The 72,089-nt window shown below is 35.7% G+C and overlaps 2 protein-coding genes across 2 annotated transcripts; one reads left to right on the top strand and one right to left on the bottom strand.

Annotated features, from left to right (window-relative positions):
• The first annotated feature begins 1,598 nt into the window (after positions 1 to 1,598).
• Positions 1,599 to 22,061, top strand: LOC149076198 (SWI/SNF-related matrix-associated actin-dependent regulator of chromatin subfamily E member 1-like). Its single transcript, XM_089243753.1, has 14 exons — positions 1,599 to 1,748; positions 4,382 to 4,476; positions 5,054 to 5,112; positions 7,295 to 7,384; positions 11,468 to 11,542; positions 12,716 to 12,847; positions 12,994 to 13,069; positions 13,701 to 13,750; positions 14,717 to 14,780; positions 15,734 to 15,903; positions 16,036 to 16,137; positions 16,457 to 16,741; positions 18,001 to 18,175; positions 21,695 to 22,061. The coding sequence occupies exons 2-14, from the start codon at positions 4,410 to 4,412 to the stop codon at positions 21,757 to 21,759; spliced, it is 1,410 nt and encodes a 469-aa protein (XP_089099879.1). The 5' UTR covers positions 1,599 to 1,748; positions 4,382 to 4,409; the 3' UTR covers positions 21,760 to 22,061.
• A 4,435-nt stretch (positions 22,062 to 26,496) lies between these two features.
• Positions 26,497 to 44,220, bottom strand: LOC149076199 (otoferlin-like). Its single transcript, XM_089242197.1, has 14 exons — positions 44,085 to 44,220; positions 41,694 to 41,851; positions 39,927 to 40,058; positions 39,659 to 39,802; positions 38,190 to 38,317; positions 36,893 to 37,063; positions 36,634 to 36,788; positions 34,977 to 35,101; positions 33,255 to 33,346; positions 31,747 to 31,806; positions 30,123 to 30,218; positions 29,388 to 29,435; positions 28,435 to 28,625; positions 26,497 to 26,717 (listed from the first exon to the last, which is right to left on the bottom strand). Exons 1-14 carry the CDS (start codon positions 44,218 to 44,220, stop codon positions 26,497 to 26,499), a joined length of 1,857 nt encoding a protein of 618 aa, XP_089098323.1.
• Between the last annotated feature and the right edge of the window lie 27,869 nt (positions 44,221 to 72,089).

Raw genomic sequence — 72,089 nt, forward strand, 5'->3', positions numbered from 1 at the left:
AAGAGAGCGGGGAATACCATACATAGGTCCATTCATGAATGAACTCATGAATATTTTCATGAATGCCATGTGCGGAATGATCGGGATCAATGACCACCCTCGTAGTACAGTACTACAAATAGTAGTACTATTCATTGATGTAAACAACAAAGGTCAAAGAAAGGCCATTCATACATGGAAACTTACCCCTGATGTCATTCATTGATAAATATTATAGTTCATTCATAAAAAAAATTGGCGTAGCCTGTGACGTCAGTTCATTCATAACTTTCTACTATTCATTCATATATTTATATGGAAATCTTTCTCGTGACGTAACAAGACTAGGCCAATCAAATCCCTGTATTAACCGCTCGTTTAAAATAGTAGAAGTAGACTATAGATTTTAAAAGTGCGTTTAGAGCTAAAAAATTTCAAATTTGTAATATGCTTAAATATTAGACTTTATAGAATATCTCTGCCAGCAGGGGGGGGGGGGGTGGCAACTGTCCCGGGCGGCAAACTTCAGGGGCCAGAGAATTTTAGGAGGAAACAAAAATTACATTATAAAATAATTGGATTTCACAGAGATGGGGGGAGGAAGAATTGAATGAATATTTTACATTGAATTTTGCAGGGGGGGGGGGCTGTCCGAGTGGAATGGGGAGCTCCGCCCTTGTGTCATGCAATCCTTGAATGATCAAACTTCTGATTGCGCCTCTTGCGATATGATTTTATACAACTTTCTATAATTGTTTGTTATTGGTGTCCGTTGCACTTTGACTTTTACTCGATTCTCCTTTGATTCTTTGATTTATATAATTTTATTTAAGAAGCACTATATGTAATCTTAGACATATCAATAAGTTCTGGTTATGCCAGAAATGTACGAATCGCCCCGGTGGCCGAAGTCATTACACGTAGCTTCTTGCGACAGAGCCTGGGTGTCTCACGATTTCTCCAGTGATGGTGGTGGCAAAGCTACGGCTCTCAGCACGACCCCCATTTTACGGGATATTCCCGTAATTTTGGCCGTTTTCACATTCTTTTTATAAAATGACATTTATTCGCCTATTTTCGACGAAACTCAGTTGAACTTTTATTCCTTACTGCCGTATTTCTCAAACTGCGCATCGTAGCTCCTAGGGATGTCACCAACCTTTGTCAAGGGCGTCACGGTGGCACCCTTGTACGGAGGAGCCGGAACGGTGCGCATGGGCGAAGATACGGAAGTGGGGGGGCGTCAAAGGTGGAGTCAACTGATCTAATGTATATATGTATATGTGAATTGCCATCATCATCATCATCGTGCCCACCCAGCAATAATGGCCGCGCCCCCCCAGACAAAGTCAAGTTGGCTTCGTGGAAAATACGTGAAAAACCGGGACATTTTTGCAAAAAAGTCGGGACAACCAAAAAAATAGAAAAAATCGGGACTGTCCCGGGAAATACGGGACGTATGGTCACCTTAGTTTATGGACTTATGGTCACGCTATGAAAATTGAAAACTTCCGGATACAATACAATAATAATTATACAGGGCTTTTGGCTACTATGACCATCCCCTATTGAAAACGCAGTAATTTCATTCCAAAGTTTCTCCGATCGATGGCAACAGCAACGACGACGATCACCATTTACCCAATGTGTTTTGATGCCGAGTGACAGCTTCTCGTAATCGAAAAATTGAGTCCGTGATGGTATTTGAATTCGATTGAAAAATAAAATCAATCGACGAACGCAACGGTTCATTATTGACCGGGCCATTGGTGAGTTTGTCGCATGTTTCAAATAATTGTCCATTGTTTTAAATGTACTCCATTAAATTCACCGGTTGGGGAACCATACATATTGTGTTTGTTGTGCTCATTGCATTTCTCTATGGGGCTGGGATTACACTAGAAAAGTTTCTCGAAAGTCCATTTATAAAACTTTAAAAATCCGTATCGGTTAAGTTCCCGCTGTGGTAACAATATGATGTTTTTTTTGTCCCCTTCAAGTTTTATAGATCTTTCATCAAACTTTTATATTGTAATCCCGGCCAAATCCATGCTGTATTTTGAAACATGGCGGTGTTATTTATGCTTTGAGAATCGGAGCCCCCCCCCCCCGCCTCCTACAGCTTGACAAAGCCCCAGTCCAAATGGCAAAGATGAATCTATAGCGGGCAGGGCCGCTACTAGGGGAGAGCAGGCGGGACTCGTGCCCCGGGCGCTGGACCAGAGGGGGGGGGCGCAAATTTTATTCTCAACCCTCTCCAACATTACAAGGGGGAGCTAAAATGCGCACTTGCCCCGGGTGACGAAGCATCTAGTTGCGGCCCTGATAGCGGGGCTCATGTACCCCCCTTTCCGCAAGCTGATCACAGACCTCACTACAGTGAAAAACAAATTAAAAAATGTGATTTGTTTTTGGAACTCTTGCCCCGGTCTGGAGACAGCCTGTTCCTCACGTGGGTAAGTGGGGCGATGTCTTGGGAAGGACGAATTGCGTGCTTTGAATCATTTCTTGTTTTACGGGACAGATATCGTTTTCCATATTATTCGGCTCTTACGAAAAAGCCCCAAAACTGAATGTTTAGCACATGTTCTGTGACGAGACAGCTAACTAGAAATGTTCTGCGGTAAAAATCTCCATTCGTGTATTTAGTGCTTTTTGCACTTTTTCTTAAAATTCTTCCAAATTGTTCTGCAGTAGCGGTAATTGTTCTGTGACGTACGTCACAGATTTCAGCACATTCTGCTTTGGGACGAAAAAGCAATCATTCCTATACCCTTCTCCATTGGATTCATGTCTGGGCGAAGACAGACATCTTCAGCTGCGAGCGAACCCCAGGCAGATGTCTGGCATGACTTCATTTGAAGCTTCATCATGAATGGACGCCTACTGTAAATTGAATATTATGTGATGTTATGAATACAAATTTTGAGCTGGATTTAATCAGTAGGGTGTGTTTTTTTTTAAAACTGCATCATTGTTAACCTTCAGTCATTAAGATAATGGAATTTTTTTCCACATCCCTCAATCCCCCTTTAAAGCCTTGTTTCCCCCCTCCCCAGTGCTTTTAAGTCTAATTTAAATCACATGTTCTTAATCTTTCAAATTTGAATCTATTTTGAATTTGAAAATGATTGTTAAATATTGAAATGTTTGGGTTTCGAAGTTTCTGTAACCAGTGAGTGGTGTTGTAACGGATTAACAAATGAGCTTGGAACCAAGGCCCCAAATCAAAAAAGGGTGTTAAAATTATCGAAAGGCATCAGTTATTCTGAAATTATTTCTTTTGTTGGTTTTGGATTTTTATGTAAGTTTTCTAATTATTTTTCTTTCATATGATCAAATGATCATAAATTCTTGCATTATTTTCCACTGCGAGTAAACACAAGCATGTGAAGTTATAAAAAAATCTAAGATCAGTTGAAAAAAGAACGAATATAAAAGCTAGAAAATTAATTATTGCAATAACAAATATAATTATTGCAATAACAAATATAATTATGTAATAACTAATATAATTATGGTACTCGGAATTAATGTACCATTTCTTTAAAAAAATTATTGTGTTAAAAAAACAAAAAATTGTGAAACAGGGACTGAAAAAATGAGTGCAAGAGATAACTCGAAAACATTATGTAGGCCTATATTCCATTGTAAAATTTTTTTTCCAGCAATAGCTAATGAATGAAGGCGTTGCCCGAAATGAGGGATTCACTCTGCTTTTGCCCGTAGGGCTCATTTTTCATTGGACGTAAGATTTTGAGTTTCAACTTTGAAATGGCCAGTTCCAATGCACATTTCTAACCTTTTTCTGCCTTTACATACTCACACACTCTTGATGGCGGTTCTGAATTTCTTTACAGCTATCGCATGTGCAGAAGCGTATGTGTAAAGGGGCGCCTTAAATGAAAGTATTCACTAGTTAGGGGAACCATGTTTGACAATGGGAAATATCACGAGAATGACATGACTTAGTGGCTCACAGGATTCATATAAAGTTTTAATTTGGCCCTGTGATGGCTGAAAGGTTGAAGAGCCCTGCAGTAGGTTATCTATAATCTGGGTGACAATGAATGGGACAAGTCCACCTCAGATCATTTAAAACTCTAATTATCCCAAAAACAATTTGAAAAATGTTTGGGGGGGGGATTTTCTATATGGATTTTATGGTAAATGCTGAAGCTTCAAACTTTCAAGACTCAACTCATCGAGACTATTTTAAGTCTATTCTCTCTCAAAGCAAATGTGTACTGCATGTATTAGTCTATCCCTGTTGATTATGGTCACTGTAATTGTGAATGATATTCGCACAAGTTACAGAATGGAGTATGTGGGGGGTGTTCACAATGCAAAGATCCTAATATTTGCGTGAATTATTATTATATTTTAAACCATATTTTTGCAGGTGATTTCATGCTGTATTAGTTTCGAAAATGGCTCTACCCGCAAATTACAGACAAGCTCATATTACTTCCACTCCTTCTACTCCAAGTTCTGCTTGTAGGTTTGATGCTTTTATATCATCTATAATCTGTTTGCATGTGCAAAGTGATTTTTTTTTAAATTTAAGTGGTACAATTCTATATAAGGTTTTTAACAGCTGGCTGATGCGAAGATGAGTTTTGATAAAGAGAGAAAACTCAATTGCCCTGGCAGGGAATCGAACCAAACCCAGGCCAAAGTTTGGTCCGACCATTATGTATGGTCCTGATCACTGCACACAAGCTCTAAAGAAAGATTGAGATATTTGTTGCCTTTGTAGTCTAGTGGTCTAGGTCATGCATGCGAGAGTATGTGGGTTCGATTCCCCACAAGGACAGTTGAATTTTTTCTCTCTTTTTCATAATTCATCTTTGCATCAGCCTGCTGTTAAAAACCTCTGTGTGGATAGCAAGAAGAGATATCATCCTTAGACCACTTTACATGTTTATGTATAATGTTGTAGTAATGATATCAATCAGGATTATTTTCGAAACACTTACTTTTCTAATATCAAAGGGATTTAGTGGGAAAAATACATGAAATGATGAAAAGTATAAAATTATTGTCAGTTGATTTAAACTTTTTCATTTCATAGCAAGGCCACGAGCTCAAGGAGCAAGTTCCTCTTCTTCATCATCTTCAACCCAGCCATCAGTGAGTGTTTTGATAATTTTTTCTCTCTCTCAAAAATGACTAACATTGCCTATTAATTTTGTTTCAGTAAAATTCTGTATATATATATATATATATATATATATATGTAAAAAAGAAATATTTTCCTTTCTTCAATCATAGCGGCTGTTAATATTTATTATCCCTTTAACTGCACAAAATAGAGGTATAGGCCTACCTCACCATATACTGGGTCATCGTAAAATAACTTTGATATGTAAAAGCCCTTAGAGCAAAAATCAACCAGGCAAGTCAACCCTATCACAAAAAAAGAAGAAAAAGATGTGATTTCTGCCCCTAGTGTAAAAATCAACTAGGCCAAAAAACTCAACGAATGTGAATTGGCATTCCTTAAATTGTGTTTAAATAAAAAAATCCTGGGGAAAAATCCTTGCGATTCTAGGCTAACCATGTTTTCTGAAGAAAACTACAGGACATTAAGATTTGAAATTAGGTAAATCGGCAATTTTTACCAAATATTATGCCAAAAAAATTGAAGTTGTTAATTATTGCTAAAAATTGCTGAATGAATTCTATGGGAAGTAAAACGTTTAGCATGATGAGCATATGTGAGGTACCATTCAAAAATATCAATTTTTGTAATCATAGATTTCTTTTATAAGTTAGCAAAATAATTTTAATCTTTGATTTCATTGAAGGATAAGATTAATGCGGAATATACGTACACATCTTTTTCAGTTCGTTCTATGGCGAAGACTGTTCTTTATTTGATGTTTAATTAACATTTATATAGCTAACTATACTCTCTATAGTATACTTATATACTATAGAGAGTATAGTCTTAGTATGCTCATACATCAACGAGTATTACACTCCCTATAAGAATTATTTGTTATAAACCAGGCTTTCATTATAATGGACGACCTTCAGTCCCTATCAGCCCATTATAATGAGCTTCTACTGTACTTAGAAACACTTAGATCTTGAATGTTATTTGGAAGACCCGGATGTTGTTGCCTTAAAAAATCTTGAAAAATGACTTTGAAAACTGTCCTAAAAACTTGGAAAAATACCCTAAAAATTGGAAAAAAAAGGGCCATCAAAATAATAAAGCAAATTTCTATTGAGAAACCGGTTGCATTCCAATGTTGAAAGAAATTTTGACAGCATCAAAATCATTTTTTTCTCTCAAATTTCATCAAAAATAATGTTTCGAATAAACAAGTTACAATTAATGAATCAGTTAAGAATACTGACGTTATTTCCCCCACAGGGTTTCGGCTTCAGATTCTGAGACGATTATTATAGTTTTTTGTTTTTTTACAAGAAATTCACAGGGTTCCCACTCGTTTTACTTTGTCTACTTTTTGGTAAAATGTCTTACTTTCTCGGTTTTGTCGTATTTTCTAGTTTTGTCTTACTTTTCTTTTGTGCTACTTTTCCTACTTTTACCAAATCCTATCAATAAAATTTATGTAATTGATTTTAATTGAGCAGGAAATCATCAATATATTGCCAAATATTACAAATGTTGTAATATTTGGCAATTAATGATTGCAATTATGATTGCATGATTTATTGATTGCAATTAATGATTCTGCCAAAGCAGAAATTATATCGTTTTTAGGTTATTTGGGAGGGTGTATGTGGACCATTTGGTGGTTTATTAACTTTTCATTTGTTTAATTTGAGGGTTCAACAAGTAGAGTAGTGATTAAAAACTTTTACCTGGTTGAAAAAAATAATAATTTTGTACTTGCTACTTCATGGTCTTGGGCAGTAATACTCATCATTCAAAATTGTGGTCCACATTTTGTGTATAGGTAAAACAGCAGTTTGCATTATAAACAGTTGGATATATAGGCCTATTCTAGGTTTGGTAATTCAAATGCTACTCAATAGCATTCAATCCCCTTCTGTATTTTTAAGGCATTCAGAGGCATAGACAATATTTACAATGCTCAGTAAAGAGCTCGAAATGAAAGTCAAGCTTCATTTGCCAAAAACGCTTATGCTGTCATGGAGCAGTAAAATGTAAACAAATCCCTTTAAAAAAATATGGTCAATGCAGTAAAACCATCCGGTTCACACCAACTTATTTATATCAGACCTTGTGATTTATAAATTTTTCTAAGTCAAATATCAATTTTAAATTGCATAATATTTTGAACTGATTAAATAATGAAAAATTATTTTTCTTCAGAGCACATCTTCTACGAATCCATTTGTGCAGTCTCCTCATGGACATCCTTCTTTTAATCCTGTTAAATTAGGATCCAGGGGCTCCAGCAGCGTAAGTATGTTTTTGCTGCTGACTTGGTGTTATTAACAATGTTTTTTGACTATGTGATTGAGGAAATTCTGAATTGTGAGCGAAAAATTATGTACACATGTAAAACAGACCTGTTAAGCTGAAAGCTTTACTCTATTCTCAGTGGATGATTTGAAAATTTCCTCTACACACACACAGTAACATTTATATTACATTTTGATAAAATTAATGCAGCATAATTATAGTTGAAGAGAACAGATTAGCATTACTTTGGCTCTCAGTAATTTAATATCTGGTTAGAAAGAGCTTTTCGGATTTATATTTATTACTAAACTATACAAATTTTTTATGACTTTTCCTGTTTATATAAAGTGCAGTTTCCTGTAATCAGGGTTTAAATCTCAGTTATTAATTCAAATTACCGTACATACTCGTGTATAAGCTGAGTTTTTTTGTGGAAAAATTTGTTCCTCAAGTGGAGGGGTCGGCTTTACGGGTCAGTTTTTGACAAGAAAATATCGACCCCAGCAATCAGTAGTCATTTTTGTAACTATAGATGGCGCTAATGATTAGTAGCGATAGATGGTGTTGCAAATCATCAGAGGGATTTTTGTAGCTATACATGGCGGTTGTTTTAGTAGTGTTAGTACTTTCCAGGTTAAATCCACGTGGTAATTTTTTTCCCGGGCAGTACAAGTCGTGATCACCCACAGAAAAATCACAGATCTAGTGTTGCATCAGTAAGTATCAACAATCAAAAATGGAGAAAGCAGAAATATTTCCGTATGATGCGTCTTTCAAACTGAAAGTTATCAAATTCGTGGAAGAAAACAATAACTGTGCTGCAGCTCGGACATATAACGTCAAAGAGAAACAAGTGAGAAAATGGCGGAAAATGAAAGAGAATTTCAGCCATGCGAAAGACAAAAAGACTCTTCGAGGAAAAGTATCGTGTTCCCTGAACTTGAGAAGGAATTGAATGAATGGATGCTACACCTCAGACTGAAAGGTACAATCGTGGCAAGGACAGCCATTCATCCGAAAGCATCAAAACTAGCTGAGAGTGTTAAATTCAAAGACACAAATCCAGAAAAGTTCTATGCATCCCCAGGTTGGTGCACTCGTTTCATGAACCATTTCGACCTGTGCTTACGCCAGCGAACAAAGATCTCACAAAAACTCCCAGAAAAATTAGAAAGCAGAATTGAATCTTTCCAGAAGTTCATAATTGAACTGCGAAAAAGACATGGATTTGAACTGTCACAAATTGGTAATATGGACCAAACTCCAGTTACTTTCCATTTTTCAAGCAATAGAACTGTTGATGAACTTGGGGAAAAAAACCATCTTTGTTAGAACAACTGGGCACGAAAAAACACGATTTACGGTCGTGCTATCATACATGGCCGATAGAAAGAAATTGCCTCCAGTTGTGGTTTTCAAAAGGAAGAAAATTCCTTCGAACATGAAGTTCCCACCAAGAAAGATTGTGAAAGCCCAGGAAAAGGGCTGGATGGATGAAAAGAGCATTCTACAATGGATCCAGGACATATGGAACAAAAGGCCCGGAGCAGTGTTTGAGAAACCGGCATTATTGGTATGGGATATGTTCAAACCCCACAGAACCGATAATGTCAAAGCCGAGGCAAAGAAATCGAAAATATCATTGGCTCTTATACCAGGATACCAGGTGGGCTAACGTCGATTGTGAAGCCTTTAGATGTGAGCATCAACAAGCCTCTCAAAGACTGAGAAATTTCTGGATCGATGGATGAGTCCCGATGATAAAGCAACTACAAAAAGGTGGTGCCCGGAAGAAACCTGACATTGGCCTAGTGTGCCAATGAGTACACGAGGCGTGGAATTCTGTTTCCATCGAAATTATCATCCGATCCTTCAAAAAGTGTTGCATCAGCAATGTGATGGACGGAACTGAAGATGATATCCTCTGAAAGTGACAATGGCGATGCCAGCCCAGATAAAGATAAAAACGAAGATGCCGCACCCCCTATGATGATATGATCGATTACGATGAGCTTGGAGACTCAGAAGAAATGGATTAAAAAGTTTGAATCATTTTATATTGTAAATTTCCGGAAGCTATTCATTTTGCATAAAAATATAAGAATTTTTTTCCCTAAAATACACAGATTTTTTTGGGGTCGGCTTATACACGGGTTTTCAATTTACTGTGGTTTTGGTGGTCCTGAAGTGTGTGTGTGGGGGGGGGGGGGGTTTGGCTTATACACGAGTATACACGGTAGTTACAGTGTAGCACGTACTTTTAAGCTCCCTTACAATGATATCATCTATCACTACTACTATACTTAACCCCACATATTCATTCCTCTGCGGAATTTCTGAAGAATCCTTACACACCGGAAAGTGTTGTGTGTGTATATATCTATGCATGGATTTAACATATTTATGTTGTTAAAGTTGTGCTTGTTTCGTGTTCTTGCTGGTCCTGCCATCTTCTATATTTTGAAGTAAAGATGGTGAATATTTGAATTTTTTTACTTTATGTAAGTATTGTGTTGAAGGTCTGTCTGCTGTCTGTAGAGAGACTTTTTCAAATGGGTGGCTCACTCTCATTTGCACCTTGAAGTTGGAAAACCGTAGAAAAAAAATTCAGCCAAACACATCATTTATCATTGATGTATGCAGGGTGGGGGGGGGGGGGCAGTTTAGGGTTCAACCTTGTCTTCTTGAGCAGAGATCATTGGTATTTTTTTGTAGTATAACCCTCTCATCCATTCCTTGGCAAATAAAACAGTTCAAACCCTTATCCCAATGAGAAAATCCTGCATATGCTACTGCCATTTATAGCAACATTTTTGTACACATACTGGTTTGTGAAATTGTCATATTAATTATGTATATTGATTTCCTCATAATGATGAGAATCCCTTATAACAGTAATTTTCCAGTACCTGTTAAAAATTATTATGTAGAGATTTCATACTCTAATTTTATTTCTAATCAAATTAATCTGCATTTAAATTGAATTAAATAATCTCAAGTTTAAACCTTAAATGCACATAGCTTTGCATATGTGCAAAGGGTCTTTAAACATTCATCACTGCAGCCAGTTTGAAAATAAAAATTCAGAATTACCTTTGTCCATAAGGTGAAGACATTCTTTCCATTTTATACTTTGAATTTTTTGCTACATAGACATCCCAATTTATGACAGCAACTCTTTGTTTGTTGCAGAGCATGTGTGGTTGTGATTTTGCTAATTTGTTGAAATGTTTTTCTGCACTTTTTTTACATGATAAGGTTGCAATCCAAATTTTCTTACTTTAGTTAGACTCACAAAAGTAGGTAGTTATATATTTGAAAAGTAATAGTACTTCAATATATTTTTGTGCAATTTTTAGAACTTTGCATATCATCAATAAGGCCTTGTATGAGCAGTACAATTCAAAATTGATTTTTTAAAATGATGATTGTCAGCTTTCAATATGTGTCATTTATTTATGAAATAAATGGTCAGCTCAAAAAAAAATCATGCATTTAAATTTAAGGGTTAAGGTTGAAACATTATAAAAGGAATTGGCATGTAAAACGTATTAAATCTGTTATAATTGGATAAAAATAAATATTGCTGTTATGTCATGAAGTTGCAGTTGAATTAAAAGATAAATCATTAATCGTATATCAGGGGTCTGGTCCAGCTGAAATTTGGGTCCCTTTTTTTGACACTTTACAAAATTCTGGATCTGGAAAATAGACCCTTCACAAATGAACAAAACCATAAATTTGGCATTTCATTGCTTTTGTGATAAATTAACTAGATTGTTTCGCTTTCTACAAAATTACTTGTTTTCACAAGATTAATGACCATTTTCACAAAAAGAAGGAAAAATTCTACAGAAAAAGGCCCCCCCCCCAAAAAAAAAAGACAGACCCTTATATATTTCATCTGTAAAGGTTTGACATATTATTTCATGCATTTTCTAACTATGCATCAAATTTTCATATCACTTATCTTTTGAGTAATGCCCATTTTTATTGAATCGTAACATGATATAGAATTGCTATTATAAGTAAGTAATACAAAATAATTATCTGCTATTGTAACATTCTTATTTTTTGTAGGCTGATACAAGAGTTCCAAAGCCTCCAAAACCTCCAGAGAAGCCATTGATGCCATACATGAGGTACAGTCGTAAAGTGAGTAATTTTTCTATGAGATTTCTCATTCTGAATATGCGACTGCTGATGCCTATAATAAGGTGTTGTGAACTCATTTTGATGTAAACTATGGTGAAGCAAACAGTTATGAATAAGCAGCATGCCTGTCCGTATACTATTATATTTTCCCTTGTGGCTTTTTGGTTGAGCAACAACATTTGTTTCCACACCATCAAGCATGCAAATGTGTATATGTGGAATCTCAATTTTTCAATATAATGTGAAACCTTTCTTTCTCTTGCTACAATAATACTCGATACAACATAAATTGACTACAACAATATTTTTTCTAAACTTGTTTAGAATTACCTATACCCTAATGTTAAACTCCTATCAATACAATGATATCCTTTACTATGATAAATCCTTCTGTAGTGATATTTTTTGAGATTTCAAAACTGCTACAACAATATTTTTTATATTTTACTCAAAATCACCTTCAATATATTTTTAAATTCCTCACCAGTTTTAGTTTTTTCGAGGATGTCTAATAGCATCTGTATATATTTTGCATTATCTGGTCCTTAAAAGTATTAACCTTTTGAGTGACTCAAAAGAAATTGCTAAACCTCTCCTTCAAAATGCATTTTCTTTTCAATGAACTAGGCTTTATTCAGAATTTTCAGCAGATGGAAAGTAAGGGTGTACGGAAATGTGTTCACATTGAGAAATAAACTTTACGAAAGCTACTGTGAAGCTACTTTCTGTGTAATACAATCAACTACTTTATAGGAGGAAACAGCCAACTGTGAATTTTATTCTTCAACTAATCAATTATAATTTTTTGCTGTGAATAATCACTCATAAATGCATTTTGTGGTAGTAACTATATGAACTAACAATGCCAATTCTCAGACGAGATGCCAACAACAACATAAATCGGCAGTGTCTGATGATAATGCTACCTCTTGATACATTTTTTCTGTGTCCGCAGAGTATCATTATGTTGAGGTTTCACTGTAATTGCTGTTGAGGATGCCACAAAATTATTTCAGTTGATCTGTGTTAAGAGTTAAGGATTGCATTACTTTATTATTTTAAGGCCATTTCTTATAGGTTTGCTATGAAATAAATTTTCTTTTTTTCTATTTGATCTAGACTTATTATAAAGACACACACAAAAAAACTAATTTTATATGCTTGTTGTGCTAGGTATGGGATCAAGTGAAAGCTCAAAACCAAGACCTCAAGTTGTGGGAGATAGGCAAGATAATTGGGCAGATGTGGAGAGAACTCCCTGAGGAAGCCAAGCAAGAGTACATTGAGGGGTATGAAGCTGAAAAGGTCAGTAAAAGTTGTTTTTTGTTCTTCAAGGTCACATTAAGAACATGATTGTGACCATTGTTGGCAATGGAAAAAATAATGTAAATAGGCATGTGAATTTCCATTATTATGTGCTCATGATATATTTCTGTGTGTTTACTTTTTAGACTGAATATAATGAAGCTTTGAAGTCATATCATAATTCCCCAGCTTATCAAGCCTGGATTGCTGCGAAAGCCAGAGGTGAGTAAAGTATTTGCGAGAAATTTTGAGGTGTGAAATAATACTGAAAAAACCTTTATTATTAATAATGAAGTATCAAATTTAAAACATTTAATTTTAAATTTTCTGCATATGAATAATTTTATTCTCTATTATGTTTTTTTAAAAACATCATAAGTGAATTGATTTGTTTTTATTGTCTTCACAGTAGACAATATCATAAAGTTATCTAACTTAAGAGCACTGTTTCCTGTGCCATCTTAACACATGGGCCCACATGGGCATGACCCAAGGAACCTCAAGTGAAGAAGAGCCTCACAAAAATGAGGTATAGTTTCAGTTTTTGAAAAGCATACACATAAATTTGCCTGGTAGGATTCAGAAAAATTTCTTGGCCCGGGGGGCCCATGGTGCTCTTAAGATGGTCCTGCCTCACTCTTTCCTGTTGCACACACACACACACACACAAATAAATCCAAATCGTTGTTCAACACTTTAACCTAATTAGTTAATAGTTGAGTTCCTGACATTTGAAAAATAGAAAACATCATTAATATTTTCACTTTCATTCACACAAAAGTCTTAAAATGAATCAATACTGTAATATAGTTTCAAATATGTACATATTCATTGGTCAAAATATTATCTTCAGCCCAGCAAGCAGCTGAAGAAAGAGAGGCTTTGGAGAGAGCTCCTGCAGCTGTGAGTACCATTATTATGGTTTTATTAAATTTGGTTGTATTAGTATAATTTATTTCCTCATAATTTTAAGATGACTATGCAGTTAAAATGCACTTAATGGAATAGCTTACCTCCAGGGGTTGTGATTTCTACCCCAATTGATACGTTTAAAAAGAAGCACGATAAACACAGTGGGATAACAAGAAAACAGATATTTTCTGGGTATTATGCTGTGAGGCGAACTCAGAAAAAAAAAGTCATCTTGTCTCCAGCGGAACCATCTTCCATACCGGCAAGCATGCTAACATCTACACCACTGGAGACATAACCCTGCCTTCCTTATTTTACGTACTGTAGCGTGAGGCACTGAAGTAGAGCCATTAGTAACCTCTCTTAACTTCAGCAAATGGCCTCCAGGTAGGACAGAGAGATATAGATAGATGGCCTTTTCTCAGCCCAAGATAACAAGGAACATTTTTTCTGGATATTATGGTGAGGTGAAGTTGAAAAGAAAGTCAGCTTGTCTCCTCCAGGACAATTTCTTGATATCTTGGGTCGAGAGATAGCCGTCTATCTCTCTATATAGTGGGATAAATCGAGAAGCTATCCATACTTAAGTAAGACAACTATAATATTTTATAGGTAGAGAGTTATATAGTATTAGTCATTAGTTCTTTCTTTCATGATATATGCTTTTATATTGGGTAGCTGTATTTTTTGGTTATATTTGAATCCATATTTTTTATAGGCATCTTTTTTTAGCCACCTCATTGAGCAATTTGCCTGTGGTGGCATTTGTATTTATATAAAAATATGTATGAAAACATTGAGACACTGCAAATGTATGTTGTTACTTCTTATCCTTTGTAACAGTTTTATTGTTATGTCTTGTATAAATAATAACTATATATATATTATATGGATATTAGTTTTTTGTGGCATCCACGCCTAATGGTTTTATTTTTTGTTTTCATTCACTTATTTCAGTCTCTGATCAATCCACCTAAGATGGATGGAAAAATGTGTATTCAAGCTGTTGATGATGATGATGGTATGCAGTTATAATTTTCTTGTAGTTTTTGGAAATTGATTAAAAAATTGATGCATTGTTAAGTGTACTCAGCTTTGAGCAGAATTTTATTTTATGCTAGCAAAAATACCTGGCACTGCCTGGGTCCCCCCCCCCCCCCCCATGTAATTGGAGCATGAAAGAAGTGGCAAACAATTGTGAAGGGATAAACATGTCCAAAACACTGATTGGGAGCCATGGCAACTTAAATAAACATTCTGAAAGTAATTGTTAAAGCCTACAAACCATGTTGCCCTATGGAACTGCCCAATTTTGCCAGACAGTTTTTTGACCATTTCAAGCATTTGTCTAACTCTGAAAAACTTTTAAAGTAGCCTATCATTCAAGATGGGTTCTCTTTGGTATATGTAAAAAAATTGGCAAAGATTGATCTAAAGTTATAGATTTGCAGAGATTAAATCGTCCGCCTTATGCAAGAGACATAAATGTGCAAAATTTCACTTTTGGGTTTATCAGCTGGTTGGATAACTTATTTTGCTATCTAAGTTTTGCCAGAAGTGCAAATTTGCAACCCCTATGGAAAAACATGTTACAAAACATTTTAGGAAAACAACATCCATAGAGTAACATAGGTACAGCAAACATTCAAACATCATTTCCCAATTTTCTGAAATTTGTGCATTCATGTTTCTGGCATGGGAGGGGGTGATACATATACGTGCAGAAAATAAATTTTATGTGCATAGATTCTTGTATCATCTTTAAGTAAAGATTTGTAATGAAGAGTGTGAATTTTTTATAACAATGTGGTTAAAAAAAAAAAAACAGAAGGGGGGAAGGAACTAAAAGAATTGAATGAAGGAGGCTTTTTCCTCTCCCTTTGTCATGAGTTTTGTGATGAGTTGTTGCACTAATTTAACTGATAGTCTTTTATTCTTTGTGTTTTTTAAATATGTTCAATTTGTTGTTTCTAGATTTGGATGAGTATTCAGTGAAGCATGTAGCTGCTGCAAGGTACCTCAGAAACCATCGTTTGATCAATGAGATTTTTAGCGACACTGTTGTACCTGATGTTCGATCAGTTGTCACCACAGCAAGAATGAGTGTTCTTAAGAGACAGGTGCAATCTCTGACCATGCATCAGGTACTTTTTGTTGAAGGGACTTCATTTTTTTGGGTCATTATTCATTCAAATCTTGTCTTTTTTATTGTATAAATAATGTGAAAAAAAATGTACAAAGCATCCAGAAATGTGAATGAAATATTCTTTTTAAAGAAAAAATTGGAGGCAGAATTGCAACAGATTGAAGAAAAGTTTGAAGCAAAGAAAAAACGATTTCTGGAGGCCAGTGAAACATTTCAAGAAGAGCTAAAAAAAGTAAGTTTTTTTTTAAAAAACTCTTTTTTGGCAAATTATTATGAATTGAAGTATGTGTTTGATAAGTATAAAATTGGTCTTATCAAGAACTCTGGACTCAATGCATTCAAGTTCAACTTATTAATTTCTGTTTAATTTCATAAGACACTTATATCCCCAAGCATGTGACTGTTTTTTATATTTCTGTTATAATATTCCTTCAACAAATGAATGCAATAGCGTTTCTGTGAAATATTATGCTCAGAGTAATAGAAATGTGTACATAAAAATGTGTGAATATGCAGGCTTTCATTGCTTTAAATAAGTGATTTTTCCACAGAGATGTACTCGGGCTGTTGATACAACTACCTATCAAAAGATGGTCGAGAGAGCTGTGGACCAACTGAAGAGAGAATACGCAAATCGGGAAGACAGGCGACAGAAAGCGGACTATGATAATTCGTTGACTGCACCATCAGCAGAGCAACCATCAGCTGAAAGTAGTGATGATCAGGAACCAGATAAAATAGCTGCTGTTGCAGAGAAAACTTCTGTTGATGGAAACATAACAGATCAAGGGAACATTTCAGAAAATAGCATGAGCGAGCAACAGTCACCTCATGAAGTATATTAACTCTTTGTATTTAAGACCATGTTTAAAATGTATTTTGATACCATATATCTGCACTATCAAACCTCACCTTAACTAGCTATCCGAGTATTTAAGTTCCTTTGTGTGATCTGTGGCAAGCACACTCAAAGCAGTGAGGTTCTTCTATCTTTGAAATTGGAATGCTTGAAATTCAAATACAGTCGAACTCTGAATCAGAAGAAACCAAAAATTGTATTCGTTAAATTGATCAGGAACACACTCGAAATGGAAACTCTAACAGGTATTTTTAGGGTTGTGTGCTGTTATGTATACAACTTAGTTCTGACAACCGTTGGAAAATAAATAAATAAAATAAATTAATATATATATTTATTTATTTATTAAGAATAAAAAATAAGGATGTATGAAAAAATTCCTTGATAGAAGTTTACTTATTAAATCTAACATTTTTATCAAATCTGTCAAAATTGTAATTTTTTGGCTATCAGAAAAATGCTTTCTCCTCAGATGACAAGCTATTTTTTGCTTGCTGAGACAGAGCAAAAACTCAAAGTAACTTCACTAAAATCTAAACACAGAACATATTATTTTATGGTATTAGTGTACACCAATTGGCCACTGAAACCTTCCCAACACACTCTGAATGGCTTTATTGCCTCCTTTATTCAAAAAATAACAGATTCTTACTCCTCTTTTTTGTTTGTCTCTAAGAAGAGCTAAATGTCAAATCCTGGAAAATCTTTGGATTGTAGTTTTGAAGAACGAGAAATATAAGAAAAAAAAAATGTAAGAATAGTTCAAAAGAAATTTGTTATATTGAAGGTTTTTATCTGTTAAATAGGTGTTTGACCTATATTTTTGTTGGAATTTAGGGAAAATTTGTTAAATTGAGGAATTTGTTAAATTGAGGAATTTGTTAAATCAGAGTTTGTTATATCAGGGTTTGACTGTATTTAATTTTGAATCATTTTTTATGAATACAATCGAATTGCATCTAGTGTGATCCACTGGTGTATATTAAACCCAATAATTTACACATTCTCACATTCACTCCCCAACTCAGACTAATATATTCTGACACATACATAATGAAAAATAAAATGAACAAATATATATATGTATAATAATAATGTCTGTGTGTGTGACATTTGATAAGACATCTGGGCTGTAGTAGTCAATTTGCCTCTCAGACCCTGGCAGTAAACTTTCTAAACATGTTAAAGATTGAAATAGATACAGGTCATTGAACAACAGATGAATCTTTTTAACAGGATGGCAGCACAGTCAGTAGTGGTATAGCAGATGGAGACGGAAGCAACGCAGCTCCAACATCCCAAGAATACACTCAGCAGCAGTCTTTCAGTGCTGGAATTGTATCAAGTGCAGAACCTGGTGACTCGTCTGAGATGAAAATGGATACTGAGCCATACCCAGTGCAACACCAAGGTATCAAGTTGTAAAACACTTGAGTATATATACAGGGCGATTCCATAATTACCCCAGCTACATTTTACTGGTGAACCGTTGATCATAGAGGCATACTTCCAATTAGAAAAAGTATCCAAGTAGTATGTAGACTTCACATATGTAATTCATATTGCAAGGGGTTGTGTTCTTAAAATAAAAATTACTTTTTATACGAACTCAAAAACCCAATTAGAAAGTTGTTGCCATGTCTTTCCTGATGCCTACAAAAAGGAAAAGAAATTTCCACATTTCGAAGTGCAATATTCGCTAAGGTATTTGAATTCCAAAATCGAAGAAAATTTTTTATTTTAATAACTATACAATCCTTTAATAGTACGTGAATGACGTATCTGAGTTCTACACGTTATTTGGATATTTTTTCTAATTGGAAGTATGCCTCTAGAATCAACAGTTCGCCAGTGCAAGGGAGAATTATGGCATCACCCTGTATATAAGCTTATTATTACAGTAGTCTCAAAAGTTTCTGGATAATCTATGACCCTAAAACTGTCAAATTTACTTCCTAAGACTATTTTTTTGACTTATCAAGTCAAGAACCTGACGATATTTTTACTCACAAATGCAAGTAATACAATCTTTTGTTGTGCGAATTTGTTTCCAAAATCTGATGCGATAACCACTTAGTAAATTAAAAAGTTTAACATCACCAAAATTAATCATAATTGAAATATACCTCGGAAAATATACAAAGCATACAAAGGCCAATGCTGTCTATGCATTGGTCTTGTTCAGACACCCAGTCCTGTTGAACCGTATCGTCATGAAAACAGATCACACTTTACACTAACAAATCTCAGAGATTATACGGTGCAGATGAAAACCAATGGTATTTACATATAGGTCTTGTTAAGAAAAATCTAATAGTACTCTGTTATTGAATATGCCTTTGAGTATGTGTAATAGACAGGGTTGTACTGTAACGGTCATTATATGCACTGTATTTAAAATGCCATTGACTCATGAAGCTTCTGGTCTCATCTGTGGCCGCTGTGGTGGTCGAGTGGTTATAGTGACGGACTCGCGATGCGAGGATCCGGGTTCGAACCCCACAGTGGTGGTCGGCTGAAGTTGGTTTTCTGTGGTTCCCAACTTCAAGGCGCAAATGCGAGCCGATCTCCCCGTTAAAAAGTCTCGCCACAGAGAGCAACAGTCCTACAAATAAATCATTCAATCATAACACTTCACTCATAGTTAGAAAAACTAGTGGCAGATAGCAGTACTACACGTAACAAGCATTGCAGAGAAACAACAAAACTTCGCGCCAGGTTTCACTACACGTACACGCACATTCCCGCATGTATCGATTCGTTGGGGGGTTACGGGGGGGGGGGGCGCGGGGCACATGTGTGGTGTAGTAGTAGTAGGTAGGGCCTCCAAAAAATGGCTCGGGGGATCCATGATGTTCTTAAGTCAGCCACCTCGTTGGGCAATTTGCCTGCTGTGGCGTTGTATTTGTATTGTATTGTATTGTATTTCGTTATTGAGGCCCTATTGTATTAAAACAAGGTTCAAAATCTTCATTGAAAATTAAAAAATTTCTCGTTCCTATAATCATGAACACTCCAATTCTGATTTTTCTGTATTGTAGATATTGAAACGTATATAAGAGAGAGGCCATGTAGTCTTACATATGCGACATCATTTGTTGGCTTATTTTTTGTATGTTTACTTGATAAAATGAGCCAAATTCTCCAGTTTGTAAATTGGCTAATTTCATTGTAAATTGACCAGTCAACATCCAACTTTCGGCCTTTGGCCAGCCATTTTGCAAAGTGGCTGGAGATCACTGGCCAAAGTCTGAAAAGAAAGCATGATTTGGGGTCATCACCATTTAGCATATTTCTCCGTGATAATTGTGCCCACGTTAGGTATAGCAACAAATCATATGGCCACAATGTAATTTTAATTTTGACAGATAACTATGTCCATAGTATTCTATATTTTTCCTTTCAAATTTCTCTTTTCTGTCTCGTCACATGGAGCTAATTCAATGCAGCTGCTATGTACACGGTGATTCTAAATTCATGGGACAAAATTTAAGAGGTGATATAAGGCACCTGAACAAGCATTTTTGATCATAGAATGTGCTGTCGAATTGCAATAGCACAGGTGATAGAGGGTGTTTTTAGAGAGTGCTCAACAACACTTCACCAGAAACAAATATATTTTTCCAACGGATTTGCTGCAATATGTGCTATCAACCACCGGAGGGTGCATATGTATGTTTGGATTGGGGTTTGTTTTTTATTGCTGCAAAGAACCATCAAGGTTATCCTGCGCTAAACAATTATCAAGTGGTGTAATGACTTTTAAAAAGAAAGTGATCAATTATATAGAAGACTGACTGAAGTCACAAGAAGAGTATAATGCTGTAGAAATCGAATGATTTGAATTGAGGAAATCGATTATGAATTTTATATCTGATTTATTATTGATTTCAATCTATGATTTAGGATTTGATATTCAAATTAAGATTTAATATGCGATACAGGATTATATGTTTGATTTCTGATTGTATACATAGATTGTGCATGATCTTGCTGATTTTATACTTAGACTATGATTTTATACTTAGATAAGATACCCAGGCCACATCGCCATATTGGTTCATTGTCCTAACGGACTGGATACCTCTAGCAATTTATTTATAAAAACAAATTGCTAGAGGTATCCAGTCCGTTAGGACAATGAGCCAATATGGCGATGTGGCCTGGGTATCTTTCTGTTTGATGGTATAATGGCTTGAGGTAGAATTTGCGTTATCCAGGTTGTACCATAAGAAGACCTACCTCATTTCGATACTCTGTGCCCTCAAATGGTTGATTGCATTTATTGCAGCAAATCTGTGAGAAAAATATATTTGCTTTTGGCGAAGCCTATTGTGCATTCTCTAAAAACACCCTCTACCACATTTGCTATTGCAATTTGACTACACATTCTATGACTCAAAATGTTTATTTAGAAGTCTTATACCACCTCTTAAAAGTTTATCCCATGAATTTAGAATTGCCCCGTATATATATATAGCCATGTATCAAACATTAGCGATGAAGAAATGGATTTGGGGCCCACCGGACCATACTACATCAGTAAATCAAACATTGGCTAGGGATGTCCTACTACTTTGCAAATTGGCTGTCCAAAGCCTGAATCATTTCTACAAATCAGACTTCAGCCAAAACTCATGACCAATTCATGAATTGGCATCACAGTAACAGGCTTTGACAGTTACATATATAAAAAAAAAGATTTTCATTAGCTAAAGTGACTAGAGTTCAACCTCAATAACCAATATTTAAGTGTTCTCAAGCCAGACCAAACCACAGATATGCATTATAATCCCAAAATATAACTTGTCCAACCATTTGTTTTAAGAAGGTTTCATGGATAAATTTAAAATAACAGTAGTGTGAGAAAATTGCATTCATTTGATGCATGCATTATTCTCAATTTGTTTTTTTTCATTTTAATTTTCAGATTCTTTGAAAACGGATAACATAAGTTTTTCATCTGCTACTAGACCTGATGGAGATGCAATGTGAAGCTGTTCTTCCATGTTACATAATTTTTTCTACTCATCAATCAGCGCATCTATATATATACATATGTATCATCAATTGTTTATGATTGGATGCTATTAAGAGTTGATATATGTATTAGAGAGCAATACATAACAAAGTTATATAATTTCTCAATTCATATTGCTATACAGTTGTATCAGTCATAAAAAGGCATCTTCCTTATCAGTTTTTAAGCAGTGCTAAAATATTTTACATTTTTGGTACATTTCGATATGGTGTCAGTGCTTTGTTAAAAATGACATCGTTTTGATCATTGTCTTAAAATTTTGTCATTGTCAATAAAAAAAAAGTCTTTTGTTTTTGTTTGAAGCATTTCACATGGATTCATTTTTATAGCTTACTTACATTTCTTTATGAAATAAGAATAAATGTAAATTGCAATCAGCCTATCAGTTATAACATGTTTTTTTTTTGTTTCTTCATTCTTTTTTCATATTTTTCCAGTTAGGCTTGTTATTCTTTAGCAAGTCTGAATCAAGACATTATCAAATACAGTCACACCCTGATGTAACGAACTTCGATTCATGGAATTCCTTGATTTAAAGATTTTGGAGATATTTTGATTTAATTAATGGTGAAACCCATATTTAACAAAAATAAGAACCCTTGATATCACAAATTATTTTTGCACTATGCTTAATTTTTCTTTCTTATTTCTTGTCACTCAAAACCACAATCCGAAGATTTGACTTCCCAGGAATTGACCTTTGGCTCGTCTTTTGAGACAAACAATAAAGGAGGAGTTGGAATCAGTTCCTTTTTTAAGTAAAGGAGGCAACAAAGGCAGTGTGTGTGTGTGGGGGGGGGGGGAAGTTTCAGTGTGTTACCAATTGGTGTACATTAATATCGTAAAACATTTTGCTGTCCGCATGTTTAAATTTCAGTAAAGAAATAAAATGTACTTCAAGTTTGTTCTCTGTCTTGACAAGCAAAGAATAGCTGGTCATCTGCAAGAACAAACATTTTTTATTTAGCAAAAAAAAATGACAATTTTGACAGAATTAAGCTTGTCCAGTAGAAACGTTCATCATTCTTATATTAAGGAAAATTACTCCAAACAACATATTTCTAAAATGTCATCTTATTTCCAGCAATCAACCAGTCTTCATTTTTTTGATGTGTGGAAAACATTAATTAATTCGATCATTTTTTTGAGGTTTTGAGCAATTAATGACATTTTTTAAAAATGTATACATGAAATTCGGGCGTAAAAATCGAATACAGCATTGCTCACTGAGAATAGTAAAAACTTGTGCATTGCTCTTAAACTATGAATTAGTAGGTTAGAATATAAGATCATATACAGGGTGTTCTGTTGATGAACCGACAAACTCAGAGGGTGGTTTGTTAGTAGGTATCAAAAGGAACAAAAATTGCAATAGAATATGGTGTCGTAAACCACGTTGAGAGGGTGAAAAACGCATGCAGTCTGAGTCCAGAGGAGACGAACGGTGGATGTCAGTTGATCGCTGAATGCGTTCGTGGGTTCGCTCACCAAATCTGACGTAAGCAGCGTCACTTATGTCACCGGACGATCTCGGCGCGGATTGTCGTCGCTGCGGCAGACATCAAAAGCATACCTGGTATCTTCGAGCGCGTCCGGGAATCGTTACTTCGTTGTAGACTGCAATGACGTCAGCGGCCGCCACTTCCAACAACTCTTGTAATAACTAATCAAATCTTTTTGTAGTTATTATTGTACTTTTTGCCGTTCCATCGTGACGTTGAAACCTGCATGCGTTTTTCGCAATTTTCACCCTCTCAACGTGGTTTGCGACACCGTGGTCCATTGCAATTTTTGTTCCTCTTGATGTCTACTAACAACCCTCTGAGTTTTATTAACATTTATTATTAACGGTCCATTAACAGAAGACGCTGTATGTATATAAGAATTAGTGGATATAACTCAGCTACGTTGAGGTACATGAATAATGGCTGGCTCGTCATGCATTCCGTGTGTTAAAACTATCGGATGCAGATTTTATTCAACTAGCTGGTAAAACATGGGAAAGAAATGTATTTTTTGATGATCGGAAGAAATAAAGATTTTATTGATTCTGATAACATCACATAGAGAGCATGTACAGTATATAAAATGATCATATGATTTCAAGATATAAATCACGAATGAAATGAATCTACAGTAATTTAAAAAAAAATCACAACATAATTGTCTTGTCAACATATGTCACATAAATTGAATACGTAATTTTCCCATTTATTTATATATTGGTACAGATTTATTTAACTAATTTGTTTTATCTCGAAGATCATTTTAAAAGAACACGACAAGCAGCTGTTATTGTAGAAAAGATCTACTAATAAATTTGTTTTTGCCCACTCAAAAAAAGCCTTCATATTTTAATGCACTGAGCTTATCAATGTTTCCATATGGAAATCATCCGAATCATTGACGGAACCACATTTAGGAACCCGTTTTTTTTTTAAATACGATAACAGCACGCGGATGTATGTCCACACTTTGGAACAAAAGAAGGAGTAATCAACAAAATCAAATCATCCAATCATTTTTTTAACTGTATACCCAGGAATGTTATATACGAACGTAAGAAAGAAGAAAAATAGAAACGCATAAATGGCGAATTTCAAGATACTCTTCTTGTAAGTTCTCCATACAACCGTATGATACGCTCTCAAGGGGTTGAAAATTCCGGCCAGTGATGTCACAGGTCGACTGAAAGTGAAAAAATAAATTTTTAAATGAAAAAAAAACCCATATACTACACCATAACGTGGTGTTGTTTTAACTTCTGCTGTAGATGTTCATCTACAATACACTACCAATAGATATTGGCATATGCACAATGTTTACACGTGTAACACATTAAACTAAACCAGATGTTGCTTACTTAGGTTTTTCTAACGGATCGGGTTCTTTCCTTCCATAACCTGCTGGATTTTCTTGAGCTTCTTCTTGAGTTAGTAAAATGAACTCTATCTCCACTTTTCCCTATCAGACAAATATATAATACAAGTATAAACGTTGAACGATTTAGAAACAAATTCAATTTATTAACACACTTTTTGAAGTTTAGATCTACAATTATTCCTATCTTAGTTTCATTGGTGTTTGATTATCTTGTTCAACAAATCGTTATTTTATTGGCAGCATATTGTGAAAATCAGATCTTTGAAAATATCTAGTACAGTGAAATCTATATATAAGCGCGGAGGGGGTGAGGGAGGTATATCCAGCCAGAATTTGGGCCGTTTTTCGGACCCTTCACGAAATTCTGAATCCGAAAAACGGACCCTCCACAAAATAAAAATTAATTAAACCGTAAATTTGGCATTTCTTTTGTGATAAACTAACTAGATCACTTCGCTTTTCACAAAATTACTTATTTTCACGAAATTAATGACCATTTTCACAAAAATAAGGGAAATTTTCACCAAAACAGACCCTACAAATAGTCTGGACAAATAAGGATGCTCTGCCGAGCAAGAAAAAAATATCGTTATAGAGGGATTTATTGTTGTATCGAGTATCATTGCAGCGAAGTTTCACTATATTTTGGAAATGTAGTCGGACCCTAATATAACGAACTCCAATTCAACAAAGTCCTTGATTTAACAATTTTTTTAGAAGTTTCTGTGTATGTATTTGTGTTGATCTCGACCTTGATAGAATGATTTAACGGATAAACATATCGGCTTTTTCCGATTCGTTAAATCGGAATTCGACTACATTAAAGTTTTAAATGAAAACAGAAACTCTATACTGCGAAATGGGGTGAAAATTGACAAAATTTGGCAAAATTCCAATTTTGCTCCAAAATATTCGCAGAAAAATTTCTCGTGAAATTCTTGTCTTTTATGTTTGATTGAATGTATACCAACACATTTGATAAATTTTATGCAGAAAAATATCTAGCAAATAGTAAGACATTCTGCTTGGTTTTTGTTTTATTGGTATTACTTCTGGAACGGCTGTTTCCTCCGTTGTGAGGTGACGTTGACAACGTGTGTAGTGATCGAGCGCCTGCTGCGAAGTCAAGATTTTTCTTAAATTTCCTTGCTCAAATTAAGATCATAGAGAATTTAAAAAAAATGAGTGGTATGCTACCGACAATTTCTACTTCCACGTACACATACATTCCTGGAAATTTGAAATTGTAAGAAATAATTGTATACCACACACTGTACAACAATGACGAAAAATTAAATTTGTCCAAGTTGAACAGCAAGTACTACAGCAAAATACATTAAATTTTGACAATCACCTCCCCATTTGACGGTAGACGTTGGTTTTTGAAAAAGTCTCTCCACAGAGAGCAAGCAGACCTTCAACATTACATAACATGAAAATTCAAGCATTTACCATCGTCACTTCAAAACGTGAAGGCAGATGACAGCACCAGCAAGAACACGAAACAAGCACAACTCTGGCAATATTAAATACGTTAAGGACCTCTCACAAACATTCAGAACATACATACCGACACGCCCCGATTGGCCAGAAATTTCGCAGAGGGATATGTAAGACGGTTAAGTCGTCGTAGTAGTGGTAAACGTTAGAAGTCTATTACTGTATTATAACACCAGTTTTGCCTAGCATGTTTCATAACTTCGTTTATACATCTGCATACGTATTTAAAGTATATATTCTTGAATAGAGTGCTTTCGATGATTAAGTAATAGAAGTACTGTGTAATTTCTCACACATGCTAGTATGCTTTATCTATCCACGAATATCTCTTGTTTACTCACTGTTAATTTCTTCTGACTGGTCTTTTCGTCCACGGAAAATGCGGGCCACCAGCCTCTCACGGTCGATTGTTTGAAAAGTGATATGTAAGGGATCTTGCTGCCTTGGTCGCCCTCGATACAGGCCAGTGAGCAGTTGTTCGGAGTTTTGGCTCCTCTGGGCAAGTGATGCAGATCGAAACTGAAACTTCCTGAGAAAGTAAAAAAAATAATATAAAAATACAGTAGACTCTTGTCTATATATCCGGCCTAGTTTAAAAATAATAATACGTTAATGAATTGCAGTATCACCTTTTCACATCTGTGCAATCATTTATCAATGAATAGTAAAATAAGTATAAAATTTTTTTCATAAGGGCTTAGCCCCTTACGTTTTGCGTTTATGCTTTGTTCATTTTGAAAGTGTGTGTATATGTACTGTACAGAAGCGTTTCCCAACCTTTTAGATGTAGTGCACTAATCCCTTTAGTCAAGACACCACGGACTCCCTGTAGCAAAGGTCAATTTCCACACTACCTCTCTCCCCATGTAATCCAAAATAAGTTGTTTTTTATGATTTGTTTATCAAAAAATTGAAGTAGTAAATTACAATTTCACAATACTAAATGCAATAATAGTAAGCGAAAATGGTCCTACGGACCCACGAGGTCCGTTGAAAAACACTGCCGTACATCTGCAATTAGTTAGACATTGAGATGAGTGCAATACTTTTTTTTTTCTTGGACTTCTTTTTTTCTGTAGTAAATTTTTAAAACACAGAACAGTTCAGAAGTACATAACCAACATTCATTAACTACTCGCCTGTAATTCGAGGTCCGAATCAGAGCGGGTTCTTGTATAAAAAAATATTTTTGATAGTATGGGTGGAGGTAGGAAGTGAGTATTTATATAGAACTCCGGCTTATACGGCTTATCTGTTATCCGGCTCGTCCTTCCGACACTTTAAGCCGGATAGTCCGGAGTCTACTGTACATCGATAAAATAGTAATCTAATAATTGTCTAATCATAATTATAAATCAGCCTTCTTCAACCACTGATCCGCGGAGCATTTCGCCCAATTCATGCAGTGCTACATAATTTTGGATTTAATTTATAAAATTTAGTCCATATACTGTGTATGTATCTTCCCCCTTCTATATATATATATATATTACGGTAAATGTGATAAATCTGGTAAATGTGTAAAATAGCTTATGCATAATCACCAAGCATTTTGGAAAGCTTGATAAACTTAAAAAAAAATTCACTTTCACCGGCGATTATGCATAGTACCCAAGTATCGTTGGTAAATTTAATATGTGCGAAAAAATTATCACTTTTATTGGTGACTATGCTTCATAACCTAGTGTCACGTCGTTGGTAAACATGATAAATCGTACTATATGATCTACATGATAATTCATACATGTATTGTATCATTATATCGGGGTACGACCGTAAAATTTGTTATCATTATATCGGGGTCCGTCTATATTCATCGCACATACCAGACTCATTTGAAACTTTTTTCATATTTATCAAATTAACCTATTACACTAGGGTATTACGCATAATCACAGATAAAGCCGATAAATTTCAAGTATTTATCAAATTTACCAACGACGCAAGGTTATTCATAGGTTCCGGTAAAAGTGATATTTTTTTCCGTGTTTATCAAATTTACAAACGAGGCTTGGATATTATGCATATTCGCCAGTAAAAGTAATAAATTTATCAAACTTAGGAAGACAATCGTTAAGTATGTATAATAACCGATTTATGACATTTACCGGAAGGCCTACACATATAAATTAATTTTTTGAGATCTCTCTCTCGAAGCTGAATAACTAGAAAATAATTTACTGCGATGGGTATAAGTTTCAGACGTTATTTTATTGTGATGCAGCTCAAGTTTTTCAGAAACTTACCCAAACAATCATCTGATGAAAAACGATCCGCGTCCCAAATTTCGAGTTGGAATATAGCAGGTAACTTGTATTCGATTTCATCCCAAGTGAATAGGCTTTCTTTCTTCTTTGCAACTATCATCCTGTCGGCCGGATGATAATCGAACGGGAAAATGAATCTCCAGTTGAAATTTCCTTCTCCCGTCTGTGATCTGGAGAGGAAAATGTCCTGGATTACAAACGTTGTGTGTGTGTGTTATGCAGTATAGACTTACGTATGTGACCCTAGTGCAGGGGTTAGTAACCTTTTTTTTTTAGCAGCGACCCAAAATCTACGACATGATCAACTTTGCGACCCATAGACCAATTCCGAATTATTAAATATTTCTGAATAATAAAATGTTATTTTCGAAATTTGTTCAAATTTCTGTCGATAAAGACCGCTGCGCGAAATCAAATCACGGAATTCTGAACGTGAACCTTTCGTCAATGTCTTCTGTGTCTGAAATATTCGTAAAGCTTCAGACAGCGATTCGTAGCTGAATTACAATAACTTCACGAATTATGTTTTAGCCACAATCACAATAAAAACGTTACGTAAGCGCCAGTAACAGGAAAATTCGGAAATGAGTGTATACCCTGCATTTTATAGGACTCTGATTTGTATGTCCAATGATTTATTTGTTGCAGCGCCCTCTATCGACACAAAGTTTTACTATAGTTAAAAACCTTTCTTCGTGAGGATAACTTTACCGCAAAGTTTCAAAATTAGAGCTTTAAATTACTTTCAAATATATCAATTCCTTCAAGTTTTATGAATTTTTAAATTATTTATGAGACACCCTGTACATTTATATTTTTCAATCATATGAGCATTTTGTGCAGTTAAGATATAGAAAACAATGATGGAGAAGCGTATGGGGTTTCAGCATTGATGTCATCACGTATAGTTCAATCTAATACGTAGTACGTACCCATAGTGTACGTCGGTTTTTTGTTCGTCTTCTGGACCCTTCAACCGGCTGAAAAATAATTGTTATTGATATTTAATGTTTTGATAGCGTCAGAAATAACTCTAAATTACTCATTTTCAAAACTTAATTTAGTTTCATAGATGAACAAGTGTTGTTACTAACCATTCATAATCGCGGTGTTTCGAAGAGCATCCAAAAAAGAATTAAAAAAAAATTGGTTCTAAAATTGTTGTAAAACAGCACAACAAGAAAAAATGATAGGTAAAGAGAGTATTGAGCTTTAGTAGTTTTACTCCTGTGAAATATAAATTTGGAGAATTATATGAAAAAATAAAAACTATGAATCCTTTAATGCGGGAATTGTCAAGTAGTGAAATTTTCCCTTTCCCTTATTCAGTACGAAAAGGAATTTACCGCGCAATACTTGGAGAAATTTTTTTTTTATGCATCAATGATTGAAAATTTTGAATTTTCGATATTTTGTGCGTGCTAAAAGAACACAAGTTTGAAAAAGAATACAGAAATTGTTGCAGAGTATTAGTAGAAATCAAAAATTTCAATCATCAATATCCCTGTTTGCTATTCATCTCGTATATTAGTTTGCTTACTAGTTTATCATTAAAATCATTTGATCCAAAAAACCTTTTTTTAATTCCACTACATCGTATTTATTTTCATGATTCGATCATATCGAGTACAAAAATATTTATGTAGATCGTTTTTAAATTACATTACCCTTTTATGTAGATATCTGACGACATCTCGCCCGTAAGTGACGTGTCTGTTAGAATGACTTCATCTGTATTCCATATGATAACCCGCAATTCATAACTAAATGGATAAGATAAGCAATAAGTATCAATTGTATTAGCAGTAACCCAGAAAAATTCTCCGAATCGGAACCATTCGAATTTTAAAATATATTTGATTTGATTACCCACATTGCATATAAGAACTTGAGATAACATCAAATATTATCACATTTACTTTTGAAGCAAACTTAATTAAAAATATGTTGAAGAAAGCAGTAATTAAATGTTTGTAAGATAAACACTTCAAAACATACATTATTCAAAACACACTTATACAAATGTTATTACTACAACAGACTCTTACTCAAATAGTTCGTAAAAGAAGAAAATAATAAAAAATAATATTGAAAAATAAAATAAATAAATAAATAAATAAATATATATATATAATATAAGAGTTTTAGTGAATGTGAACTCTATACATGCGTGTACATAATTAAATTTTCAGCACTCGCGGACAGAATTGGACAAAGGTCAAGAGGCAATCAATGGATGTACAATACATGAAATGGAAGCTTTGCTAGAATGCTTCTTTGTCTGAGAAGTCACTTAAAGGACTTCGAATGGGATTTTTGTAGAGTACCTGAGTTCTAATAGGTTTTTTTTTTCACACTCTTTTCTATACGTGATGTTTCTTAGCATGCTAGAAAAAAAATAACAATGTTCTTGCTCAACTACATTTTATCCTTTAAACTTAAAAAAAAACATTTCGGATCATAAGATGATCCCCATAAAAAAAGAGAAGAGAGACCGGAATGCACAAAACTTTACGGTATTTCGTATTGTCTGAATATAAAAAATAAATAAATAAGTAAAATAAAATAAATAAATAAAAAATAAATATTCAAGAGTTTTTTTTAACGTTTCCAACAAGAAGCATATTGTCCCAAAAATGTTTTTGTATACATAGGGCGATTACTTAACTACCCTTGCCACATTTTACTGGTGAACCGTTGACCCTTGAGCATACTTTCAATTAGGAAAAGTATCCAAATGTTGTGTATAACTCACAACAAAAGGGTCTCAAGGTAACATCCTCAAAAAGTTTTGAAAATATTTCCACTGATTCTACTCATATAAATGTGCACAAAAATATAGAAAAATCACGTGGAATTATTATCTGTCACTCAAAAAAAAAAAAAAAAAAAATGTAAATATTAGTATTTTGAACGCCAATAGAGGCCAAAAATGAATTTCAAAATCACGCAGCCCTCTAGAGTGACGTCATTCAAACAATACATGATCAAGTGCAACACAGAAAAAGAAAAATAACTAGTTTCTATAGAACAGAGAAACTGGGGGAAAGATAGTGTAAAAATACGTTTTTTTTATAGATATCGTGAATAAGCGCGAGAGGTGATGAGTAGCCAAGTGTTATAATTTTTAATGTTTTTTTTTACTTTAATAATTGCATTCCGCCACTCTTTTTTTTGTTTTGATGTGTTTTTGGAAGAGCGAATTCACTTAATTTTTCAACTTTTTGAGGAAGACACCTTGGGACCCTTTCCTTGACAGATACGTCATTCATGTTGCAAGGGGTTGCATACCTTTTCATACAAACACCTTGTCCTGAAAAACCCAATAGGGATGGTGTTACTTTGTCTCTCCTGAGGTCAACAAAAAACATTTCCGTGTTTTTAAATGTAATATTCGCTGAGATATCTGAATTTAAAAATCTCAAAAAAGTTCGGAAAGAGAACCAAATAAACAAACATACACACAGCTCCTTTCCCAACTTTCCTCTGCCTTTTAAATGCAAATATCTCAGCGGATACTGCACTTAAAAACATGGAATTTTATTTGTTGGCTTCAGGTGAGTCAGGATAACAAGTTTCTAATTGGGTTTTAGAGGACATGGTGCTCATATAAAAAGTTAATTTTTTTATTTTACTTTAATAACTGTATAACACCTTGCAACATGAATGACATACCTGAGCTCTAAACCTTAATTGGATACCTTTTCTAATTAAAAGGATGCCTCTAGGATCAAAGGTTCGCCAATAAAATTTGCTTAGTTTTGCTGTTAGCTATGCATCCTATACAAGTTTACAATATTGTAAAGTATATACAATTGAAGTTAGTTATAGCGATCCCCCCTTCCTGAAAGGTCGTTACATGGAACGATTGAAAAGAAAAAAAATAGCCTCTTTGCTTCTTTAGAGGATATATATTAGGTGAAATAATGAATTATATTACTAATTTTGTTAGAATATATGAGCAGTAGCAGTGAAAGTACATCAGGTTACGGAAATAATAATACACTTGTAGTAATTAAAATGACAAGAATAGATGTATACACCTATGCACAGAATTCTCGAAATATCAAGGGTCAAGGAGCAAAACATTTTTGGCAAACGAAAAACATGGGCTTCGTACATTTCTTCGGAAACAGGAGGCTTGGCAGAGCTGAGTTCGGACGTTGCATTGAACCGAATGGTCTTTGAAGGCCGTTATATTTGATGAAAAATAACATGGGATGAGAATGGGAAAAAAAATTGGGATTTTTCGCACCGTTACAACGGAACTGCCGCAATAGCGTATGGTCCTTATAACGAGCGTCAATTGCATTTCGGAAACTTAAAATTCAAGATTCATATAAAATTAAATTATAAATTTCACTTCGACTTGCCGCCTGGCAGTCGAGTGGTTAGGGAGCTAGCCTCTCACTGTGAAGATCTGGGTTCGAATCCCGGTTCGGGCATGGATATTTACTAACAAATCCCCTAGACGGATCATGCTGATCCCTTGGGAATACGTGATCACATTATTAAAAAAAAGTCATGTTCACTATTATTGAATGATAAGTTATATGTGAATATACATTGTATATTCATATATAAATTGTACTCGCATTGTTCTGACGGAGAAATTTTCATTTCGAAATTCCTCGGGTGTGGCAGTTAGCAATTTATTAAAGTAAATGACTGTTAAAACTCGCTCTTCACTCCGATATTTCTTAAAATATCGATTGGGTCATTTCTCCATAAATATTCCATTCATAATGTTTTTCTTGATCTCTTATACAATGCGAACACTTTAAATAATTTCATCTTACCTCAGAGGTTTTCTCGGACTTATATTACGATGAGGAGGTGGTAAAGTTTTCTCGTCTCGGCGGAAAATGTCGATCCACATTTCTAATTTTCCCTGAAAATTAAGTACAACTTTAGTAGCAATAAAAAAATTACATTTAATAAGGAATGATTAGTGACGGTATTGTAAAGAGAGTACAGTTATTAAAATATCATTTATTAATTTGTCAGAAATAATTGTTATATCAAGTCCGAAAAATACAATACACTCAAAGAATTTTCTACTTCTTTCCCTTCTTATAAGAAAAAGACATTTATCCCTAAGGCTATCTAAAATTTTATGATGATCCAAAATTTCAAGTTTTAAATTAAAAGTAAATAAAAGGTGAATAAACATATCCAAATAATAGCATAATCGTATATATATTTCGATAATTTCATTTCCTAACATTGATACAAAAAAACGGAATGTGAAAAACATGTGTCGTTTCTATTTAATAAGATGATAAAATACGGGTGAATAAACGAAAAAGAAAACTCAATTATAATTGTAAACTTCTTTTTACGTAGAAAAAGTTTCTCACTTAATATAAATAAGAAAGTTTTTTTGAACTTAATCGAATTTTTCCTCTCTTTAATTCCAGTTTCTCTTTTTCCTCTCGTAAAAAAGTATGAAAATTTTTTTTAGAAAAAAAGGTAATGAAATGAAAATAAATATGTTTCCATTTCGTATCGTGAAACACCCTGGGCTATATTGTAATTTTATTTATTTCTATTCATATTTTTTTCCCATGCGTTAATTTCTTTCTCTGTTTCGTAAGTTAACTTTGATCTTTTGCTAAGCTTTAAAGCTAATAATTGCGAGTTATGATGTTTGTTACGAATTTCTGCACTTGAAATTTATAATTTATTTGGTTGCTTTGATATATATAACAGTAGAGTTTTGCAGTGATTTTCGATTATAAATTTCATCAGAATAAAGATTTGGCAGGCAACTACTAACGAAATTATAATTTAATACTGTACAATGAAAGAATATTTGCATCAATGCTATGTTATAAAAAAATGAACTGATTACAGTAAAACCCCTCTTTTACGGATACCGGCTGGCAAAAAAAAAGAAAAAAAAAAAAGAATTGGCTGCAAAAAAGTTGGTTCACTTACAATGACGAGATATCTCGTCTAACTTCATCCACTTTATTTCGGCAATTAAGAAATAGGCATTCTCTCGGGATCTTAGAATCCTCTCCTCTCATTTCTTCAATCCCGAGCCCAACAACTCGTTGAAGTTGTTTTTACAGTCAAACATACTTTCTTTCCCTCCCTTTATCCTGTCGATCCACTGCCATTAGACGGAGTCAGTTTTTGTTCAAAGTCTCATAACAGGAGAGAGAGGATGCTTTTCCTTTTCGTTCGAAGTTGTTAACGATTATGCGTACAGCATGAATAGCAGAAAACGATAAGGTGTTTCTCTTCCTTGTTTTAATTATCATTATTGGTTTCGGTGTTTGCTGGGGAAGGGAGCATTTATCAGCTCACGCAATCGGAAAAAAATACTCTTCTTGAAAATAGGTGACGAGTTTTTGAAGGTTAAGTGATTTCCACTTTGGCGGGTATAACGCGGATCAGGAAAATTTAAAAAACCGTAATTAATAAGGTTATGGATCATTGGTGTACATAATATTTGCATTATTAAGGTTATCGATAGATAAGCAATATTTTAAATGAGATTTAATAGTGGTTACTTGTTCTCCAATTTTTTTCGGATGATACAAGCTCCTTGTCTCGATGTGTTCCGGGATCAACGAGAAACCCGCGACTTTCGACCAGTTGTGCAAGACTTCCAATGAAATTTGATCTTCCTTACCACCTGTTCGTAAAGAAAAAAAATTGAACATTCACATTGAAGACTTCTAATATGTAGAGTGTGAATGCGTAGGACAGTTCTTTTGACCTGAAATAATTTTAGAATGAAAAGTGCAACTTAGATTACATTGTAACAAAATGAATACGTCGGATCAGATGTCGCGATCCTAGAGGCGAATTTTGAAGTTAGTCATTGAAAATCTGAAACGGAGATAGAGAAAAACTCTTTTAATTCCAAAGCTGTCCAGTATCATTCAATTGGTGCAAAACTCTATACATTGTCATTGAATATGAAGTCAACCCTGAAATATATAAAGGAATTGCACTCTATATATTTTGGCATGGCCATATAATAAGGGCTGTCTTTCATGATTCGCCGGAGTCGGTACAAGCTGGCGTCTTCGCCCTGACAGAACGGATTAATTGTGGCTGGCTACCTTGATATTTCAAGGTCGCTTTTAGAATTAGGGCAGTGACGTCACGCACCTTATGCGAGAGAACGCCCACTGAGCCAACGTGGGAAGAGCAATTTCAAAGGGATGAGACAGCCCTTAAACTATGAAGCTCTAATTTTGAGTGAACGGAGAAAAGAAATATAGACACAAGAAAATACTATGTTTGGTAAGCATGGCCCCACATCCTGGAGCGGGGCCCCTAGGCTGGGATCTTTTGCGGGCCCCCGGTCAGACTTTTCACGGACCCTTTCTGTAATTAATTTATTGTGTGAAAAAGCAAAAAATTATGAGAAATGTCCCGATCCCTGTCAGGCCCCCCCCCCTTTGTCGGGGCCATGTTTGTAAGAAATCCATGGTTGTATAAATATATCACTACAAATTCACTATGGGGGAATCCGTGAAAAATTCTGGCCGAGGAGCCCCATCAAAGATGCCAACCTAGGAGCCTGGCATGAAGATGTGCCCGTGGACGAAAACACATCATTGACTACGCTGCATACTTTAGGTCTTGAAAGCACTTTTGTGCAGGCAACCATTTACTATGTAACAGAGTTTTGTACTAATTAAATGATGCTCTGCAACTTTGAAAGTGGAAGAGTTTTGCTCTATCTCTATTTATTCACAATTTTCAAGGGTTCCGAAGTCCACCACTAGACAAACTTCTGTTTGTTGAATATGATCAAATGTTGTCGCTTTACTATACTGTGGTGCAAGTTATACATCTACGGACTTCAGAGGATGATTTATGGTTTTGCTGTCTGTGGGCTGCACGAGTTTTTCACCTTGCTCTCGTTATACGACTACTACTTAACCGTACATGCTCCTCGTGCACTTTTCACTGCGAAATTTTTCCCTGTTATAGTCTAATTTTCATGATCACCCATCTCCCCAAATTCACCGATCACCAAATTTGCCGATCTGGACTATCGCCCATCACATCTGCAAATACACATCTCTGGGGCCTTCGTTAGCAAGTTATTTCAAGTCAAAGGATCTTGTCCATGCAACATGTGCAATTATGCTTAATGGAATGTGAAAATGTCACAGAAATAAAATGTGAACTAGCTGAAAAAATCTTCACCTTGGATTTCGATAGAATTCATTACTTTAAATTTTTTCGGACCGACCTTCACTCCACGAGAATCGAAACTCGGATCATTCAGCATGTACCTCTTGCACAGCTCGGACAACAATTTCTTCGGAGTGCGAACATCTCGCCACTGATTCGGTCCTTCACTGACAAAAAAAAAAATAAGTCGGTAAGATTAAACGAAGTGCTGTTGACACAATATGGAGCCTTGTTCCAGGAAAACAAAAGAGAGAAGTCTCTCAATACTTACATCTCGTATTTTTCAGGTATACCGCAAACTGCATGACAACGGCTGTAAAACCTATTCTCTAAGTCGATGGTCGTTTCTCCTATGAGGTCATCTTTATCCAATACATCTTTATCAAAAATCTGAATTTTGAGATACGTATCCACTGGAAGATTGGCCTCGAGATCAAAATGTCTTCAGTAGAAAATGAAAATAAATTGAATGAATGTGAAAAGAGAGAAATAGAACAGAGATCAAACAAAAATAATGGAATTTAGAGATTTCCTGGTATAAGTGTGTGTATACGGTAGGCAAGCTGTCCCAGAATTCTACCGTTAAATTGAGGGGGGGGGGGGTTACAGTACACGACAAAACAAATAATTTTCGCAATGAAACCCAGGATTGCAAATGAATTTCACTCTCAGCACCATGTTATTGGAGCCACTGGCGTAAAAAAAATGGGGAAATAAAACGTCTTAATCGTTTCATGTACGGGCTTTTGACAACAAATTTGGACGATCTCTGCTTAAAGTATCGGCGAAAATTCTCAAAAAACTGTTTGACTTTGAAAGTTAAAAACTTTTCTTGTTTGCATGTTAGAAATAGAAGGGGACAAAAGAGCGTATAGTACATTTCTCTAGACTCTTTTTCTCACCCTCTTGTGTGTACGTGTTCCCTTACTCTCTTATATATCTCTTTCAAACCAGAATATTCATTTTTTTTAAATTTTCAAAATGTTTTTGCATTTTTCATACTCAAAAAAGAAAAAAAAAAGAAAAAACAAGCAAATATATATTGCTTCAATTTTTTATTGTGAAGAAATAACTCATTTCGTTCAAATTTTTTCAACCAAGATAATGCAAGGTATAATCATCTTCACATACAGTTTCTTCTAGTATTTTATTACTAAATTTTCTGTATGACATCACCTTTTTCCCGGAGGTGCCTTTTCCTGGAAGCAATCTTAAAAACACCCTGAAAGTTCAACTTTTAGTGCTGCTCTCTGATGAAAGCCCTAAAGTTTATATTCAGCATATTTCTAACTAAAAATTTACACAGTCCTTTGAGTTATGGCTTGAAAGAAAAAAAATTATATTGAGAAAAAGCAACCCCCACACACATTCGTGGCACCAGGGTCTGAAAGGGATATAGTGAAAATATGTATTATACGTGGGGAGAAAAATCACTTACCGGGAGTATAAAAAAACGGAGAGGAGGAAAAAACAACAACGTCCGTTCAAAGGGTTACAATAGAGTTTCAGGGTGATGATAAAAAAGATATTAAAAAATTTATTTGGGCATCCTTTATATTTTTACTCACCTCCCGAAAACTGGGTTTAATTGCTTGCGAATGTAATTGTCTTCGTCTTTGATGACAGTCGAGCCAAGCCTCAACACGATGTAAGCATCTGCCGTGTTGCTGATGTCCTGAGGAATTAAGTCGATACACTGGTGAAAGAAATGAAAAAAAGAACCAAGTTGAACATCAAAATTCATCTAATGCCTTGTAAATGTTCCAGCAGAAAATCATGTAGCTCCAACGAAGCTTCTTTAATTCACGATTCATTTACGTTACTTATGGCTAGATCATTGGAGCCTCATAAGGTTAATATATTAACAAAATGGGACACGATGATTAGAAAAGAGGGCCTTATTTTGAAATCCGCGGTGTGATTAATTTTTTTATGGGCGGAGCCGGTGACGTGCACTAAACTTCGAGCTGCAAATGTAAGCCGATCGCCTCATTTGAAAAAGTCTCTAGGCAGACAGCAAACTGATACAACATGAAAATTCCGGCATATGAATTCGCTTGGTATTTAGTCAATTGTACTAGAATTAATGAATTAAGAAATAATTTCGGAATTGAAGAAAATTTTCAACTACTGAGAGAAATGGTTTCAGAGAATTTTTGAAACAAATAACTTCACAATCAGTGAAAAAAAATAACTTATAAAACAACGAGAGAAACAATTTCGTAATTTCTGACAAATTATTTCACAATCAATAAAAGAGTAATTGCATAATTATTGAATGAAATGATAAGATGAGAAGGGAAATAAATAATTAAAGAATAATTTAAAATATTTCAGATTGAAATCAATTAAAATCGTAATTAATCGAAAACCTATTTTAGCATTTAGTATCATTTTTAGCATCAAAAATTATTTAAGAACTAATCAAAATTGATAATTAATAAAAGAAACAGTTATACAGAATAAATAAAAGTGTTTAGTTATTTTTGTTCCTGTTTAACTCGGTGGGGGGGGGGCGCTCATTGAGCCCTTCTATTCTTCTATTAAGGTGTCACGAAACTACCTAAGTTGGTGGCCCGCGGGCTTCGTGGAAAGTTTCAATTTGGCCTTGTCTGAAAGATCGAGAGACCCCCCCTGACATAGAGCAACAGACGAACATTCTCTGAATGTCATCAGCTCTAATGTTAGGAATTTCTTTGGAAAACGTCATTGAAATGGAAAAAATTATCGTTATATCCAATTTGGCTGTTTTTTTATCGACGTTACAAGTAAGGTTTATTATCATTATTCTCAACAGGAATCAGTCCGGACTGCCAATTATTGACGTTATAGCCGTGGTCGTCAAAACATAGTTTGATTGTAGTTTGTTCCATCAGCACTCGAATTTGTAGAACTGATGTTACGCAACAAAATCGAGAACGGACTGAACCAGTAACGGTTTCAGGATGCTCACTGTTCGTGGTTCAGCTGACAAACCCTTCAGAGATACCAGTAATTTGTAATTTATTTCTGACATTAAATATGATGGTTGTCATACCTTCACTATGTATACGCGTACGAGCACAGGTACAAGTACATTCGGAGGCATACCACGGAAGTAATACCCCGTTCCTTCGACTGGGGGCAAGAACGGGTTGCCAGCATCTTTATCCAAAGGAACTTTGTAGACTTTGAAAGATCCCTTAAAGAAAAGGATGAGAAACAGACGATATTGATGTGATGAGGATCAATCGCATCAAGTAAAGTTTGCAAACACACTTCACATGGAGTGCATTCTTACTGAAAAAAAAGCAAATTTCTCTTACTTTGAATACTCCAGCGCGTTTGGAGAATAGATTCGACTTTTTTTTCCGTTTCCCACGGTGTAGTTCGAAGGTCTGCTGCCATTCTTCGAAGCCGTGGAATTCAGGCACGTGTTCCAGTTCGCATGGGTATATCTGCTCGTGTGTTTTAGAAACAAAAAACAAAAATCAGGAAAGAGAGATTCAAGTGAATTGCAGAGGAAAATTATTTGCTGAAACTGCGTCTTATGAATTCGTAAATAATAAAAAAATTCATAAAAATTGAAGGTTTTGTACAATTTTTAGAGTTTTAAGTTTTTACCGATAGAGAGCGCTGCACGAAAGAAAATCAGGAGTGACAGGACCTAATCTCTTGTGTGCCCGAAACATCTGTAAAGCTTCAGCCGGCAATTCTTGGCTGAGGTTAAACTAAACAACTTCACCAATAGCGCTTTATCCACCAATGTCAACAATCCACTGGAACCCTTGAGAAAGCGTCAGTAATATGAAAAATTTCCAGAAATGAATTTTGTTAGTTGCACACCCGGCATTTTATAGGACTCGGATTTGCATATTCCCCATTATTTGCTTTCATACTAAGCCCTCTACAGACAAAAATTTTAACTAATTTTTTTCTGTACCAAAAAAAAAAAAAAAAAAAAAAAAAAATTCTGTTTCGTCAGAATAACCTTTTTGAGATTTGCATATTTCCAGTGATTTACTTTCGTGCAGTTTTACGAACGTTTCGGACACAGAGGGGAATGAAGAAAGGTTCAAGTTCACATCTTTCTGTGACTTGTTTCCGTTCAGCGTCCTCTTACGACAGAAATCCGAGCTATTTTTTTTCTGTTCCCAAAAATACCCCCTCGTGAGAACAACTTTTGCGCAAACCGTATTCAAACACACATATTCCTTTAATTTTTATGAATTTTTTAACTATTTACGAATTTATGGTACACCATGCGTTTTAGTATTCTTGATTGATTCAGATATACAGGGTGGGTGAAAAGCCCATGACACATTCCAAAAATTCACCCCCACGCAACTGAAATGTTGAAAGGTACTCAAGTAGGTCGAAAGATACCAAATTTAACAGACATCAAGAGAATACATTACTTTCCACATGTGAGAAATATATTTCTCTCTCTTGATAGTTTCACAGTAACTAATTCAAATAAAGCTGATATAACATTATCATAATTGCGGTATGAAATCGCATACCTTCCATTACAACTTGGAGGAAAAAAACATCGGTATACTAAAAAAAAAATGGGGTAGGCTGTACCATAGATACGGCCTCAAGTTTTGACGTGAATACGTTTTTTTCCGACTTGAATCGCGTTGTAGGTACTGACCATTATGTCATTATCATCGGCTTTGTCTTTGGATAAGCTAACAAACGATACCAATGTCGTCTATTTTCGTTATGAACTGATTAAGATACAGCGTAAAGAAATTTGTTACAAATCAGGGCAGCGGCTCTGGAAGAGATATTGAAACCAGAGTGATATCTGACGATACCATTGCTTTTGACTTGGGTTGGGTACGTCCTGAGATATGAGCGTTTAAAAAGAGAATTTCGGCACGCAATTTTTTGCGAATGCTTCCAGTATCGTCAGGTGATTTTAAAAGACATATTCACGTCAAAAAGAAAAGAAAAAAGATCTTCTATATACATTTTTCGTAGAGTTGAAAATTAAAATTGATGCTATTTTTTCAGAGCTGTGAACCAACCAGATGGTGCCACATGTATTTTACCACAAATACGCAGAGATTAGGTTTGATACTCACTCTAATCAAAGACTCGTTGGGATAAGCACTTCTATAAACGACTTCAGGTAAAGCCTCAATATTCGAAGTCGAGTCTTTTTTTTCGACTTTGACTTCAGTCTGATTTGGATCAGAAATAGTTTTCTCCACGGGGTCATGGCAAAAATCTTCCGCGAAGTCTAATAAAAAAAATAAAAGAAATATTGATGAGCATATTGATTGTGAATATTTCTCAATGTGTTATAACTAATTTTTTGCTTTTCAGCTAAGACAGAAGTTCTTGATGTATGGGTCGCGGTCCACACCTGGGTCGCAAGGGCTTCTGAGATAAGACGTACAAATACACTTTGCAATTCGGTTATACGTCCATTTGTTTCGTCACTTGTTTCAGGAACATCTTGGTGATTTCGGTGACCTTGGGTTGGACTTGGACCATAGGCAGAGATAGACTTGAAAGTCTGGGGGGGGGATGATGATGATGATGATGTCAATTTATATATACACACATACATTAGATCAGTGGACTCCACTTTTGACGCTGGGGGGGGGCAATGTCCCCATGGCCCCTCGTATCTCCGCCCATGACCTAGACGTTTTTTGGCGGCCCTTTGAGCGTTTTTTGAGCCATGATTTTTTATACAGTATTTTTGGGCAGCAGTCGGCACTCAAAAAACACTCGCAGGAATGATAAAAAATATTTATCTGCATACACACTAATCAAAAATAATAAGAAATAATTAAATAGTAACAAATAAAATAACTAAAGAAATAATTCCAAAATTAATGAGGGAAATAATTTCAGAATTGGTGAAAACTTTCAATAACTTGTAGGGGGGGGGGAAGAGGGCTTTTCTATTCGGACGCCCTTAGGATCCACCCCTGTTGGCACACCTGTTAAAAAGCCATGGAGTGGTTTCACTAATTTCGAAAACTAAAAATTTTGTTGATCAAGTGAGTATATTTAAGAAAAAAATGTAAATAAGAATAGACCGTGGGTCGCGAAGTTGATCGTGGGCCGCGGCTGTAAAAGGTTAATAGCCCCTGAGCTAAGGTTATAGAAGAGCAAATCAACTAAAATAAGAACGAGTTCATTTGATGAATGCTCAGTTTACAGTTCAGTGTAACATCTCCACGAAATTCCACGTGTAATACTCAGAAGTTAGTCATTTTTATTTACACAAATTTGATTTATATAAATATAATTATTAGTTAACAATATAATATATACAGGGTGATTCAGCAAAGCATTGCCAAACTGAAAGGGCAATTTTCAGGCATACGATAACAATCCAAAATCACATCAGAACATTGGTGCGCAAACGCCATCCGGATACACTACAGGGAGTTGTTGCGCCTCACACACTTTTAAAGAAATCCCGAACTCAGTCAGCATGAAGTCGCAACTATCACGACATCACATATATACACTCAGGACACGCATTCCGGCATGTACCGATTCGTTAGAAATTCCGCAGAGGAATGTGTAAGAGGTGAATGTTCAGTTAGTTAAGCAGTAGTAGCAAGTATGCAGTCCATGCGGAGTTTCAAACGAATAGGTACATGCCGGAATATGTTGTGGGTGTATGTGCGGCCTATAACGTATTTATGTTGTCAGAATTGCAAGTTCATGCTTGATGAGTTCGGGATTGAGTTAAAAATGTGCGATGCAACAACTCCCAGAAGCGGCTCCAGATGGCATTTACTCACCTATATGCACCTGTTGCAAGAATTTGTAATTAATTTCTAGAATCTATGACTTAAAATTCACTGATTCCTATGTGATTCTGGTTTGTTATGAAATGCATGAAAAGCCCGTTCAGTTTCGCGATGTTTTACTGAATTACCCTGTAGTTCAGGCCCGTCATTTGAAAATACACTAAAAATGTTATATATATGTATACAAATATATATACATACATTGAGCACATGTGCTTCGACCCCCCCCCCCCCCCTGTGGAAAAAGTTGAAATGACGGCCCTGCTGTCGATATGAGGAGAGTGAGAAAGAGAAATATCTATTGCACTTTCCCCCCTACCTATTTGTAACATGCTATCAAGGAAATCAATTATTTTTTAGATTAATCGCTGATACGTCAAATGCAGATCATTCAGATTTTTTGCCAAAAGCCTGTATATGGTAGGGGGTATAAATACTTCTGTAAAATATGGCAGACCAGTATCAAATCGGGCATCCTTTCACAAAAAAAAAAAAATTGTCACATGTTCCTTTCTCCAAGCGTATATATAACTGGACATAAGTTGGATTCAATTCGAAATAAGAAAAATACAGAAAATTGTCCATATTACTATTACGTACTTTACACGTACTCACCGAAGAAAAAACATGTCAATAAACGTACAATAAAAAGAAATCCTTCAACATTCAGGTAACCCAATACACTAAATAACTTACATATTTTCACTGATTCTTCTTCACTTTCTTTAGGAAGTGCTTCTATCAATTCCGGAATTTTTTCGTCCTCCGGAGCTCGTGAGGAAACTTTTGAGCTTTTTCGAGCCAACTGCGAATGAGCATAGCAATCATACATTCCGGGTGGTCGTAAAATAACTTTTACCGATATATGAGCCTTTAACGGCCACAAAAATCAACTAATGCTAATGAAATTCGAGAAATACTACAGCGTATGCGCTCGCGAATGAAATGAGAAACAAAAACCTATCTTTCGCGGTAACGGTTACAGCAAGAAAATTTCGAAAAAATTCAAAAGGCAACTCAAAAATGATCGGCGCAGTTAAAAACAATGAATGGAGACAAAGCGGTACCTAGGACGCAATAAAAGCCGGCGCAGGGCGTAAAGAAAGAAAGATGTCACCAAGGGATTGGTGCACTAACCACTCGGTCGGGGACTTCCTCCGAGATCTGGCTGGTTAGCGCACCAACCTCTTGATGAGATCTTTCTTTGTCTGCGTCCTGCGCCGGCGTATGGTGATATCGGTGCCGTTTCAACGCCATTCATATAATTTTACTGCGTCAATCAACGAAAATGTGTGTATTAAGAAGACGATAATTATCCTTCATTTTCGGAACTCAAGTGGGTTAGGGGTCATTCAAGTATTACTTCAGCATCGAGGGCGAGGGAGTTTAGGATTTGCTGACTTTTGATGACAAGGGGGTAGGGGGGGGGGGTTGAAGGTTGCTTACGTCACCAACCACCCTTTTTGAAGATATGAAATATTCTAAGCCGCTGACGAAATTTTGCTGACAAGGGGGGGGGGTCCAGTGTTTTGATGACCTTTGCTGATAGGGGGAGGGGATCAAAAATGGCTAAAAATCTGCTTACGTAATACTTGAATCGCCCCTTACTCGAAATTATGAAATGGATCACTCTGTCCTCCACAGGCCATAGGTTGCTGAGGCCTGCTGTAACCGCAACCATAAAAGATAAGTTTTTGGTTTTCATCTCATTCTCGAGTGCATAATCTGACAGCTATGTCTCGAACTTCATTAGGGTTAGTTGATTTTTGCTGCTAAACAAAGTAATTTTATGACCACCTTTTACTTTATATAACGTAGAAAAAATTATTTGAAACAAAAAAAAAAAAACCAAATTTTCTTTGTTTTAGTGGAGAAGCTGCGATTTCTGTGTATATATTAGCCTGAAAAATAATGAAAATTATACTCAAACTTCGTTTTGTGGTGAGGGGATCGAAATTTGTGAATTGGCCATTTACCATTGGCTGATTGGGTGACTGAAATATTGAAAATGACAAAAAAAAAAAAAAAAAAAAAAAAAATATTTTCTCTCTTAGTAATTTTAAAAACTATAAATAACTTTTAGAATATAAGACACGTATCTGGACATTTAACAGAAAATAAAATTTGAGTTAAAACACAATTTTAAATTAAAAATAATAATGGGAATTTTCCATTTTTATTTCCTTCTTCACTTTATCCTCTCGTTTTAGCTCTCAAAAATAACTGCCATGATATTTGCGATGCGATATATTGCGATATATTGCTCTCTTATATCGTATAGATGCTTCAAGTCGAGAATTTCTTGGGGGAAAGGTACTCTTTCTTGGGTAAGCATTAATACTTTCTTTGAATTTTTCGAGATGAGCGTGGAGAACGCGATGTTTGCATTTGGTGAAACATTGGGGATATTCTTGTACATATTTTTATGCTTTTCCACAAGCAAAAGATGGTTTTGGTCCAGCGGTTATCTCAGGACCCGTTAGGCATATCAACAGATATATCCAACGCTTCTTTATTGACTTTTTTGGGAAGTTCCTTGTATTCCAAATTATTTACTGTAATTACAGTACATATAACACACCGTATCCATGGGTGCATGGGTGCTTACACGAATGCCTATATTCAGTTGAGCTATGACCATAAATTTATCAAATTCTACTTGTACAATAATCAATATTATCGGCTCTGTCATGCTAGAATCACGAATGTGCAATGTCCTTGGAAAAAAAAAACACGTGGGAAATGATGTTTGAATGTTTACTGCAACCGTGTTACTCTATGGAAGTCATCTTCCTAAAATGTTTTGTAACGTGTGTTTCAATAGGGATACACATTCGTGTTTCAGGCACAACTTAGATAGCAGAACAAGATATCCAAACAGCTGATGCTGGTAAAAGAAGATGAAAATTTGTACATTCGTGCTTCTGGCACACGGCGGACGATATCAAGTTAGTACATTTACAGGGTGACTTATAGAGAATCACCCGATTTCATAATTGTATTTTTTTTGAAAATTAAGAGACAAAATAGAATGATAAGTCATATGTGAATATACGAGGGAAAATGTGTCTACGTTTAATGAATGATTTTTGTTCATGGTCGATTTCAAGTGAAGAATCATTTTGGATGATTCTTTCTTAATCACCCTGTATGAGAAAATCAAGGACCATACACCTCGCTACACTTCCATCTTGCGTAAGGGACACTAAGTGCATAAAAATACAAAGTAAATATTTATATGATATTGAAAAAAAATTGAATATTTTTGGAAGTCAATATCCCCTAATTAAAATCTAAAGAAGTGTTCTGAAAAGGACTTTCGGAGCAGCATGTTTACTGGCAAAAAATCGGAATGTCCCGAGAAACCGGGACATATGAACAGCCTATATTGGGATCACGGGACATATGGCTAGCTTATGTAGTGGTCGCCGATAAATTTTTTTGGTCAAAGGTGGTCGCGCTTGAAAAAGTTTGCGCACCACTGGTCTAGACTTTGAGCACCTATATACAAGAGAGAGAGCACACCAAAAATATCTCGACAATTGTTTTTGGGATTAAAAAAGGGGGAATATATATGAGAGCAAAGTTAGAAAAAGCCCCATTATTTTTTAAATTTAAAATTTAATTTTAACCATTTTATTTTCTGTTGAACGTCTAGTAACTTGACGTATATCATAAAAGTTATTTACAGTTTTTAAAATTATCATTGTGAAAAGTTTTTTTTTCTTTTGTCATTTTCAATATTCCAGTCACAACGAGCCAATGGTAAATGACCAATTCACACAAATATCCATTCCCTCACCACAAAAACAAAGATTAAGCAAAAACATTTTTCTGTATTCAGTATTTTTTAGTCGCAAACCATTGATGGGAAATGGGGTTTCTGCTAACCAACATCAAAAATCGTGTTACATAGTGTAATTAAAACAAAATAAGCTATATCAGTAACGTTGTTCGGCGGAAAAAATATTTATAGTTATTCATAACTCTTTTTTTTCTACCCCTGTGGCAGAGAACTTTACGAAAAAGAGGAAAAAAAAACAAGTATAAGACCCACAGAGCAGAGTAATCGACCAGACAGAAATGAATATTTTAAAAAAAGCATGAACGTGAAAGGGAAGTTTGTAAACGAACTTCATTCCATGAGGCTATACCAAGAAAATATTCTTAAAAACTAAGAAAATGAATATCCAAAAAAAGGTTAGATATTCATATGCAAATTAATCGTTTATGCGATGCTGATGCTTCACTTGAGGAGGAGATAAATTATTCATTCGGCAGCTTCTCTGCTACGTTTGAACTCCTTAAGTGAAAAATTTTCATGCTTTAACATTGGTTGTTATTAATTATAAGACTCGATGTTCCTCCTTCCAAAAAACATCGTTACATGCAGGGACTTATCGTAGTAAAAGATATCGATGTATTGAGAGAATTTTAACATTAAACTATAGGCCAGTCATTTTCAACTGGTTACTCACGAGTAGCACGGTGCGCTAAGAGTACTCAATTCGCATGCTTGATCTCATGCTCGCGAGCACTTCATCAACACCGCTTCAATTAAACACTCTATAAAAGTTGCATTCAAGGATTACGATTATGCACTTTTCAGGCATAAGTTCGTCAAAATTGCCGTAATGGGTGCTCTTCGTTTGATGATGGATACAGGCAGTGCTCGCGACTCGAGAAAGGTTGCTACAGGCAATTCAAAGCAATGTGTGAAAAAAAATATCGTTGTAAAGAGATTTATCATTATATCGAGTATCGTTTTAGCGAGGTTTCACTGTACGTACAGACTTAATATATTACCTCTTTATTAAAGTTGCCGTATACTTCGTGAGATATTTCGTATCGGCTCCACCAGTCCTTGTAAGCCTCTTCTTCTTCTTGTTCTTGAGTTGCTCCTTTACCTTCTGATGTTTTTGTTGCCTACTGGAAGAAGACGTATCCTGAAGACTTACATAAGAAGTACATTATTAAATTGAATGCATAAACGCCATCTAAAACTCAAATTCTAAGTTGGAAGATCTAAATTGAAGTTGTGAAAAGAAAGATTAATTAATGCATTGAAAAAAAAGCTAAATGTATTGGATTCGTATGAATGAAATTATGGGGGCCTTACAGCATTGAGATATATCGGGATTTCTTCGGACTTCATTTCCTCGATGTGAACCTGATTAGATGTGTCGCTGTTTTCTATATCGATGACGACATGATTTGACTTCAATGCTGAAATAATATTGTAATTTATACGCAAAATAACCACACACATTTCACGAAGTTTCTAACGAACAATATATATTAAGGAATTAAAGCTTAAAAAGTGATGAACGATAAAAAAGAATGAATCAAACGAAATAAATATTATGCTATTAATGAAAAAACGTATTTCAAAACCATCTACCTACAGATTCGATTCCAGTTTCTATGCATGAATTAGTGTCAACGAATTACTGTGTCACGAATTAGAAAATAATTTTATGACAGCCTATAGATAATTTCTTTAATACAAAGCCCTTGAAAAAAACTGAATACAATCAAGAGAAATTCGTTTGAAATTCCTAAAGAAAATGATGTATAAGAAATGTGACACTTAAGAAAGAAATGACATGTTGTCCTCCGAGAATGAGGATGACACGTCAAATCAACACACATTGGACGATTTCTTTTACAGGTCAAAAAGAACTATCCGCGAACCCCAGGTCACTAAGATCGATTGCTAACTACAGTAGAAGCCCGCTATAACAACAGTTCACAGTCAGAGGGAATTTGTCGTTATAATGGCTACTCGTTATAAACGAATTAGTTTTTTTGCACCGTGGACACTTATAAATGAGGAAAAACAAACAGATAAACCTATGCACACACATAATGTTGATTGTATAACGAAATTTTGCACTTCGTGGAATTCAGCAGTTTCTGCAACTGGAGTATTCGTTGCACTATAAAAGCGTCTAGTACCATTAAACGCAGAGAAAATTATTAAGACCTGTTTGCCCTGTGTCCAGTTTTGGATGATTACAAGAAAGGCGGGGGGAGGGAAAGATTTTTTATGGGAAATAACAATATGATCTCAAAACTTGGCGGTCGTGATTTGACTTCAATGCTCCTAACCATCACACCTATAAACCAAATGATGTATTTTCCCACCTGCTATATGGATAACAAGAAGATAAGATACGCATGTGGTCTTCTTATCAATGGGAAGGTACTGACATGCCCCGTTTATAAACACCTTCGAATAGGGTGAAGAGACTCTTTCTAGTCCATTTTGTGTGTAATTCTTAAAGAAGAGGAAAGAAGACACGCTTTTCGAGAATATCTGTTGTCGTTATAGCGAATGTGTTCTGATTTTCATTCATAAATAACTCGCTATAAGCGAATATATTTTATATCTAACATTAGCTCTTTGACAGACTTGCGAATTACTCCTAATAGCGAGATTCTCGTTATAAGCCGTATATAGTCGTTATAATGGAATTTTACTGTATTTATTTTCTTCCAAAGACAGCACCCATTATGTGTCTGGACGTACATAAGGATTTGAAATATTTTATTTATGATTTTCGTTGTTTGCAGATCTTTGTTTTTTCGTTGTTAAAGATATTTTAAGAACCGATTAAGAAGTTGCGCGTCAGTTTTTACTTGTTTTTTTGCTATTTTTGCGTCCTATAAAACTGTGTTCTAGCACCATGGCGGAACGAAATTGAAAGCACATAGTAGAAACGATTTGGCTACAAAAATGGATTTGCGCTGAAATAGCAAAGAGAAGCACAAAATAAACCCGGAGAATTCTCTCCCCCCCCCCCCCCCCCATTTCTCCTAATGAACGAAATAGACCATGTTCTCGAGAGACGATTTGCAATTTTATATTTTCTGTATATTTCTGGAGTAAAGGTGCCTATATGCCTATATATATATATATATATAAAGGGGGTGCGGGCTCATCGTCCATCTTCGAACAAAGAACAGATTAGATTTACCCCTCCAAGGGACGTGTCAGAAATCGGCGAAAAAAATGTAGGAAAGAAAACAGCGAGATTGGCTATAGCGATAACACTGATGCCACACTTTTGCTCAAAGATGTCAGATGAGTCAGTTTGGTATTTCCAGGAATGCGGGCGTTTTTTGCTGGTCTTGGATGTCATTGGATTTTTAAACTGTGGCCCACGTCTCCGGAGAAGCTTACATCCCCTAGGGCATAGTTTTCCAAACTTTTTGTTCCATCGCCCCCCCCCCCCCCTCCTTCTTCAGAAACTTTTTTCTCTCATCGCCCCCTAACTTAAGTGAACCCATAGGATTTTATGTTATACTCGAAGCTTCTATCACCCCCACTGACCATTCCATCGCCCACCAAAAGGCGATATTGCCCACTTTGGGAATCACTGCCCTAGGGAGACAGAGCGGGGGTCACGGTTGGTCTGGTGGTGGTGTCTCATCCCTCTGAAGTTGGCCACCTTTGGTCAATGGGCGTGGTTGGAACAGGTGAGTGAGGTCACTGCTCTAATAATTTTTAATTAAAATGCAACTTCGAAATACCAGGGTAGCCAATGGAAGTTAACCGGTTCTGTCTGGGCGATGGCGTCAGCTGGTACTGACTCCGGTGCATCATAAGGCAGCCCTAATTATATGGGCCAGGGTAACGTGTCCCTACATCAGTCCTGTTCCATGTTTATTGAAGGTGATGGTGCGTGAATATCAATCACAAAAACCAGGATGGGATAAAGAAAGAGGAGTGGCACACGGTCCTTGAACTTGTCTCCGCTGGTATTCGACTCGGGGATTTATTTCCTGTCTTTTTGTCCTGTCGGACTTAGTGCTGAAGAGAATGGCAGAATCAGTTCTACAAGTATCCCGTAGGCCCTTAGAGACGGGTCAGGGGTTGTGTTCCAAGCATTACCGGAAGATGAAAAAAAAAATACTCTCGATAACACGATATTTAATAAAAGTTTTATGCTAAACTTTAAAGACAAATTAAGAAAGAATTCTTGGAATTCCCGCGAGATGAACGTTTTTACAACATGCGTTATCCGTTGATGAAGCGGCGAGTAGAAAATTGTTATATCAGCATTTTTCTAACAGAAGATAAGCCGCGTTGATTATTAAGAAGAAATAAAATAGTTCTCTCATAATCAGTGACGTACGTAGGGGGAAAGGAAGCATAGGAGACCCATTCGCCCATTTTCCCACGACGAACGGAAATTAAACAAAATATTTTTGTAAAAAAAATTAAATTATCGAAAGAAATTGCCTTTATATATACGCTATCTTAAACAATTTAAGTTAATTTAAAATGCTTTTTAGGAGTAAATAATCTAAAATTTCTCTGAAAGACAGCTTCTCGTGCCCTCCCCTCCTGCATTCGACGTAGATTCCTCCAAAGGTCGTTTCTACGTACTTCCAAAGCCTCCCAGATCAAAGTTGCTGAATCTTATAAACCGTGCGGGCCACTTCATTGATTTGAAAACGTGTCAAGGGTCACCTAATTAAGGGATCTGGATCAGCACCGTAGTTTACTAATGTGATTCGTAAATTTGCCTCGGGCCAGTTAAGTGAAGTAAGAATGTACCGCGGGTCAGTCAAGTAAACTGAAAATGTGGGTGAGAGTCACTTGAGTGACCTGGAAATGTGCCTCGAGCCAATTAAGTGAAGTAAGAATGTGCCACGAGCCACTTAAAGTAAGAATGCGGCCGATATCACTTAAGTGATCTGTAAATGTGCCGCAGTTCACTTAAAAGATCTTGTTATTTCCTGCTTAGTTGATTTTTAAAAATTAAGTTTCAGGTCGCAGACACCACATTTGATGACTCCGAGGGCCACATTTGGGCTGCGGGCCATGGGTTGGGCATGTATGTCCTAGATAGATCTAGTAGTATCTAGGACCACCGATCGATGGCACCTTGATTTCCCACCCAACTCTACTAGTTGGAAATTGCCATATGGCGATATATGACTGGAGTTGGTGTACGGTAAAGTATCTAGAAGGTTTTGGTACGATCCTGCTCATGAATTCTGGAAAGGTGTGAATAATTCAAATTTATCTAGAAAATAATTTATACGGTAAACAATCTTATATACAAATGCAACAGACAGATCACCCAACGAGGTGGCCGAAAAAAAAATAGATGTCAAATATAACCAAAATACAGTAACCCAATATAAAAGCATATACTGTATCACGAAAGAAAAAACGAATAATTAATACTATACAGGGTGTCTTGTAACTACTAATGCGGCCTTTATCTCATCAACCGTCCGTCGTAGAGGTATAGTTTCAGTTTAAAAAATGCGCAGAAGGTATTCAAAAACTGCTCTGTACCAGTTTTGAGAGTGAAAATGCAGCGTGTAACAAAATAAAAAAAAATCTAAATTTTTAACAGTGTCCCCCCTGTTCTCCAACTTCCAATTAAAGAGTTGTTGCCCTGTCTCGCCTGAGGCCAACAACAACAAAAACAACAAACAAATCCAAGTTTCTAAGCTCAATATTCGCTAAGATATTCGAATTCAAAAATCGGAGAAAAATTGGGGAAACGACAGCATATATAAATGGGGGAAAGGAGCGTTGCCAGTTAGTTTTTGCCGTTCTTTCATAACTTTTCTCCGATTTTTGAATTCGAATATCTCAGCGAATATTGCGCTTAGAAACGCGAAATTTTTTTTGTTGGCCTCAGGAGTTACAGGGCAACAACATTCTAACTTGGAGTTAGAGCACAGGGGGAAATATAAAAAATTTAGATTTTTGTTATTTTGTTACACACTGGATTTTCACTCTCAAAACTGGTAAACGGTAATTTCTGAACGCCTTTTGAGCATTTTTTAAGTTGGAATGACAGCTCTATAATGAACGATTGATGAGATAAAGGCCGCATCAGCACTTACAGGACACCCTGTATAAATTCACAAACCATAAAAAAGATTGTTTTCTATCTCATAAAGTATATGGTTTTCTATAAAGATGATAAAAAGACAATGTTATATTCACGAATGGAGATATCGGAGGATGAGTAAGATCTCACTTTGATCTCCCTTCTGAGTAAGTAGATATTTTCTGAGTGATTTCACGACGTGCGTACCAACGACAGGTGAAATGCCGAAGCTCCTGCTGTCGACGATTTTTATTGACAGGGGTGGACAATAGATTTCTTGATCCGGTAGCTCCTGAAATTTCGATTCCAGTTCAACTCGCATGCAAGTGAATATAAAATTGAAATTCAAACCACTTGAAAAAAGTGTGGTAGAGCAAGGAAATATACGTTCTCTTTCTTACTAGATCGATCGATTTCACGTTCTCGGTGAAATTCGGAAATTTCTTGTAGTTCTTTACACTGCATTTCAGGACGTTGCCGTAGCACTCGATGATAGCCGTTGGTCGTTTCACGTCCTGGAGTTTCAGTTTCTTGAGATTGCGTAGCCCCCAGAACAAAACCTACATAATGTATAGAATGACAATTGAATTTCAAACTTTAATTTTTGCCTCGCAGACATTATACGTTAGCTCTTTGTACGAAAGCTTTTGTAGAACGAAAGGTGCTAATCAACATTCTACATTTCGTAGTGTGAGTAGGATGACCATATGACTAGTATTCCCCGGGACATTTCTTTAATTTTGGTCTGCCGAATTTTTTGCAACACGACCCGTGTTTTCCAGTGTTTCCCAATTTTGCAAAACACCCGTGTTTTCTAGTATTTTTTGCGAAAACTTCATAAATTTCAATTTTTTTCTGAAATGAAGAACAAAACCTTTTCTCCATCTTATTCGTTATATAGAGAGGTCCAGAAGTCCTGACCCCTTTTGAAAAAAAAACAAACAAAAACTATGAAAGACAGAGACATACGGATTAAATAATTTATAATTATGAAAAGAGGTTTCAAAGGTTTTTTTTACTTAGGCCGGGATTACAATATAAAAGTTGTATGAAAGATTTTTTCCAAAACTTGAAAAACCAACAAATAAGCCTATTGGTCACATTCACGGGAATGTAATGTAAACGATACCATATTACTGGTAGCGTTTTCAAGTTTTATGAAATGACTTTCATCAAACTATTACAGTATAATCCCAGCCTTACTAAAGAGTTTCGACATGCGCACCTTTAGTGACGCGGAGGATGACAAGCGTATATAGCATTTCTAGCCGTGTTATTTGTAACATGGGTGTTACAAAGAATGGAAGTAAGGATAGAAGTAAAGTAAATAGAAATGGAAACAAAAACTGTGGAAGCTTCGTTTTTAAATGCTTTAAGTCGCGTTTTTGTTTATCTTTAATAGCTTTTTTACATATTTCTTGTTCAAAGCCTTCTGAACCACCCAGAATTTCATGCAAGTAGATACATGAAGAAATAAAAAAATACACAAATTCAATTAAAGTGTATATACGGCCAAAATCCAACAGAAATAAAATCAATAAATTATGAAAAGAACAAAGTTTTTTTTCTTACTTTCATCCATTTTAATTCCATTCTCCGTAACACCCATGTTACAAATAACATGGCAAAAAATGCTATGTAGAATTGATGTCCACGCGTCACTGAAGGTGCGCATGTAAAAATTTTGTAGTTGTTGGGGGGGGGAATTGAAACATTTTCTTTCAAATTATTTACGACGTTTTCCTCTATCTTTATTAGCTTTCTTTTCTCAAATTGTTTTATTTTTTTTCAATTATTTTCTCAAACTGGATCAACAGGCATTGAAATAGAAGTGCAATATACAAGTAGAAGTCTCACCTCTAGTCTATACAGTGACATGGCGGGACGTATTTCTGCGGGAATGGGTAACGGTTCGTCATCGTGCTTCTTTTTGGTTATTTTTCGGAAAGTGGATTTTCCAGCAGCAATCATATCCAGCTTCGTTCGAAGAAAAGAAACAAAAAACGAATCGAATTACTATATGCAGTATATATATACTGAAAGATGATGATACCGGGTTAAATATCACGAATCCAATGAATGAGGAAATGGACACATATACCATATCCCTTTGAGTGGCAATGACGAGATATTTCGCCTAAATAAAAGCCTCTTATTTCAGCATTGACAAGTCCAGATGTTTTGTAAAGTTGATTTCTCAATAGAAAACTTTTCCCTACACCCCTCAGTTTGCACCTCTTGAAAATCGGAAGGAAGCCTACTTCATTAAAAAAATGATATGGGATTTTGAGGGAAGGTTTAGTCATTTTTAATTGACGCTTAAAGGGTTAAAACCTCAGTGTTCAAGCTCAAGAATAAGGACAGTAGCTGTTTGAGCTCATCAGTCTGAGAAATCATTTCATTCATTTAAGCCTTGTCTTGTTTAAATAAATTTCACTCTTACACATTACAACTGGCACAACAGAGATAGCCAAACCTTGTAAAATGCCGCATCTTTTTTTTCTCGAAGAAGACTATTTTTTTTTAGATTTTGTGTAAGTGATAGTGCTGCCTCCAACTCCGATCCACTAGCAGTTTATTGACAGGTTGTAGGGGTGGGTGTTGGAAATCATGCTCGAGGAGGCAAAAAACACTACACTGTCATTGGGCTCGTCATTGCCGAAATAAGAGGGTTTAAGGGACGAGACACACTTCGGGATTGTCGAGATACAAGGCATTAAGTTAAGCGAGATGTCTTTTAATTGCCGCTGATGAGGTTAATACGAGAGAAAAATTTCAGTTTACACGTACTTGTACTAGTTCGAAGGAAGCTAGTATTTCACCAACGTTTTGTTCCTTTAACATCAGTGGATACCATTTCAAGAACGGTGGCGGGAGGTGGGCATCCTCCGCGAGTTTTACTTCTGGCTTGATGGTCATCCTTCCAATATGATCATCTTTGGTCTATGCGTCGAAAATAAATCGAAACCGATGAGAGATTATTGAATTTAGATTGGCCGTTTGTGCGCGTTCATACTCGTAACATGAAAGCTTGTTAAGTTAAAATTTGTTTGTATATAGCGGATTCATATACCTTTACAAATTCAGATACTATTTTGGCAAAACGGAGTAGAAAATTGGACTATAAGGAATAGAAAGTGAAAATGACATACGAAACGATCGCGGTCTAAAATGTCGACGACTATAGTCGGAGGACAGCTTTTGACGCAACGAGCTTCACCGTGCATTTCCACGCAATCAAAAACCAATTGCTGATCCCAGATTGGATTCAAGTTCGCTCGAACTACCTTGAATTGAAAATGAAATGACAATTTTAATAAAAACATAACAAAATAAATATTAAAATAAATACTTAAAATAAATTAGAACTTGTATATTGAAAATATAAATAAAACAGGTAAAAAGAAAGGAATGAGTAGCCTTTAAAAACGAAACTTGAAAAAATAAAGTAAAAAATTTTATGAAACATAGTCCATCAAATCAGTTGCAATCGTGCAAATAACTTAAAGCAGTAGCTTTATAAACAAATGAGTTTAAATTTTCTAAAAAGATGTAGAATGCGTATCCTTTTCCCGCCCTGAGAATACGCAGTGCGTGCGGCTAAGCGTACGTACCCAAAGATTTCATAGTGGTAGTCGCAAAAGAATGTCCTCGTGATTTCGTAACTAGAGCATTCCTCGTTTCACCAACTCTTACACATTTCACACTGATCGCAATCTTCATCGTAGGATTGTTCACAAGTTTGGAGGATCGACTTCTCATTGCATGGTCAAACTTGTTGAGAGAATCACATACAGAAAGCATAGTTACAGCACGTACCGCATTTTACTGGCGAACCGTTAATCTGAGAGGCATACTAACAATTAGAGAAAGTAGCCAAATAACGTGTAGTTAAATAAAAAAAAAAGAAGTTTAGTAAATAAAACGTTATTTTTGTATTGTAATGACTATACAACCCCTTGCAACATGAATGACACATCAGTTTTATACGGACACCCTGTCCTCAAAAAGCCAATTAGAAAGTTGTCTCATTTCTCCAAAAGGTATCAAAATAACGTGTAGAACTCAGATGCGTCATTCATGTTATAATGAGGGTAAAACGCGTTTTAACCACATTTACCTGGTTTTTCATCCAACCTTTGTCCCTTCTCTGAATTCAAATATCTCTGTGGTTATTGCACTTGTGTGGAAACGTGAAATTTCTTTCGTTGGCCTCAGCATAGACAGGGAAACAACTCTCTAATTGGGGGTTTTTGAGCACAGGGTGTCCGTATAAAAAGTTAATTTGTTAATTTTTGTATTTTAATAACAATACAACACCTTCCAATATAAATGACGTATCTGAGGCCCACAAGTTATTTGGATAATTTTTCTAATTAGAAGTAATCCTCTAGGATCAGTGGTTCGGCAGTAAAATGCGGTGCATGCGTGCTATGCACCCTGCATGCTATGCATTTATATTGAGATAAATCGACACAAGCTATACATGCTTATATAAAACAATAGATACGACAACTTAGATATGATAACTTCGTTGGGCATTTTGCCTGTTATAGTCATTGTATTTATATTTTTGTAAACGATTTTTTATTGGTGTTTAGAAAGTTTTTCTGTGATCTGAGGGCTTCTGCAATGCCAATCACCATTTTTTTTTCTTTTGTATGATTTCGAACGGCATTTGCTTTCTTCAATTACAAATTCATTTCACTTTGAATAGTAGAACTCGTATCACAGCTGTGTACGTATTCTTAGCCGCCCGGGTATAGACAGATAGCTATACGTCCTAAGATAAGGCTGAATTCCTATGCCACCGTACTGTTCGGCAGAGAATGCCATTCATAATAACTTGAATCAATCCAAAACAAAAAAATTAAGATTCCTTCGCGGAAATATTACACATACTAAACTGACATGACAAATTCACGTTTTACATTATAAATTGGAACAATCGAGGGTGTTATCAATCGTGTCCAGAAAATTCACCGCTAGCAACTCACCGCCAGGAAAATTTACCGCTAGGAAAATTCATCGCTGGGAAAATCCACCGACTATTTTAATGAACGAGTAAATGAATGATTAAGCGAGTGTGTGAGTGAATGAATGGTCGAGTGAGCAAATGAGTGAACGAGTGAGTAAATTACAGAGGTCACTCATTTACTCACCATGTATCTCACTCAAAATGTTGCCCACTATGTCACTCATTTACTCTCACTGGGTCACTCACCTATTCCCTAAGTCGCTTACTTCACAGTACGTGAATTACAGGATTGAAGTCCATGTAGACAGTTTGTAGAGATGTGTCTTGTAATACTAGATTCTCGTCGTCGACCACGTATCTGTATATGTCACTCGCTCACTTATCTACTGTGTATCATTTACTCTCACTCACCTACTAGCTCACGGACTTGTGTCGAACTGTCGTCGGGTAATGTTCTCAGTAGGGAATTTTCCATTGATGAATTGTTGGTCGGTGAATTTTCCTAGATGGTGAATTATATAGCGATGAATTGTTGGTCGATGAATTTTCATAAATCGTTATCAGTCAGTGTAAAACACACCTGTTAACTTAGTCATAGTCGATTTTACTTGCCCTGCTACCAACAGAAAAAAAATGCGTACGTACTCTTTTCCCCTATACGTATATTGTGATTAAATTGGAACTTTTATCTAATCAGAAGTAGAGGCTTTTGAACACTTAAATGCTTTAACATCTGCAAAATAAATGCATAGAAACTCGCACAAAAATCATTGAAAATGCATTAGTGGCAAAAAAATTCATAAAAACCTTGGTTTTCAGGCTCTGATCAGCAAAAATAACTCTAGCATAGGGATCCGAAAGACCAGACGTATCAGCCCCGATAACACACCGAGCCTGGTAAAGATAAGCCCGTAATTCGTACGGTTCTTTCGCTGAAACAACAACAATAAATACGAATTGAAATTTACCCATCAATTATAAATCTCATTGTGGGAAAAAGTTGAAATAGCAATAGTCAACTACTCACTTCATTTATTTCTCGACAGATTATGACACTAGACTTAACACACACCAGTAGGTGCTCAATTGAGAACTTATAATACCAAAAAAAATATTATTATAAAAAACTGTGCATATGCTACGGTAAATGTGATAAATCGGTTATTATATGTACTTACCCATCGCCTTGGTAAATTTGATAAATTTATGACTTTTACTGGCCAATATACGTAACACCCAAGTGTCGTTGGTAAATTTGGTAAATGAGAAAAAAAATTTATGTATGATGAATATAGTCGGGCTCCGATACAATGATAACAAATATTACGATCGTAGCTCGATATGATGATACAATACATGTATGAATTATCATGTATTATCATACAAGTTCGATTTATTATGTTTATCAACTCGCGACGCTTGGGTATTATCCATAATCGCCGCTAAAAGTGGCGTTTCTTTAGCATTTTAATGTAGGGAGAAAGACGTCCTACCTTAAGTTGAATGTGAGCGCCCTCTGGTGATGTGTACGGAGCTGTCCGTCGCTGGATTGATAGCGAATGATGGGCAGACGTTGACGCAGACGTAGAAGAGTGTTGGAGTCTCCGGACGCTGAAGCTATGGACGACCGTGTATCTATCTTCTGTTTTATTCCTGTCTTTGTTATTTTTATCCAAGAGCATCCAATTAAATGTTTATGGTATAGATGGCTGCTTGCTCCTTCCGCACTTTAAATTTACCAATGACACTTGGGTACTATGCGTAATTGTTGGTAATTTAGAGAAATTTATCAAATTTACCAAAATGCTCGGTGATCATGCATAATTGCCGGTTAATATGCATAATTGCCGGATAATATGCATAATTGCCGGTTAATATGCATAATTGCCAGTTAATATGCATAAAAACCGGATTTATCACATTTAACGTAACATATATACATACCGGTATATTCGATGACATTCGGCAGCGCATGTTCTGCGTCCTCAAGTCTTCGGATTTCTTGTGTCCTACTGTATCCAGTGGGAAGATTATCTAGAATTTTACTCTTCTCTTGCTTTAGTCCCAGCCAAATATAAGCTCTGATCATGGCCTGGAAATCGACGGAATGAGAATCGTTCAATGACTTCTTTTCGGGTTTCTAAAGACAGAATATATCATCATTAAAATACCGTTACGGCAACCTGAATTTCAAACTCGAAAAGAAATGTATTTTTCTCCAAAGTGAACTAAAGTTCTCTTAAGGACTAAAAGTTCCTAATCTTGAAACGAATACGGTCGGACCCACTCATTAAGAACCCACGTTTAGCGAGTCTTGATTTAACGAGCAAATTAATGCATTTTGTTAGGAACAATTCCAATTGCATAGTAATTCAGTCGTTTTTAGGGAGAAGATATTTTACTTATCTCTCGGATTAAAAGGTGGGTTTCAAAAGAGAAACATTGTAAAAAAATGGCAGAAAATGAAAAGTAAATAAATACAGAAGATTCCGGGCTATCCAGTTTAATGTGGCGGAATGGCGGGCCGGATAGGCCGGTGTTCTACAGGGTGATTCAGAAAAGATGGGAAAAACTTCAAGAGGTGATACTGCACACCAATACAAACAATTGTTATCAAAGAATGCACGGTTTAACACATAGTTTCCCAACCTTTTTGTCCCATCGCCCCCTTCTTCAGAAATTTTTTTCTCTCATCGCTCCCCAACGCTATCTAACCCATAGAATCCTATGTCATACCCTTAGCTTCTACCGCTCCCCCTGGAGCATTGCATCGCCCCCCGGGGGGCATTAACGCCCACGTTGGGAATCACTGGTCTAACATGAAACGCAAACACGCTAACGCTTTTCGAAACATCCTCTCTGCAAACGTTAAAACGGCATTCCTGTTGAAATTTATCGGGAGGAAAAGAACACCATGCATGCAAATGTAACCTGGGGAAGAAGAAGAAACCGTATGCAAATTTGCGTCACAGTGAATAAGAGGCGTGGACGCCAGACCTGTGAAGTTATTTCAGCGTGCAACAGAGATAGAGAGAGAGTTCTAACAGTTGTAACGAACGGAATAATGGAGCACTTTAGTAATATCGAAAAAGCAGACATGCATGAATGAAATGCGTTTCTGCGTAATGAATGCATAAATGAAATGCATGTCTGCTTTTCCAGTATTAATAAAGTGCGCCATTATCCCGTAGGAGAGTATTCATCGAGGTATTCCTCAGAGTACGGGAACTTTAATTATAATCACCCTGTACATAAAATGAGCTTGTCCGTTAGTTTACGCGATTCCTTTTCTCATTTTCAGCGGTTTTCGAATTCAAAAATATCTCAGTGAATATTGCACTCAAAAACATGGAATGTTTTTTTCGATGGCTCACGAGAAGAGAAAGGGCAACAACTTTCTAATTGATTTTTTTAGGACAGGAACAATTAGAAAACGAGCTGTTCGTAAGAAGCGGGTCCAACTGTATCACGGTGAAAAACTAAGTCAAAGAGACTTTAAATGAGAAATGTATTTCGCAGCTGACCTTCAAGATGTAAGTGATGAGTTCACCACAGCTTTTGCCGTTGCGCTCTTTGACACTGCTGCATATGATGTCTTGGGCAGGGATTCGAGTGTAGGCAACGTACTTCTCACCTGACACCAACCATAAAAATACGTCTGGAAGTGAGTGCTGAGGCTGCGACAATTTTGAGGAATAGATATCATTGACGCATTAAAATTGATAGAAAAATGCACTGATAAAAGAAGAATACATACCATATTTAGTATACAGGGTGCACTGTATGTCATAATTCGGCCTTGATCTCACCAACCGTTTGTTGTAGAGGAATGGTTCAAATTCAAAAGTGGCTCAAAATGCTGACAGTTTGTCACAAAAATAAATCTAAATCACTTCCAGACGTTTTAATCATATAAACACTTTAATCACAAAGTTGTTGTGCTGTTTCTCCTGAGGCCAGAAAAAAAATTCCATGGTTTAAAAGTGTGTGTTTTTTTTCGCTGAGGTATTTGAATTCAAAAGTCGGGGAAAAGTTGGGAAGGAATAACATAAACTAACTCAAAAAGTTACTTTCCCCCATTTATGCTGTTCTTTTCCAACTTTTCTCCGTTTTTGAAATCAAATATCTCTGCGGATATTGCACTTGGGAACGTTGGGAACTTTTTGGACGGGGAGAGAGAGAGAGAGAGAGAGAGAGAGAGAGGGGTAACGAATTCCTAATTGGGGTTTTTCAAGACCGGATGCGCATATATAAATTTAGATTTTTAAATTTTGTAACACACTGTATTTTCACTCTCAAAACTAGTACAGAGTGATTTCTGAACGCATTTTGAGCATTTTTTAACCTGAAACCATACCTCCAAGACGAACGGTTAATGAGGCAAAGGCCGCATTAGGACTTACAGGGCACTCTGTATATTAATAAAGGTACGATAAGAAAATTCTGTAATGCAAAAGTTTACAATTCATGCATAGTAATATCAATATAACAACTCACGTCTACTGCAAGCGTTTTCACAGTTTCAAGCAGTTCGCGCGCTGCATCGAGTCTCTCAGACACTTTCCCTCGGTGTTCAACGAGACTTTTAGCCTTATTTGAGATATCTGCCTTTAAAAATAATGCGAAAAGAAATTAATATTAATGTTTCCTCCAACGCGCACAAAATAACATAATTGATAATCATTAGCAGTCATCTATGGAAAGAGAAGAGTTTAATATGAAACGAATAAAGGGCTCGTTATCCATCTTTGAGCAAAGAACAATTTTGCTGCTCCAAGTGACGCTTCTGAAATCGTTGGGGGGGGGGGAGAGGGGGGAGGGGAGACAGCACAGGGAACAGCCATTCGCTGTAGAAATACTGCCTTTGTATTTTGCTCGAAGATGGCGGATGAGCAGGCATGGTATTTCAAGGAGCTCTAGCAACACGTAATTCATGCTGCGTGTCGCTGCATACCATCGTAACTAATGAATATCAATCTATTCTACGTCGCTATATATAATGGCGTTGAACAGACTCACTATTATTGATCAGCTCAAGGTTATGGGACGCATAATAAATAGAATAATAATTTTCCTTCATAATAATGCACGGAAATCTGGTTTCCCATTGATTATTATGAAGTATTATTGATTATTATGAAGTATTATTGATTATTATGAAGTATTATTGATTATTATGAAGTATTATTGATTATTATGAAGTATTATTGATTATTATGAAGTATTATTGATTATTAACTGATTGATAACGGGACTCATTGGGATGAAATCCGACCATCTTTTACATCGAAATTTGCTTGGCCATATCGCTATACTGCAATTTACTGCCATTAAGAAGTTTGGTTGAAAATGAAAAGACGTCATCTCTCTCGGTGATCACTTCAACCTCGTTAGGGGAAATATATTGTTATCTGTATTCTTCCCCCGGATAGAACCTGGGACCTGACGTCAACCTTCACAGTGGTAGACGAGCAGCTTACCATCACGCCACTTGGGCGCTGTTATGGTTATAAATATATATGATCTAAATTAAATTATACCATATCAAATAAAAGATTGCTCCAAAGATCAACACACCATTAAATTTCGAATCTAAACCTTCTACTTCCATAAATCACAATGAATAATAATTCACTGTGATTAAAGGAAGGAATTTTCAGTATTATTGATTATAACCAATCTATAATCACCATTTGTGGTGAGGATTACAGCACAGTATAGTGCATAAAGAATACTAAAATGAAATCAAGTGAGTAAATAGAACTTATACGAGCTGTCTCTGAATTAATTTGCGTCTTTCCAAGTCCAAACGCGTGTTCATCGTAATTTCGGTATAATATCCTTCAATACAGCTCAATAGATTCCTGAAAAACGAATAGCTCTATTGCCATTACAATTCTAAAAATCTCATTATATATTTCATATTCGTTTACGATTGTAAATTTGAGAAAGAATTTGAATAAATAGATTAAATTTATCAATAACTCTCTTGATTATTTGATTATTGGAAATTTCAATCACACTATAGAGAGAGAGAGAGAAAGAGAGAGAGATTGAATGAGTGTCTAAAAAACACCAAAATTTGAATCTTGATATAAATTGAATAAAATGAAAAAATTCTAAATATAATGAAAAAAAAATCCTTAGTATAACAAAATGAAGTTCTAAATATAAATATAATGGTTCCAGATATAAAATAAAATGAAAAAAATTTTAAAACATAAAATATGCACTTACTGACATTTATCAACAAACAGGTTGATGAGATTAATGAATTCAGATTCGACGTCATTCAAATCCTCGTCTATGGTCTTCGTGAGAGTATCTTCAACTTTCTCTATGCCAATGTGCTTATATCGAAAATCAACCGCAATAATTATTTCAATAATAAATATAATATTTTATTAAAAATAACGGTGCCATATACATTCAGTTTATTCTAAAATAAGTCTCATAAATTCAGATATTTGAATTCGAAAAAATCGCTGAAAATGAAAAAAAGAACAGCACATGAAGCATAGAATGATGCTGTGTGCTAGTATTTAGTTGATGCTGTTCTTTACTTCATTTTCAGCGATTTTCGAATTCAAATATCTAAGCGAATATTGCACTTAAAACATGGATTTTTTTTTGTTGAACTCATGATAGACAGGGTAATAACTGTCTAATCGGGTTTTTTTCGGACAGGATAATCAAGTCGATATTCTTTGATTTTAATAACTGTACATTCCCTTGAAATATAAATGACATATCTGAGGTCCACATGTCACATGTTATTTTTATACTTTTTCCAATTCCAATTTATACTTTTTCCAATTCCAATTTATACTTTTTCCAATTCCAATTTACAGTAGATTTTCGGTTAACGAGCAATTCGGATAACAAAAAAATACTTAGAACAAATTTTGACTCGGTTAACGAGAGATGATTAGCATAATTCGCTTTGTTTATTTATTTTCACGTTATCACAGCTGAGCCGATGGCGTTTCGCTTTCGTCCACACACGTGTTATGAAATTATGGTAATATTCTCCCCTACAGTCTCAGGCAAGCGTGTCTCACTCGGAAAATGAACGCACGTTGAGAGTGTGAATATTTACGATACGAAACTAGATGTAGCATTTTAACCATGCGTATGTGCGCTTGAAGTTTTTCTTACGTTCTGCTCGGAGAAAACTGTGGGATGATTGCATTAGTGAATGTAAGTTTGAGGGGCTAGCTCATGAACTGGAGCCAACATATATCGGGGAGATTGTGTGCTTGGGGAAGGCCATGGACTGGTGCATGAGGGTAGCATTCAATAATTTGTGGTGGAAAATGTCTATGCGTTGACGATAGATGAAGTAATGGATCTCTTTTGCACGCAGCAGTAACAGTTTATGGACGGTATCTCGTCTGAGGAAGAGAGAGAGAAAAGTAATGAGAAGTCTATCATATTTTTTGAGAATGAATAATTGTTTAACGAATTATCCAAGTTTCCATTATTTCCTTTGTGGGAGTTTAATTCGAATAACGAGCACGTTGGCGGAACGAATTAAGTTCGTTAACCGAACTTCCACTGTATGCTTATAGGATCAACGGTGACGTGTTATTCGAGGATAAAGAGACTTTCCTATGCACCCTGCAAAATAATGACTCTTGTCCAAAAAATATCCATTTTTCAGTCGATTCATAGGCTGATCGGAGTCAAACACAAGTTCAAAAAACTCGCAATGTTGGCAGAAACGCGGCAAAAGCCAAGCGCACAATCTTGTTACTAAAACGTACCCAGTTGCAAAATATGTCAAGACAAAGACCTGAAACAACATTTAGTTGTGAAATAATGTATTTCTAATCCCTTGCACTCCAAAAACATCAGATAGAATGCCATAATATTAAAACTGTTTCAAGTGTTTCAAGGTATACTATTGGTCAAGGGAACACAGTTTTTCCTATATAAACTTTTATTTATTACTTGTATATAAGTTAGTTTCCATTATGAATAAGAAATAGTATTGAACTCCTTTCTATCAATTGTAAATTGCTGAGTGCGAAGAAAACAATGAGAATGAGTCTTCTCATTTATGTTCGTATTTGAAACCTTTCTTCTCAATCTTGAATTTTAATTAAAAGCAATAGAAAATCTTTAGACGTGCCATAAATATGACTTTTTTGCGTATTCTCTAGAACAGTGTTTTTCAAAATGTGCGTCGATGCTCCTAGAGGCGTCGCCAACGTTTGTCAGAGGTGTCGTGGTGAGCTATCCATATTGATGCGGGTCCATTTAATAGCATGAAGTATTCTTTTTGAGATTATTCTGGGAGCCGCGGATAAATGATGACTTAAGCAAGGGACTCGCGGATGTCAAAAATTTGTTAACCACTGCTCTAAGAGACAATACTACTACATACTCACTAGTTCTGAAGCAATATGTGACAAGTGGTTGAAGACATACATCCTGTTCCGTTGATCATAATGTCGAAAAAGACATCCAATGCACGGTTTACTTTCATTGAATGGCAATCGCATGTAATTACTGGAAAATTCATTGAGAAAAGCTTCATGAAAAATTCATCAAACAATTTAAATGGACATAAAAAAGGAGTGATAAAAACCACAATTTAACGCTTCAAACCTCTTTTTCCTCGAAACAAGTTTTTGTTTTAGTAGTAAAATAATAAAAAATATTACATTAGATTGTACATGCTCAACCTGTGGCCCTCGGAGTCCTCTGATGTTGCCCGCGAACTCAAACTCAATTTCGTTAAAAAGACTAAGTGGTGCATAAACGGATCACAAAAGTGATCCGCTGTGCAGTTCCACATCACTTGATCAGCCTGCGGCACAGCATGAGATCTTTGAAATGACTCGTGGCACACATTTACTTACATACCGTTAGAGTATGCCCCTCACGACCCAGGATAGGCCCCTTCCCCAGGCCGAGATCTTTGGCAGGCCCCCAAGCCAGACTTTTCACTGGTCCTTTCATAGTGAATTTTACAATGAACATATCCGACTGATTTCGTCATAACACGACTCATTTCATATAGTCCGATAGGCTAATGAGGTTATACAAGGGTGACGTCACTCTCCGCTACCATACGAAGGTTTTTAACAACTGGCTGTTGCGAAGATATATTTCGGAAAGAGAGAAAATTCACCCGGAATTTTCTAGGGCGTTCACCCGGAAAGTGAAAGGACGTGGGTTCGATTCCTCGCAGGGGCAGTTGAATTTTCTCTCTTTCCGAAATATATCTTCGCAACAGCCAGTTGTTAAAAACCTTCGTGATGAGGTTATGTTCGTCAACGAATTATAAAAGTATAATTGTGCTTTGCTTTCAAAAAATTAGTCACAAAACTTTTCTTACAATTTATACCAACCCTCTACACGGAAAAATAATATTTTCTGTGGACATACCAATATTATTATCATTGATTTACTGAGCTCAACTGGGTACTAATATATAAGAGAGCAGACAAATTACTAGTGAATACTCAATGGATTTGTATACGTTCGCACACTGTCGTAGATTGAATGGAAAACACGGTCATAGTGCGATGGAATTCCATTTAAATGTCACGTTCATTTATAGGATGATGAAGCTCTCTTTAGTTACATTTCCGTGTTCTCGTTGTATTTAAAGTAGTCTAAGAGAGTGTTACGAAACTGTTAATGGAAAATATAGAAATACGGTGACTGGGCTAGAGGTATTCAAAAGTAATGGTCTGTAGTGAGAGGACCACATATGATTAATAAGTTTTAGTTGAATTGAAGATGGTCATTCTTCCTTAACTTTTGAAATTGGTCGTCAAAACTCTGATGCTTAAAGAAAAGAGTAATTTACTACTGAGTGGAGAAGAGTTAGGACGTCCAAACTTGACATTTCAACATTATAACGTTTCTACTCAAAGATCTGATGCCACGAAAAAAGCTCTTTAATCGCGAAAATGTATCGGTTTTAGACTGGCCATCGGTAAGTTCTCACTTGAATCCTATTAGGAATGTATGGGGCATACTTACGATAAATGTGTTTGCAAATGAAATACAGTATTTTCGACTGTTGGCGACTTGGAGAGCTCATTGAAGAAGCATGATACAGCTTTAATGATGAAACTCTACAGTTTTTAATTACATCGATGGGGGATAGTGTGTTTGAGGCTGTTAGGAAAAATGGAGTCTATTACCTATTAAAAGCCTTTAATATTTATAAATCTGAATATTTATAAAAATATTTATAGTCACCTTGTCCTAAAAAAAGACAATTAGAAAGTTTTTGCCCAGTCTTTTCCCGGGGATACATGACTCGCGGTCCTTCAGGCCCCGATTTATTTTTTATTTTCAATTATTTGTTTTGTAGTCTCGTACTTTTGTGCATATATTTACACTAGTACATGGTACTTTGAATCTTGTATTTGAATGCATTTGTCAAAGGGGTCCTCTAGGTACCCTAAAATAGGGACCCTCTAACTCAATGTGTAATCTGATTCTATTTGTTATATCTCTGACCGCAAGTTTTTTGTAATTGTATATGAATGCACGTACATGATTAGGGATCCTTTAGATCCCATGATTTAGGGAACCCAATTATTATTTTTTCTCTCCTTGTATTTCCGAATTTTCTCCTGCACAACCATGCCCTCCGTGACAATGAGCTTGTATCGCCTAAGCGACAGAGCCTGGCCGTTCTGTGGTCGTTCTGTTCTGTCTCTTTTAAGGCCAACAAAAAAAAAAGTTTCACGTTTCCAACTGCAATATTTGTTGAGATATTTGAATTCAAAAATTAAAAAAGGTGAAAAAGAACTACTTTAAACAAACTACTGTACAAGCTTTATGCTGTTAAAGATAAAATTAACATTATACTGTTCTTTACCATTTCCGCTAATTTCGAATTGAAATATCTTAGCGAATATTTTTCACTTACAAAAGCGGTATTTTTTTGGTGGCCTCCTCAGAGACAAGGCAACAACTTTCTAACAGGGTGTCTAAATAAAAAAAAATTAATATTTCTATTTTTTTACATACATAGGACTCCTGAATTACGACTTTTTAAGAAACCCCACGTCTTTTGAACCTTTTATGTAAGTATACTGTACTTCTAAAGTCAACGGGTGCATAGATAGTCCTACGGGAGAAAGTATTTTAAAAACCCTGTATAATTTTATTTATAAAACGAGTGTGAATTCATGTAAAACACAAACGATAAAAAAAAGAAACTACACGCTTAAAGAGAAAAACTTACTTTGTAACAGTTTCCGGGTCAATTGCTGGAGTATTTGACTGTATATAAGTCGATCCACCCGAATCGGTAGAATTTTGTTGTTTACCTGGAAAATATTAAACATACGTTAAAAAAAAACCCACACACACAAACGCATTTTTCACAAACATACTGAAATAGATACAAATAATCTCAAGGAAATCTTATATACCTCCTACGGAAATCTCTACCATCATGGGTTTCGATCCAATTTTTTTGTTGATCATATTCACATTGAATATGCAGCAGAAGAGCAAGAATTCCCCCACCTCGCCCAAGATGTTCTACGAAATAAATAAATTTCCATATTTTCATTCGGAAGGGCTAGAAAGGGCATCATGTTCAGAGATGTACTTAGGAATATAGATATGTGTGTTTTCATTCAAAAATATATACGGTGTGAATCCGTAAATTTCGAGTCAGTTGATTCGAATTCGATTACATCATATAAAAAACATTTGTGGAAATGGTACTATTTGCGGATCGAAGACGATAGTATTCATTTATCTGTTCAATCAAGCTTTCTAACTTGTTTACAAATGTGCATTGAGAATGTATAAATGTCGCGATGGTTAAAACGTGTGAAATCCTAAAGAACATGTATAGAAGTATGTGATCCTGCTATATTTTACTTGTGGTTTTGATCGAAACTGTAGTGAATGGTTTCGAAGTGAGAATCCGAATTATGTAATAACTAAAGACCGGAAGTTTAGGCACTAAAATATATAAAAACTGGCAGGCAAAAAGGCACTAAAATGCTTAAAATAGACTCTAAAAGAAGGAATTACATTATAATTAATGTAAAAAAGGAAAAATGAGTAAACATTATATATACAGAAATAAACTTCCGAAAAGGGACTAAAATGGCTAAAAAATTTACTTGGTCTACGTTTCTATATTGTTCTATAATAACAAATTTTTATCCAAGACAAGTTGATAGCCTTCTATTATGCTAAAAAAGAAGTTACTGTGATCATTCAAGCTCTTTTGTGGTGCTCGAAGCCTAAAACATCTGCGTTTTACAGAAAATGGCCCCCTCCGATTCAAGGACTAACATAAAACAATGTCGGAATAGGCGTTTACGGTGGGAAGAATTTAAAAAAAAGATATTTTACAAAAAAAATGTAAAACTAGGCAAAGGAAAGGAAAAAAAATAGACATTCATGACATTTTTCTTGAACTTCCAGACTCTAGTAATAACATTACGGTAGAAGATAGAAGAACATTGTGACGATTTCCTCACCTCTTGAACGGGATCGATATCAGTAACTTTCACGCTTCGCGTTATGTTCGCATGATGATCCGGAAAGTCGATCGACAGCTGGACCAGCAAACTTCCTTTGTAAGTTGAGGCAGCGTCTGATGTCACGGAACCATCGGCATTGGTTAGTGCTACTCCATCCCCATAAAAGTGAATGAAAGAGGGTCCGAACGTTGGCAGGAACCCTAGAAAATATTTTTATGAATAATATTATAGCGTTCCAAGGTGTTTTGGCATTCATTTCACTCGTATCTGTGGAGCAAGTATGCACACGTAAAATGGAAATTAGAGGGAAACGCTGCATGTAGGTATATTTGAAGCCACTGTAAACTACGGTAAAGTCCTTTATATTGGTGGGGGACACGATTGTCACTGATCAATTAGAACTGGTAGCTGTTTCAGCGACGGTTCATTGTTCGGCTATGGCAGCGTACACACTAGGACGAAGACTATGCGGATTGCGACTAGGCAGAAAAAATCGCATAAGGGTGGAGGAAGAGATGTCCACACATCGTAAAGGAAGAGGAGGATAGAGAAAAATGACCGTAGGGCTTCTCTGAAATGTAAGAGTGTGATGATGATGAACTCTCCGCAACATCTCTGTTTTTTAAAGAGAGAGAGAGAGAGAAAAAAAACCATGCAGAACACGGACCAATAAGCAGATAGTGAAAATCAGCAGATCGAAGTGAAAACAAACATGCTTGTTCAATTCGCGTACCTCGTTGAGAGTGGCTTCTTTATCGCCTTTGGTCTCGCTTCTCGGGTATGTGCGGTGTATAACAAAACAATAGAGTTGCTTTTGTCGCTAGTCTCTACTGTACGCTACCGTACCTCTTGGTCGCCCTACTATGAGCGCAGTCCAACGTCGGTGAGCTCCTTCGAAATCATATGGGATGCAGGGTTGCCTCCGGCTCCCTTTTTTACTTTTATCCGACACAACCTTGCCTTATTTGAGATAACGGAATTAAGTTGCTTTGGATCAACCCGAGGTTGTGAGCGGTTCTATCTATCTATCTATCCGTTATATTGAGAGCTCACAATCACGAGGAAAACTCATCATAACGGGCTTCACGTTATGGGCGAATTTATGTAATTCCTCTTGTGGAACTTTATAATTCTTAACATGCATTATAATAATCTTTTGAATCATTGCATTCTCATATTAGTGAATGAAAAGGACTCCAGTCATTTTGGTCTCAAAGCAGTTGATTCTATAGAACGTTTTCGCACAGAATTTCATACTCTCAGAAGAATTCATCGTACTTATATATACAGGGTGCATAGCAAACAGGGAGAGTGACATTTTACTGGTGAACTGTTTATCCTAGAGGCGTACTTCCAATTAGAAAAAGTGTCCAAATAA

This window comes from Pholcus phalangioides, unplaced genomic scaffold (assembly GCF_987345545.1).
Source record: "Pholcus phalangioides strain wild (caught in Gottingen) unplaced genomic scaffold, Ppha-v1.0 ptg000015l_1, whole genome shotgun sequence".
NCBI lineage: Eukaryota > Metazoa > Arthropoda > Arachnida > Araneae > Pholcidae > Pholcus > Pholcus phalangioides.

Bases quoted from the DNA above. Each gene is read 5' to 3' on its own strand.
- LOC149076199 (XM_089242197.1), bottom strand. From the start codon at position 44,220: ATGTATGATTGCTATGCTCATTCGCAGTTGGCTCGAAAAAGCTCAAAA. The intron at 36,789-36,892 runs GTAAGTATTGAG...TTTTTTTGTCAG, and splicing joins ATACCTGAAAAATACGAGAT to TGAAGGACCGAATCAGTGGC. The intron at 30,219-31,746 runs GTATGCAACCCC...TTATCCATTTAG, and splicing joins CAAGGTGTTTGTATGAAAAG to TTATGAATTGCGGGTTATCA.
- LOC149076198 (XM_089243753.1), top strand. From the start codon at position 4,410: ATGGCTCTACCCGCAAATTACAGACAAGCTCATATTACTTCCACTCCT. The intron at 5,113-7,294 runs GTGAGTGTTTTG...ATTTTTCTTCAG, and splicing joins CATCTTCAACCCAGCCATCA to AGCACATCTTCTACGAATCC. The intron at 13,070-13,700 runs GTGAGTAAAGTA...TATTATCTTCAG, and splicing joins GATTGCTGCGAAAGCCAGAG to CCCAGCAAGCAGCTGAAGAA.